The sequence below is a fragment of the Sturnira hondurensis genome, unplaced genomic scaffold, assembly GCF_014824575.4.
Source record: "Sturnira hondurensis isolate 20B ecotype Veracruz unplaced genomic scaffold, ASM1482457v3 Scaffold0001911, whole genome shotgun sequence".
NCBI classification, from domain to species: domain Eukaryota; kingdom Metazoa; phylum Chordata; class Mammalia; order Chiroptera; family Phyllostomidae; genus Sturnira; species Sturnira hondurensis.
Window position 1 is genome coordinate 66,026 of NW_028074542.1, and position 70,672 is coordinate 136,697.

Sequence of the window (70,672 nt, forward strand, 5' to 3'; positions counted from 1 at the left end):
TGGGGAAGGGGAAGTGGTGAACTCACAATGAAGAGTACTTGCCTGGATAATAGTGGATGAGTTTGACAACACTTCATTTAAATGCTGCTGCTTCTGATAGTCAGCATTTCTATTCAAAACAGAAGGAAGAGCGAGCCCTCGTCCTCGACCTCTCCCCCGCACGCCCCGGCCCCTGACTCCCTTACGAGAAAGCAGGTCCTCTCCTCTACCCCAGCCTCTTCCCAGACTGGTGGGGACAGTCACGTTGGGAGGAGGGCCAGGAGCCTGTCTGCCACCGTTCGAGTCACTGTGCTTCCACCCCACGGAATGTGGTGTCTGCGATGACAGCCCCGGGCCTGGACAGCCTCTCCCTGCAAACGGGCCTGCTGCCTTTAAGAGACCCACAGCCTTGTTCGGGGCTCTCTTGGGCCTCACGGATTCATCCTCTGACTCTGAACTAGAGTCTGAACTAGAAGATGATGTTCTGGCTGTCTTGTCCTCAATGGGGATGGACTTAAAGCTAATTTTTGTGGCTACTTTGTTGGCAGTTGTGTTTTTTATAGAGGGCCCTTCCTTTAATAATGCAGCTGATATTTTCTCTGAGGACTTTCTGACCTCTAAGGTGACATTGCTGAGACCATCGCTGGTGGATTCAGTCTCTGAGGAGGAACTGGGACTATCTTTTGCACGAATGTCCACGCCACCTTTCCTTTTGGCTTTAACAAGGCCGTTTCTAGCAGGAGAACCTTTCGGAAGACTACCCTTCTGGACGGCCCCCTCATTCACTGTCTGTGCTTTCGAAGACTTGGGATGCTTCATCTGTTTTCTATTTACACACTTCTCCTTTTTCTTTGGTGATTTTTTCTCCATCTCTTCATCGCCATCGTCGTCATCATCTACCACATCCCATGTGGCTTTGTTTTTCCTCTTGCTTTTCTTCTTCACACTCTCATCTGTGGCAGCTTTTGGTTCTAGAGCCAAGTTCCTGTTGTTCTCCTGCCTCTTCCGGTGCTTCTTTGCATTTCTATAATCGGTTTCTTCATCCTCTTCCAACTTAAATGACCGCTTCTTTGCTTTTCTAGGTAAGAAATCAGTACCATCACCGTTACTGATTATTACGGGATTCTCAGCGACTGCCGTCTCTTCTAATTTGACTCTATCAAAAGAACAAGAGGGAAAACCAGTGAGTAACTATGTCTCCAGGACACTGTCGTACATACTGAGTTGACTGCAAACTGTCTGTGCTGTCTGTCAATTAAAAAACATCGAACTATTTAAGGACAAAAGACTCACTTGGACAAAATGGCTTACATGGTATCACTTATGGTCAAGTTTCAAATGACTAATTTTATCTATTGAATATCTACTATGTCCCAAACATTTTCTATAAACAACATCATGAAGTAGGTATCTTTCAGTTAAAACAAATCACAAAATTACAGTTCAGACAAGCAAGCTGCCCAAGATCCATACCTAAGAACAACAGAAATGGGACTCAAACCTCAGTTTGTCTAACTCTGCAATCTCTCCATTCTGTTATGTTGCCAACCCCCACCAGTGATAATGCCACGTACCCACTTTGTGTTCAAATGTGGACTGCTCTTTTAAATCAGATTTTACTTTTATTTTGTTTAAATTTGGGGAAGTACTGAACAATTTACATTCTCTGGGCTAGTGGCAGTCATCATAAAATTCTATTGCACTTTGTGATTATTAATTGCATGTCAACCTGACTGAGCCATGGGGTGCCCAGATATGGGGTCCGACATTGTCCTGGGTGTGTCTGCGAGGGTGTTTCTGGGTGAGATTAACATCTTCATCAGCAGGCTGAGTAAAGCAGACTGCCCTTCCCAAAGTGAGTGGGCCTCACCCAATCCTCTAAGGCCTGAGTAGAATGAAAGGCTGAACAACGGAGAATTCACTCTCTCTGCCTACCTTTCTTTGAGCCGAAAGAGGAATCTTCTGCCTTACAATTCAAACTAGGAATGGAACCTACACTATCAACTCTCCTGGTTCTCAGGCCTTTGAACTTGGACTGGAACTACATCATTAGCTTTCCTAGGTCTCTGACTTGCTGACTTCGGATCCTGGGACCTCTTGGCCTCCATAATCTGAGTCAATTCCATATACTAAACTTCATATCTATATTTATGTATCTATGTCTATATCATCTCCTATTGGTTTCTGTTTCTCTGGAGAACCCTAATAGATGCATCAAAAATTATTTCACTATAGGGAAGGAATTCTGTTCCTTCATTAACTGAAAACAGCTAAGTCTAGTATGTGCAGCCCAGTGATGGAGAGCTGAGGGTCCCCAATGTCAAGTACATAGTGGGTTCCCAAAAATGCCTGCTAAAAAGACACATTATACTTTTAATACATTTACATCTAGCTATATATTCCATTGAGGTTTTTTTTTAATGACCAGAGAAAGATGTAAATAATCATATTTGAAAATAAAGTATAGTTGGTGAATTATAAGACATATTATAAGTATTCTACACATTTTTTAAGATATACTAATCCTGTTGTGGACTTATCTCAATGTATAAGTTGAAAAAAAACCCTCAATTATCCTCAAGCTACACAAATGCACAGACACATACAAACCGAGGTAAAAGCTACTGATATCATAAAAGCTTTAATATCATGAAGAGAGAAATAAAACTCTGAAAGGTCAGGGATTTAAAGTACAAAAACATTTCTCCCTCTGTTCCCAGCTGTAAACATCAGCACCAAGCAGCAAGGAAGTATTCCTTTTTTTTTTTAATTTTTTTTAAAATGTATGATGTTCTTTTTTTTTTTTTTAAGATTTTATTTATTTATTTATTTATCTTTAGAGGGGAAGGAGAGGGAGAGAAACATCAATGTATGGTTGCCTTTCGTGCATCCCCTGCTGGGAGTTGGCCTGCAGGGAACCAGCCTGCAGCCCAGGCATGTGCCCTGACTGGGAATCGAACCGCGATCCTCTGGTTCGCAGGCCCGCGCTCAATCCACTGAGCTACACCAGCCAGGGCTAGGAAGTATTCCTTAAACTGGCAAAAGTGAGTTTGGCATCCTGTGCTTCTAAGAAGTACCATGGAACTTCCATCACATCTGACTGTTCCTTGTTATTCTTGATCAATTTGTTTTGATGTGAGTTTCAATTCTGAGACAGCCAACTAGAACCAAACTCTCCAACAACTTTGAAAACGGCTGCAAGACCTTCTGTCACTGCGGTTTATTAAAATCCTGGAGCACAGCACGTGCTGCACCTGGTCTGAGGAGCTCTTGGCATCACAGCACTCGCTCTGAAGACAGTGGACCTGCGCACGGCTGCCAGGAAAGCAGGACCTGCGACTGCGACTGCGGCAGCCCACTCCCTGGTATTCCTGAAGAGAACGATTTCCGCACGGAACACTTTGAGACTGAGAGACAAAATGCTATCCGGAGAATCAGAAATGGTTCACCTGGGCCTGCTTAGTTACCATTCCTTTCAGGGTATATACTTTCCTTGGCAATGTTCGTTTCTCCACTTGGATCAGATAACATGTAGCTGTCTTTTTACAAAGAGAAATGAATTACCTTGGAATTAGCGATGGAGATTTGATTCCGAGGAAATTTTAAGACAGAACCTCCGTTGTTCATTCACACTCTTTGCAGGGCAAATGGGGTAGTATTATCAAAATGCAAGGTATTCCCATCCTGACTGGTGTGGTTCAGAGGGTTGGGTACCATCACCGGTTTGATTCCCAGTCAGGGCATAACCTGGGTTGCCGGACAAGTGCCCAATTGGGGGCATACAAGAGGCAACTGATCAATGTTTCTCTCGCACACCAATGTTTCACTCCCTCTCTTTCTCCCTTCCTCCCCCTCTCTAAAAAGAAGTAAATAAAATCTTTCAAAAAAGAAAGAACAAAAGAAAAATACAAGGTATTCCCTTTAAATCTGCGATTCACTTTTAGGATTCTGTCATAAAAAAGCACAGACGTGCCCATCTGCCCTGCCTGACATCCCCTATCACTGCCTGTCGAGGCCACAGTGGTCGCCTGGATTTGAATCCTTCTGCCACTGCCATGGCCTCAACCCTTCTTACCTGTAAAAATGGAGATGACTACAGCACTCACTGAGATCATCACTGAGGGGCTCCCCGTCAGAGCCTGGGAGGAGAGGGAGTCAGATTCTGGGGGCCTCAGAGAATGGGCAGTGAGGAAAGGGCGGCGGCTTAAGCCATGTGTCCAACCAGTGGCCCACAGGCCATGTGCAGCACAGGACAGCTGCGCACGTGGCCCCCAAATCGGAAACTTACTTAAGACGTTATGAGATTTGTTTGTGATTATGTGTCACAATGTATTTAACGTGTGGCCCAAGACAACTCTCCTGCTTCCTGTGTGGCCCAGAGACACCAAAAAGTTGGACACCCCCAGTCACAGGTATGAGCACGCCCCTCAGGCCTCTAGGGCTGTCCCTCAGGATTCCCACAGCCGGTTCCACCTTCCCCATCAGACTTCTCGCAGCACCCCCAGCAACCCCCACCGAACCCCGGTGCTGGTTGGACCGCTCTCTTCACCACGGCAGGCTGGTTTGTGTCTCACCGGCGGGGGGCCAGCCAACATTTCCTACCCGTTCCTGTTCCCCAGTGATCTCGCCTTCCTGAACCAGCTCCTGCGCTTAGCAGCACAGCCCAACACGCTTAGCAGCACAGCCCAACACGAGTATCCAGTCCTGCCGCCTGCGCCACACAAGAGGATACCATAGAGAAGCATGGAACTAGTTACCATAGTAGTACTGTAGTCCACCCCAACAATATTAAGTACCTTTGGAAAAAGAGACTGTTTTCTTCTGTAGCTCTGAAGAAGAGTGAGTCCGTCAGGGGAAGACAGACTGACTAGGGACATGAAACCACAAAAGTGTAACAAAACTTTTCCAAATTCACTTTTTTCCTGAATGAAGCCAGCTGCAGAGGCATTTACCTTTGTACATTTGAAACATTTAGGAGGAATTCTACCCACCATTGTGCTATACTTATTTCTCAGCACACCTTTAGTGGCTTGCTTTTGACATTATTAACATTTGACATTTTGACATTATAAAAAGCATAATTTCCAGATGATTCATTATTTGAAGTATAACTGATTAGTTAGGAACGAGTTATTCATTCATTAGACAAGGGATAGTTATCAAAGTAAACAGTAGGAGAGCACTCAGTCCTCACCATTCTAACACTATTTAAATAGTCCCTGAATTGCGAAGAAAAGAAAAGTCTATTTCACAGTGAATAAAAAGGAAAAAGAATTTGGACTACTTCAAATTGTCATTAAAAACGGCTAAATGCTAATACATCTTAGTGTTACTGATTTTGAGGCATGTGCGCTCGCGCGCGAACATGGAGTAATTGTCCCAAGTTAAATTCCCTGATGTTCTAAAGAAATCTTATGAACCTGACATGCTCTGGGGAAAAGAATATTCAACAAAGGACAAGCAAGAGGAAGTAGCCGGGTTCACAACACTAGAATTGTTTCAACGCAGCTAGAGCTTCAAAAAGAAGCCCTGAGCCCTGGCTGGGTGGCTCAGTTGGTTGAAGCATCCTCGGGTGCCCCAAAAGGTTTTGGGTTGGATTCCGTTTGACTCCGCGCCCTCCCCCCCCCACGCCCCATTAGGGCGCATGAAGGAGGAAACTGATCGATGTTTCTCTGACATGGATGCCCTTCTCTCTCTCTGCTCTCTCTCCCTTCTTGTCCCTCTAAAAATCAATAAATATACCATCAGGTGACGATTTTAAAAGTCCTGAATAAATTAGTACAAGATAATAACCCATTTTATTGCGACAAATCAACCACACGTGAGCAATTTATACCACAACTGGTCCTCGATACTCATCTCAGTATCACTTTTCTAAAATTTCCAAAGGCAAGTTTAAAACGGTTGTTTCCCAATCCACAATCCAGGGGTCCCCAAAACCTATTTTTAAGGGAACCACAAAACACCCAGGTGAGACGCAGAATGACACCCATCAGAAGTCTCAGGGGATCTCGCAGGGGCACTAAGGCTGGACAAGCTGCAACGTTACGAACAGAACACGAGGCTGGACAAGCTGCAACGTTATGAATAGAACACGACTGTTTCCGTGTCTGCGTGGATCTCTCCCGCCTGACCCTGCGGGCCATGTCCGCATCCTGCACTCGCAACGCAGTGCCAGGCTTCCTAAGCGCTCGCCAGATCACGGCTAAATGGAACTTGGGCCCTGGCCCCACACTCGAAAATCAGGGTTTTCCCAAGTTTGCTCTGCTCCCCACCTACATCAGAAGCACCCGGGGAAGCATGCGCGTTACAACGCAGTTGCCTGAACCTTGTAACTGACTAATGAGAATCTCTGCGGGTGGTCGACGTGCAGTCTAAGAGTCCCACCCACTCGCCGTCCCCAGGACCCTGAACCAAACTCCGGCGTAGGCAGGCGCATCCCCGGCCCGCCGCCACCCTGCCACACCCCACGCCCGCCCCGCGCGCACCTGAGGCAATCGTTGTCTCGTACCAGACGTGCGCTCTCGCCGTGGGGCAACAGACCCCCGTCCAAGTAAAGGCCGAGGGGAGCCCCAGAACTGAAGCCGAAGCGCTCGCGGATGAGGCTAATGAGATCCGTAACTACTCGGCATCTATTCAAGTCTGCCAGAAGCCAGAAGTCCGTGCAGTGCGGGGTGGCTGGCGGCGGGTAATCAAACTGCAGCCGTAACCTAACAGTTTCGGAGGCTGCCATCTTGCTCGTGCTCTACGGAAGCCGAGAGACCCCACCGCGCTCCTGAGAGGCGGGATCAGATGGCCCGCCCACTGGAGTATTTTAATGAGTGCCACCTATTGGTCGCCCGTGGCTACTACAGACTTCGTGAATGGCAACGCAGAACGGGGTTGGTTGAATTCAATTCTGTTCAAGACAGGGCTAGGGAAGAGGACCTATGAATAAAATCCCTTCACTTCTTTCCCTTTCAGCACTATATAGGGTGAGAACTTAGGCAACTCTCTAATAAAGCAGTTGTCTTCTAAGAGATTAAGTTGTATACACAAAATAATTTTTAAAAAAAACTCCCAATACTTTAGTCGACCAAATTTCTCATAATAAAGAGTTGTAAAAGATATCATTCCTAATGTATTGTAAATATTAACGTTAAAAAATTAGTCACTCTCTTAAATGTATCCAGTAGAATTTAAATACCTTAGCAGTGTAAGCCTACCACTGTCCACATGAAAATATAAAATAAGCCCTCTTATTAACCTCTAAATCACAAAATTTACATCATTTGAATTTCCATTCCATTCTCCCACACAGTAAGTCCTTTAGTTTTCATGACAAGGATATGAACTATGAAGCATTCTTATTCCCATTTTGGAGATTAAAAAGAAAACATTTCGGAAAGGTTAGGTAACTTCTCCAAGGTCGCTGCACCAGTAAGTGGGTGACACCTCGCAGTCAACTCTTTGGAGTTAGGAAAGGCCTCGCTCGGAAGGAGCCTGTCAACTGACAGTTTCCACAGGAACAAGGCAGGTGCAGGGGGAGGACAAGTGTGAGAACATGCATGAAGGTGAAAAAATACATGTGAGTGCACAGAGAAAGACACACAGAGGAGGAGTGATGTGGGGACACACACGGAGAAGACAGCTATGTAGCACCAACCGTCTGCACCCAGAACTCCCTGGAAGAGCCTTTAAGGATCCCCCAACCATCCTCCATCAGTTTCTCAAACCTTTCCCCTCCCCCGCAAAAACCCATAAAATAGGAAAAAATTTATAAGTACAGTTTTGAGATGAGTTTCCAATATCTTTCTTCCAATCCTCTTGCCGCCCTTAAAGCCCTGTTATATTTTTGAGCTGCCCCCAAGAGGACAGGTTTACATCACAGAAATACAAGCAAGTTCAAATTATACTACAAGTACCACCTGTTAATATTCAATAGCCACTCCCTCATCAGATAAATTTCCACTGGCTGTTCAGCTTTGACGCTCTTTGGCCAGTCTTTCTCTCTGCATGGTGCCTCTTTTTTTCCTTTATCTATATTCTTCCCTCTCTGAAGAACAAAACAAACGCCCAACTATGCATCACAGGTGAGCAATTTTTCCACCTTAGCTGATGTTCTATACTCTCAGTTCTCATCTTCTAACTTCAAGGAATCAATAAGGCATTTTTTTAAACGAAGATCATTCCTATCTTTAGGAGGAACTTTGCTGTTAGAATAATCAGCTTTTACCTGTTTTCCAGGTGTGTGTGTGTGTGTATATTTGGTGTAGGCCATGTGATTATAAGCTGTAATTGTTACAGTGGGTAGGGATAGGAGGAAGCTCTGGCTGGACTTTGCCAAGACTGACATCCTCACAGTAACCTGAGTCCCAGGAAGAGACCACCAATGCTGTATTGCTGCTTTGTTCAGAGGGTACCAATCCCCAGCTTCCACAGGGAGCCAAAGACAATAAAACCCCACTACATTCCCTGCTTGGGTGTGACCTCCTCAGCCTCATCCTGCAGACCGTGGAACCTCGCCCAGGTACACAAACCCCAATAAAGCTCTTTATTGCTTGTTTTATGGCTGATTGGCATTTCTTTCTCGGTAGAGCCTAAGAAAACCTCTCAGTAATGAAAAAGGAAAATTTAGTCTTTACCCTAATATAGGACCATCTAGTGTTGAAGGTTGAATTATAGTGCAGCTTATAGGGCATTTACCGACTGTCGCACACCACATTTATCAACACCTTTGCCGCCAATGAGTGACTCCTCCTTGTTTGACAATTCTAGTGTTACGAGAACATTTGGGTGTTCCTTAACTCAGCCTCTGCTTACACAGTCTGAAACTTCTACCCTGGAAATCCGATTGGCTTAGAAAACAGACGGAATAGTATACATTTGAAATACTTTCTGGTGTTTTGTGCATTGTGCACCACCCATGTTAACCTGGTTTCCTAGTTCTTTCTGTAACTGAAATCTCCGTGCCCTCTCCCTTCACCCGCAGGACACTGCTGTTTCACAAGGCTTCAGATGAAAGCATCTGTCCACTTATGAGGGGCAGGGATGGGGAGGACTATGGAGGAGAACAGGACAGGGAGAGGCCTTGCCACATGGACGCTGTTTTTCTGTTTTGTGGTTTTCTTTGTGAACTTTTTTTAATGATTGATTTTAAAGACAGAGGAAGGGAGAAAGAGCGAGAGGAAGAAAGAGAGCAAGAGCATGCATGAGAGAGAAACATCCATGTGAGAGAAACATCAGTACATTGCCTCCCTGTGTGCCCCGACCAGGAATCAAACTCACACCCTATTGGTGTGCGGGATAATGCTCCAACCAACTCAGCCACCTGGCCAGGGGTCATCATGCACTTTTGAAATAGTAGTCAATAGAAGTATAAGAGGGGACAAAAAAGAACCTGGAATTATCTTTAGAAGTATAAGAGGGGGCAAAAAAGAACCTGGAATTATCTTCTGGAGGGTGGGCCCCTGTAGTGCAGGCTTTCCCCTGTTAGATGAGTGTTCTAGGAACCCATCTGTATCAGAGTACCAGCTGGCATTGTTGTGAGGAGCTGTGTTCAGCTTCAGTGAAAAAAATTTTAAGACTCTTTCATTTGTCCATTTCATGATGAGTGATTTACAAACGCACTTGCCCACACGGTGCTGAGTGTTCAGCAGTTTTCCACCAAAACCATCATGACCCCCATGTCCCGCCTTCCCTAATCACCCAATCACATTTCGAGCTATGTTTTTTTTTGTTTGGGTCCCTGAATTAAAAAAGTCCCCAAAGGGAAATGTTTTTCCAATGTAGAAGAGGCGAAACAAAAAACAGCAGAAGCACTGAAAGGCATCAAAACCGACAAGTTCAAAAACTGTTTTGAGCAGTGGGAAAAATGTCTCGATAGGTGTATTGCATCAGATGGAGAGTACTTTGAAGGTGCCTGAAGTTTAAACATGTAAGACTAAATACACAATTTTTATTGATAAAGTCCGAGTTTGGGGGGGTCCCCGCTCGTATAACCTGACCATCGTACAACTCCTGCGTATTCTTATTTCCTGGCTCTGTGAGATGAGTTATTCTGTGCGCCCTAAGCTAAACCTAACCTTTAGACACACACACACACACACACACACACACACACACACGCATGCACAAAACATCTCTGCCATCCTTTTCTCTTTTCCCCTTCCAAAACCCCCAATTCCCTCTTTAAAATGACTCTTGTGAAGGAGAGCGGAACCCAGGGGGGCTGCAGCAGCAGCCACGGGGTCAGTCATTCAGGCCCCTGGAGCAGATCCCCTCAGCCTGAAGCTCAGGCTCCTTGGGCAACAGAACATTTTGCCCCACCTCCCCTTCTTTCTGCTCCTTCCCGGTAACAGACCTAGGCAGGCCTGGGAGAAATAGAAAATCACCAGGTGGGAAAAGTGTACCATAGGAAAATGTAGCCTGGGAAAATGCCTTCCAACCCTACCCAGGACAAACTGATGCCCAGCTAAGATTGGGGTCTGGGGTCTGGGGTCGACCAATCCGGCATAACAGGATGCAGCTTTAACTTGAGCCTGACAAGATGTATCGAGAACAATGGTCAGCAGAAACGGCACCCAGCAACCAGCTCTAGCCAACCAGACTCTGACACCCCAACCGGTTACCCTTGGTGGGTTTTTGTGCTTAAAAACCCTGCCCTAAGAGCAACGGAGCGAGTCCCAACCTCCCTAGGTTGGCTCCGCTTTTCCTCTCATTCCCCGTTAATTAAACCCTGCTTCTTAGCTCACTGTGTCTGTCTGGCCTCTTGAGCAACTCAGACCTAACACCAGAGATGGGCCGTGGTGTGTTCCTGTGGGCTGGAGTCCTCTCTCTTCTGTCCCAGCTGGATTACTGGCCCTCTTCACCCTCAGGCATCGACACATGGTAGGTTCATGTCTGCGAGCTCCTGTTGATGGGCATCCTGGGACCAATTACTGCTGGAACCTTGACAAGTGCAGCGATTGCTGCAGCATACTGAGCAGCAGGAAAGGAAATGATACCTTTTGAAGCCCTCACCTTGGGCACTAGAGAGACGTTTTGTGCAGTGGTGGTCTCCTTGTCACGGGTTTTAGCTCCTCTGTAGCATGTACCAGTATGCTGTGATGTCAAACCTTTATAGAATCCTCACAAAGGACACAATGTAGAATCTAGTGGGGTTTTAAAGATTTTATTTATTTATCTTTAGAGGGGAAGGGAAGGAGAGAAGGAGAGAAATATCAATGTATGGTTGCCTCTCCTGGGTCCCCTGTTGGGAACTGGCCTGCAACCTGGGCATGTGCCCTGACTGGGAATCGAGCCATGATCCTTTGGTTCGCAGGCCCGCGCTCAATCCACTGAGCTACACCAGCCAGGGCTGGAATGTGGTGTTTTCTTAGTTCTTCAAATGGAAGCAACTTGGTTTTTAAAAAAGTACGGGACGAACAGCATCTCAGCCCTTTCTTCAACCTGAAGCTCCAGGAATCTAACAGATGTTTGGACTCCTATTGTTCTCAACCCAAACAGATCGTTTTGTATTGATATTTAGTTTAAGCAGTTTAGCCGGTGTACATGTACCTACAGCCAGGTCAACAGTGCCTCTGGGTTAGCAGCCTTCACACTGAAACTTAGAATATTATGTAAGAAAATGCGGTGCTGCATATTTCAGAGAAACGATGGAAAAATATTGGTTAATTTTGAGCAGAATATACTGTATTAAAATATTATTTTATCTCAAAAAATAAAGCGTTGTGAAGACAGTGTTGACAACACAGAACAATGCTGACGACAAATTAGCAAGGGGAAAAAGAGCTACAAAATTTGTATTTTTGTATTCAAAAAGATGAAGTAAAAGACCAGAGAAAAAATATCCCAAATATAAACAATGATATGCAGGATCTAACATTTTTGAAAATGTCCAAAATGTCCATAATATATGTAACTTCATAAGAAAAATACTTCGTAAAAATCTCGAAAGTGGAATCCCACAATTTTCAAGGACCAGCTGGCTGGACCAGGCTGCATCTGATTTGGGGCAGAGGCAGCAGGCCTTTGAAAAGCCAGGCCTTCTGTTGGGGAAGGAAGAGATGGACAGGCCAGGAGGTACTGTACTGCCCTCCTGGTTATTTCTCTGTAGTGTCACACAACTTAAGTCAAATGCATTAAACGTCTCTTCCTCTCTATTTTGTCTCCAAAACGGAGAAGGACCACGTGGGGCAGGCAGAACCTCCCCCCCTCTCCTCTCAGCCCTTGCAGGGGTCTCGGTTGACTATGCCCACAGAGCGAGCTTCGGGCATTGCCAGTGATTACACGGCACAGACCCCGCCTCCATCCCGCCCCAGGCCTCCTAGGCCCCGCCTCCGCTCCAGTTCAGTCCAGGCTCCGCCTGCAGTAGTCACGTGGTTGGCCACTGGCTCCAGCTTGTTGCTGATGCTGCAGACCGGTGTTCGTCATGGAGCTGGCGCCGCGGTTCTGTCTCGTGTCGGTGCTACTGCTGCTGCTTTTGGGGCTCGGTACAGGTAGGTTGGGGCCAAAGGTGTATGTATCAGTGACCGGTGCCTCCCTCTCTCTCTCTGACAGTACTAAGGCCTGAGAGTCTGTTGGTGCGTTTGTGCCGTGTAAAGGAAATATCTTTTCTCCTGTGCTTTTGAACCTCCCTGGGTTTTTTGTTGTTCTTTTGTTTTTTAAGTGCTTTTTCTACCCTTTTTTAGCCCTGGGTGGTCCGAAGCGCCCTTCTTCCTTGGGTAGAAGCGTGCTCCTTCTACACCTAGGCAGAAGCGGTTGTGCATAATGTGTGATTTGGAGAAACTGCAGCTCAGTGAGGTTTCCCCAGTCTTCAGGCCACCTACCTGCGTTTTGCAGCCGTCACTGGCTGCTAAGTGCGGTTAGGAGGCCTTTGTGTTTTAAACTGACACACGAAGACCCTGAAAATCCTACCACGAATGGGACGTTTGATTGAGAGAAGGCCTTTTCCCTCTACTTGATCCGCACAGGCACTATAATGTCTCCCCACACCGAGGCTTTTTTGGCAAAAGCAAATTCATGTCTAAAGGGTGACTTGCAAACTGATTTCCAGTCTTCTTTTTCCAGCAAAATGTTTCCTGTTCTGAATCAACGGAGAATTCAAAGTGGCCACGAACTTGCCTTGTGATTTTAGGCAGGTTGCTTAATAGTGGTTTTCCCCCTTTCATAAGAGGGAGGTCATCTGCCCTTCAGTTTGTGTTTGGGAGATGTCGTCCAGTGTGTGGCCCCCGAACTTTAACAGTGGTCACTGGCCAGACAAGGGAGGAGTGCCAGGGGGTTAGGTCAGAAGGGACCAGAGCCTTACCTGTCATTTTCAAGGAGACTGTACTCTTGGGTTACTTGTATGTAGACTCCTAGAGCCACGTTCATATTCTGACAGTTCTTTTTCTCCTTAAGCCCCCTTTGGTTTTCTGGACCTGCAGCCTTATCAGTCACAAACAGCATAGCCTCCTCATCTGCTGCCTTCTCTTCTTGAGAGCAGTCTTTGGTTCTTTTACTTGCTGCAGAGGCTTGACATTCAAGAAGGGAGGAAGTAAAAGGCAGAAAATTCCAGGCACCAAGGATCATAAGTCACCTTTTAACATCAGCCCTTTTCCCTCAGAGTGGTGTTTAAAAAAAAAAAAAAAAGATACTGTATCTTGAAAGGTGTTAGTAAAGGTCACATAGGAAATGTATTTCACATACTTTTTCCTGATACATATTTTGCAGGTGCTAGAAAAGTTAATTAAGGAAATTGGAGTTGTGGGATTAAAAGACACAAACACACAGTTTTTGATACATTTTTCTGCCAAATTGCCTTCCCTAAAAGTTACACCTGCTGACAGTGCTGAGGGCCAGTCTCCTGGTGGACACTGAGCAAGTGCCATAGTTTTTTGTTTATCAAATAAGTGAAGTTTTTTTTAGTGACCTCATTATTGCCTTAATTTTCATGTCTTTGAATATTAGTAATGTTAACCATTCTCACACACTTATCAGACATTCATATTCCCTTTTCACAAGTTATTTCATCGTGGACTTTATCCATTTAACTATTAGGGTCTTCTACTTTTAAAATTGATCTACATGAGTGAGGAAAATTACCCACTTTCATATTTGTTGCACCTTTCTTGTTTGCCTTTTTATTTTAGATGTACAGAAATTTTGTCACACAGAAATGTAACGAGTTTTTGTCTTCAACTCTGTTGATATTTTCCTTAAGAGTCTCTCTTCTATTTATAAATGATTTCTTTATAATCATTTCCCTATCCAGAGGCCAGAAAAAAGCATTATACTGTATTTTCATATTATTTTTAATATTTGAAATTTAAAATTGAGATACTTGTTCTGGTCAGGTAGTTCAGTTGGTTAGAGCATTGTCCTGGTACACCAGAGTTGTGGGTTCAATCCCTAGTTAGGGCATATGCAAGAAGCAACCAATGAATGTATAAATAAGTGGAACAACAAATCAGTGTTTTTCTCTCTCTCACCATCCCTATCTCCCTCTCTCCCTCTAAAATCAAAAAATATAAAAAAAAACATTAAATAAATAAAATTGAAATACTTGATTCACTTCAAATTTTTATTGGTTTATTGTTTTAAGAGAGGACCTACAATTTTATTTTTTTTCCTTCAAAAAAGTTAACAGTTGCCCCAGGATAATATAGTGAATCATCTTAGCCCACTAATTTGTGATGTCTCTTTAATCATATATTAAATAAGATCTAAAAACCAGCATGTTGCATTTTGAGATTTTCCTCTTCCCCCAAAATATAAATCTTTTTTCTTTTTCATTTTATTTATATATTTTTAGAGAAGGAAAGGGTGGGATAAAGAGAGGGAGAGAGACATCAATGCGTGCTTGTCTCTCACGCACCTCCTTCTAGGGACCAGGCATGTGCCCTGACTGGGAATCGAACCTGAGACCCTTTGGTTCGCAGGCCAGTGCTCAATCCACTGAGCCACACCAGCCAGGGCTAAATTACTTTTTTTATTATTATTTTATTTATTTATTCACCTTTAGAGGGGAAGGGGAGAGGGAGAGAAACATCAATGTATGGTTGCCTTTTGTGCGTCCCCTGCTGGGAGTTGCCCTGCAGGGAACTGGCCTGCAACCCAGGCATGTGCCCTGACTGGGAATCAAACTGCGATCCTCTGGTTCGAAGGCCTGTGCTCAATCCACTGAGCTACACCAGCCAGGGCGCTAAATTACTTTTTTTAAAAAACAGAATTAAACAAAAGTGTTTTATGCTTATTGTTAAAAATCCAAACATTGCAGAAGGTATAGGGGGAAAAGTAGAAGACTCCGTTAAAGAGGCATCTATTGAGTTTTGTTTGTTTTCATAACTGAGGTTTTTTCTTATTTCCACAATATAATGGAGTGAGTCAGTTGGCTAAATTATAACCCAAGTCATCTCCAGCCTGGCATGGCTACCTCTGTGGGACTTGGAATTTATCCAGGCGTTAGACATCCTTCAGGAAATTCAAATCTGTGCTTCTGTTTCAGGAGCCATTTTCGATCTGCCCGCAGATGAAGGCAAAGAAGTATGGGATTACGTGACTGTCCGAAAGGATGCCCACATGTTCTGGTGGCTCTATTATGCCACCAGCCCCTGCAAGAACTTCTCAGAACTGCCCCTGGTCATGTGGCTTCAGGTAAAAGTGGCTTCGCTTCTTTGCCAGGTTGGAGGCTGAGATTCCCCCACTTAATACGATACTTGCTCCTAAGGGCTCACAGCGCAGCAAATGGTGAAGGACTGATCTGGTCCAGCAACTGGTGGGGAGTCTCCCAGGCGTGGGGGTCCGGCATCCTGCTGAGGCAGGCAGAGGCAGTGGCATACTAAGGGCAAATCAGAGAATGAGGGGTTCTAGCCTATTACCAGTTTGCTTGTTTGTGTGATGAGCCCAATCAGTGGTAGGAACCTTTACCAGAAGCTCCTGAAGACCAGTGTGACTATATACCGATGGAAAGTGCTTTGAATGGTTCCAAAGCAAAGACTGAGGTACCTGACTGGCCCCTCCTCTCTCTCTTTTCTCAATCCTTTCCTAGGGCCTAACTTCTTGCCCCCCCCCTCCCAGGAAACTCATCTTTTGAAAGGACTCAGCCTCTTGTATTTCAATTAGATGTGGGGGCCTTCTCCTCCTTTTGTGTGTTTGCGTTGTGATCTTGAGCTCTGATGGTAGGATGGAGGGATGGAACTGGTTACAAGATATTCGGGGGGCAGGCAGAGGATTCTTCCTTGCATTCCTAAAATATCTGCCCACCTGGAAGACCAATCTCTAGGGAGGGGTTGAGGAACATGGTCCTGCTTCAGCCTCTGGAAACTGTAGGTCTGGCCCACCTGGGGCTCCAGGTTGCTCACCAGTAAATAGGGCACCCAGGTCCTCATTTACATGGGATGCAAATGTCGCTTCCTGCAAAAATGTCAGTAATCACCTGGCTGGTGTAGCTCAGTGGATTGAGCACGGGCCTGCAAACCAGAGGATCGCGGTTCGATTCCCAGTCAGGGCACATGCCTGGGTTGCAGGCGGGTTCCCTGCAGGCCAACTCCCAGCAGGGGATGCACAAAAAGGCAACCATACATTGATGTTTCTCTCCCTCTCTCCTTCCCCTCTAAAGATAAATAAATAAATAAAATCATTTAAAAAAATGTCAGTAATCATAAGCAGCCTCCCAATACTTTGGGTCCATGCGGCCTGTCTGGTGGGGTGGAGTGAGGATGAGCAGTTTGCCAGATGGGGACTTTCTGCCTTAGGGTTATCAGAGCAGCCCCTTTGGTGAGCTGGAGCTGAGGCTCCACCAAGGGTGCAGATGTGGCTCTGGGAACCTCAGTCTACCCGAGGCAGCAGGTTGTCAGGGAGAGCCCTGCAGCAGACAAACCAGGCCTGTCAATNATTTTGCTTTAACTTTTCATTAACTAGCAGAATTTTTTCACCCCCAAGTGAAAGCTTACGTAGGAGCAAAAGCAGAAGTGCCGAGGGCCAGATGACGTTCCTGCCAAGTTCCACTCGTTCAACTTCCCCTTGGTCATAGGCTGCCTTCCGGCCCTTCCTGGATTTTCAAGAAAATAAGTTGAAAACCCATGTGTAGAAGTTGCAAACCTTCCTTGTGGTTGATTGCAGAGCAGGGTCCTTGTTTTATTTGAGTAACTGCTCGACGTTCCCCCAAATCAGGAGATGCAGCCACATGGGGCCTGCATGCTCCACCCCAGAGCTGAGTGGCGGTGGTCCCCTTCCGACAGGTCCTGTGATTTCTCTGGGTGGCTCCTAGTCCAGGGTGTGATCCTCGGTTAGGTTAACCTTGGGAGCTGAGATGCTATTGGAGAATTATTAGCTGGATAACTGACTAACTAACCGGCTCTTCATTTCCTCAGAGGCACAAAGAAAAAAGATGATGATTAAGGAAGAAATAATTACTAATTTAGATTAAAAGGAGACCTGTTGTATTTTAGCAGCCCACTGAGGAAACGCGCACTGACTTCCCCGGGCAGGTCTTTGGGAATCCAGGTCACTTCGTCTGATTGCAGCAGTGAGCTATTTTAGCTGCATTCTCAAGCCATCTCAGCATGGCGGGTGACACGCTTACCATATTTCAGAGTCTCTGGATTGCCCCTGGCCGTGACAGCACCCCATCCCAAAGTTCTAGACAGATTTTGTAGTAGAACGTCCTCCAGTGGGAGAGAAGTACCCTGCAGTGAGCTTCTCGTTGCCCTTGGCTGGGGGTGGGGTGGGCATTTCCTGGTGGTACAGTGGTGTGGCAGAAGCAGGGTATGGGAAGGGTGTGCTCTTTAATTCCAGGGTGGACAGTCCCAAGTCCCTGGGTACAGTCCTGGTAGAGCCCCTAATTGCCACGCCCCACCCCTGGGCCTTATTGCTTGTCTTCAAGGGAAGAGCTGGACGAGATGGACTCTTCAGTCCATGGAGGCCAGGATGCAAGTTTGGAGAATCAGAGGTAGGGACATTCCCTCTGGGGGCTCTTGGCCCAGGCCTGTTCCTTTTAGAAAGACCTCAGCCATTTGCAGGGGGCTCCGTGAGGGCAGAAGCCCCTGGTTGATCAGGTCGGTTGTGCCTTTGTGCGGGTTAACACAGCTGTCACCAAATCATGAATCGTGCGTAGCGAATGTGGTCATCATGGTGATGACTAAGATTTAACTCACAGGTTCTCAGGATTAACTTTTGATTCTTCCCTCTTCCACAGGGTGGTCCCGGTGGATCCAGCACTGGATTTGGAAACTTTGAGGAAATTGGGCCACTTGACAGTTCTCTCAAACCACGAAAAACGACCTGGGTACGGTGAGGGTGGCCCCAGCTGAAGCTGCTTTCTGAGGCTGAGCCCCTCCAGGCCCACTCCATTCTGGGCAGGGTCAAGTTCAGCAGTACTGCCCACCCCCCTTCCTCTCCCGCCTTTAGTGACCTTTTCTGCACTTGTCCATAGAACCCTCCTCTGACAGACACCCAGGACCTTGCCATCACCCACATTTTGACTGTGTCTGCGATCTGACTCCACGTCCCACCCTCTGACCATAGTGTCCTCATCCTTTCCTCTCTGCCCCCCCCACCCCTGCCTCTCTGCCCTCTTGAGGTCTCTCTGGTCTCTGTCTCCACTCCATCTCTTCACCCCCAGCTGCACCTCCTCTCCGAGCCCTCTGGGTCAGCGCCCTACCCCTACTCCCTGGCTCTCTCACCCTTCTTCCCCCTACAGCCTCCCACATCCAGCCTCTACTGGGTCCCACTGTCCTCCTGTCCATGTTCACCTGAGAATGAATGCTTTAAAATACATAATTCACATACAATACAAGTCCCCATTTAAAGTGTACAGTTTAATGGCTTTTAGTATATTCAAAGTTTTATAACTATTATCACAATCCATCTCAGAACATTTTCATTGCCCTCCAACCCCCCCACCCCCCAAAAAAACTTCATACCCCTTAGCTGTTACCCTCCAATCCCTTCTCAGGCAACCACCAATCTACTCTCTGTCTCTATAGATTTGCCTATTTTAGACATTGTATAAGAATAGACTCCCACAACCTGTAGCCTTTGGCGTCTGGCTTCTTTCACTTAGCGTAGTATTTACAAGGTTCAGCCAGGTACCTTCCTTGTTAAGACTGAGTAATATTTCCTTGCGGGGAAGGACCACATTTTGTGGATCCACTCACCTATTGATGGACGCTTGGACTGTTCCCCTTTTGGTTAATGTAGTAGTGTGGGGAGCTCTGGAGTACAGACATTCGTGTGAGCGCCTGTGTTCAGTTTCGGGGTGCACACCTAGTAGTGGAATTGTTGGGTCCTGTGGTAGCGCTGTGTTTAATGCCCAGATGTTGTTAATATTCGTCATCCCTTCCTAGTGGTGCCCCCCCCCAACTCCCTGCCTAGTTTCCACATGTTCTTGAGGGAAACTCTCCAGTGCAAATAATTTCTCAGTTTACCATCTTTCAGTTATCCCAAAGACCAAGTTCAGATTCCCGGGCGTGGGCTAGCTTCTTGCCTCCAGCCACCTCTCCCGGCATCTGTCCACACACGCTGTACCTTAAGGCCTCCGCACGGGCCGCTTGCTTGGCCTGGACGCCATTCCTGTGGCCACCCGTTCACAGCCTAGCTCAGCACATTCACACCTACTGTTCTTTGAGACTCACTGCAGGCTCACCTCTTCCTGAAGGACCCCTGGAGTCCTTTGATCCTCTTGTTTGTCTCCACACTGGTCTTCCTCCTACTTACTCTTGCCTTAGGGCCCTTGCATATGCTGTTCCCTCAGCCTGGAACATCCTCCACTCACTTCCAGCTGGCATCTTGCTTCCATTTGCAGTAGCAGGGCGCCTCACTGGCCTGTCCCCCGGCCTCCCGGAACTAAGAGGGTAGCGTGACGGGGGGCAGAGAACCTGAATGTGGAGTGAGGAGACCTGGGTCTTAGTCCTAATGCTCCCATCGTCTATCCCAGTTTGTGACCATGCACAAGTCCTTGTCCCTTTTTGGGCTTTCATTCCTCCTCAGTCAGGACACAGCTGGACTGTGTCGTCCCTAAGGATCCTTCCAAATGAAAAATTCTATACCTCTGAGCCACTCTGGAGAAGGAATTAGAGTAAGTTCTGTTTTCACAGTCAACAGGGAAGGCAGGCCAATGTGGAAACTGGATTTGTCTTGAAGAAAACTGACGTGTGGTCCTCAGACCTTGGCCGTCCTGTCCCCCCGTTGCTCACACTCACGGCACGGCTCCACCTGCACTAATACATTATATTTAGGACGTTTGTACCATGTGAAAAGTGACAGCTTAGATGCTCTGATCCCCAGGAATGTGTTCATCTTTCCTTCTTGCCTTTCCCTGGCCAGAGTAGTCCGTGTCCCTGCCCCTTGATTTTTTTTAAGTCCCTTAACAACGGAACCGTAAGCATACCGACATCCACGCGCATGTTTGTTGCACTCATACAAGGTGATGAAGGGTTAGGTGGTGGCCGACTGCCTGACTGTGACATTTGACTTTCCTCTGTGGTGTGTAGCTGCAGTCTGCCAATCTCCTGTTTGTGGACAACCCTGTGGGCACCGGGTTCAGTTACGTGAAGAAGGACAGCATGTATGCCAGAGACCTTACCACAGTGGCATCAGACATGATAGTTCTCCTGGAGTCCTTCTTCAACTGCCGTCAAGAGTTCCAGGTAAGCAGAGCCTCGGGACCGGCCACGAGGCTAACAGTAGTAACAATGCACCCTCTGGAATAAACTTCCCCAAGAGCTCAGGGCCCAGCCGATTGCCATGTTACGCCCCAGACTGGGTAGTGGGGTTTTGTTTCAATCAACGCTGAAGGGGGTTTTCAGCTTGAAGGAATGACCCTGGAGACAGATTCTAATCAGACTATTCAGATATAGGGAGGGAGGAAGACGGTGAGAAGCAGATTTGTTTGGCCGCAACATGCAGTAGAAATGAGAAGCGAATCTGCGTGAATGGAAAGGTACGCGGAAGACTTAGTTCTTTGTAAATTTCTTCTCTTGCTAGACGATTCCATTCTACATTTTCTCCGAGTCCTACGGGGGAAAAATGGCTGCTGGCATTGCTCTCGAACTTCATAAGGTGAGAAGGAGCATGACTCTTGTTTGGGTTTCAGACAGAAGCTGATTGTGTTACTTTTTGTGCTCACTTAATACTGAACGTACTTTGAGTGGGACGTTGTATGTACAGAGTAACAGCAAGTCTGTGATAATAGCCGTGGAAAGTTTCAAAAAGAACAGTGAAGGCCGCCCTACCAGACGTCAGACAAGCTGTGAAGCTGCAGTGTGTAAACAGTGTGGTGCTGGCTTAGCAACAGACTAGTGGGTGGAATGTAACAGGGTAAAGAATCTAGGGACAGGTTTAATGTGTACTTATGTTTATGTATGTATATGTATCTGTGTACTCATAGAATACATATGTGTCATAATTCCGTATGATTATATATAAGTGAGATGGCATTTCACATCATTGGGGAACAGGTGGAATAGTCAGTAAATGGCTGTCACTTTGGAAAATAGTAAAGTTGAACTCTTGCCTTGCCTAAAACACCAATTCTAAATAGATCAACATCTAAACTTGTAAAAGAACTTGAAACTATAAGAGAAAAGTTTTACAGTCATGGGTAGGAAACCTTTCCTTCCTGAGATGAGGCACCCAAAAGCCAAAAAGGATAAGTTTGATGTGTTTAGACCACACACAAGTTTAACCTTCCTTCTTGGAGTTCTCTAATTTTAAGAGAAAAAGTATTTGAATCAGTAAATCCACTTAAAAAGGATGATAACTTTCTAGAAAATTAATAGAAAATACCGCTTTGAAAATATTTAAAAAATTGGTAACACCCAGTTTTGGTGAGTGCTCTCATGCCTATTCGGTGAGTATGAAAATTGGTAAGTCGTTTTAAAAAGGCAGTTTGGCAGAGTCTGTTAACTTTTAAAATGTGTGTGGCCTTTGACCCAATCGTTTCACTTCCAGGAATCTGTTCTGTGGAAATACTTTACACACGTGTGCGTGTCAGAGGGGGTTTCGTACAGCGCTGCTTATGAGGCCAAAAACTGAAACAAGCGCATGGCTATTCGTAGAGGATTATTTAAACAAAACAGGTGTATCTTTCCAGGACAGAACACTTTGCAGCCTTCCCAAAGACTGATAGTCCTGAAGGGAAAAAAAGAAAGGATAGCTTTGTTTGTATATGTGCATATATGTACACGTATATGCTACATATATGTGCCTGTGGAAGCAAAGAAAGGGGTGGTTAGAAGGATACATAACATGTTAACTGTGGTTCACTAGCAAATGTCAGGGCAGAAGTGGGGCCGAGGTGTCTTTCTGTGTTTAAATTTTTTTAAATTTTATGTATTGATTTTAGAGAGACAGAGAGAAGAGGGAGAAAGAGAAACATCCATTTGTTGTTCCCCTTGTTGACGCATTCATTGGTTAATTCTTGTATGCACTCTGACCAGGGGTCCAACCCGCAACCTTGGCTTCTCTGGATGATGCTCTAACCAACTGAGCTACCCAGCCAAGGCCTTGTGTTTAAATTCTTTTTTTTTTACAGTGAGCTTGTATGAGTTTCACTTTTAATTACTTATTTTTAAAAAGGAACCTTTAATCAAAAGCCGTGTATGTGTGTAACAGAAAATTGGAAAACACAGCAGTTGAAATTTCGCCTTCTTCCCACGGAGTTCTCCACTCTTACCACCTGAATGTATATAGCCTTGAAGTCTTTTGGGGCAACTCTCATGAATCAGTTATGTTTTAGCCTGCAAGGATATTATACATAGTGTCTGCCGCCTGCTTTCTTCAGTCACTGGTCCTCATCTCTTCATTTCGTGAAAGTTTCATCTCCAGTATTCAGGCTTCTTGGAGGGTCCCAACACGCCCTCTGTGGCCAGTCGGTTGATGGCCCTGGCTGCGATGTCCCCGAAATGTGCTAGCACAGTCCCTTTCTGTGATCCTGACTTGGCAGAGAACCGACTACTACACTTGCACAGTGTCCCATTTCCTGGATTTGTCAGGGAACATTTTCATGGTGTAACTTATTTTTTTAAATTATTTTTAAAGATTGTATTTTTGTTTTAGAGGGAGGAAGAGGGAAGAAAGAGAGGGAGAGAAACTTCAACATCAGTCGGGTTGCCTCTCACATGCCTCCAAGTGGGGACCTGGCCTGCAACCCAGACATGTGCCCTGACCGGGAATCGAACCAGTGACCTTTTGGTTTATAGGCCAGGGCTCAATCCACTGAGCCATACCAGCCAGGACATTTTCTTATTTTAGGTCCCTGAATAGCTTGTACAGTCACATAATTCAAAATTCCAGAAATGGGAAAGGTGTGCTGTAACAATGCTCTCTCTCGCCGCTGTCCCCCTCCCCTACGGTGGGTGACCTGTTACTAGTTTCTTCTGTATCTTCACAGAGGTATGTCATGCCTGTAAAAGCTAATTCACGTATTTTCTACTTCCCCATTTTTGTACAAATGATAGTGTATAGTACACACTGTTCTGTATGTCTCTCTTCAATTGAACAGTATACCTTGGAGATCTTTTCATATCAGTTCATAAAGAGCTTCCTCATTTTTCTTTTCTTAAGTTGCATCGTGTACCGTGGAAATGGCCACAGTTCGTTTAGCCTATCCCATGACCTGCAGGTTGTTTCCAGTTCTCTGCTACTGCATTACTGTTGAGTGAACAAAGGGGAGCCGAGGAGCATGAGGTCCTGGGCTGAAATCATCGTCCCACCCTCCAGGGCCTCTCGAGGGGCCTCCCAGCCCTTTGGCAACTGCAGCGTGCCCAGTGAGGAAGGTCCCAGGGAGCCCTCTGAGCACCTTGTGGGACACCAGACCTCGGGGCAGAGGGGTGGCAGTGCCCCTCTTTTAGGAGAAGCAAAGGGGCTGCACCAGACCCCACACACGTCCTGCCAACACCCTTGTGAAAGAGTAGAGGGGAAACTCAGCACTTCCCACCCACCTGGTAAATGGTGTGAGAAAAGAGAGGTCCTCTTCTTCTCTAGTGGGTGTCTGAGGCCTTCGGAGACCGGCGGAGTCCTGGGGAGGGTGGGCAGAAGTCTGCTGCGCTCGTGAAACCGGTGTGTGAGGACGGGGCTTCCTCCTGTTGAGGAAGAGATGGAGGCCCCTGAGTCCCCTTGGCGAGGATGTTTCTCGTCTCCTCCTCTTTCAGGCCATCCAGGAAGGGACCATCAAGTGCAACTTTTCTGGGGTTGCTTTGGGTGACTCCTGGATTTCCCCTGTTGGTAAGTACCGAATTTTAGACAGTCCTTTCCTTCCTTTCCCTGGCCTTCCCTGGGAGTTTGGGCTGGGGTCTAGATCAGAGAACAAGGCAGTGGGGTTTTCTGTGTCCTTGGAGAAGTTAACACTGAACGTGTGTGCCCAGGGCCTTCCAGGAAATTTGGGGACAAGAACTCATTTGCACTGCACCTACCCTGGGCTGCTGGGGACTGAACCGAATTATCTTCATTGGGTTCTCAGAACAAAAGAATCACATTTTACAGTAAAAGACATGCTAAAGGCTCTGAGAGGTGGTGGAAGTTGGCCTCTGACATACAGAATGAATGGCCTGGCCAGGATTCAAACCCACGCCTGTTTATCATCTGTCCCCTCCCCCCACCGGGTGTTAGCATGAGCATTTGGGGCGAAATTCCCCTCTGTTGCTGATGCCGATGGTGAGACAAGGTCACCATCAGGTCCTGCACTCAAGTTCAGAGTTTCGTAACTGGAGCATCAGTATCCGTGTTGGGAGTGCAGATTAGAGTTGTTTACGTTGCAGACGTCCGGGGTGTGACTTGAGACACTGGCAGTAGCCATCATAGTACCTAACTCTTAACACAGGATGCAGAATCTCAGCCCTGCTGACGTGAGTCACCTGATCCTTCGTTGGGGGGTGCCTGTGCTGTGCCTTGGAGGGTGTTAGCAGCATCTCTACCCTTAGATGCCAGTGTTTCCACTCCGGTATGACAACCCGAACTATTCCCAGACGTTGCCAAACATCCCCTGGGGGACAAAACTACCCCTGGTTGAGAACTACTGTTCTTCCCTAACAAAAGCTGACTTTTCACAGGCAAAACCAGCCTGTAAAGTTAGAAATCAGAAGAGAGTTGCTTGAAGTGGGGAGGAGGGAGTAGGCTGGGACGGGACATGATGGGGGCTTTCTAGGCTGTCTCTGCTCTGTCTCTTGATCGGGGTGGTTGTGACCTGGGAGTATCCGTGTTTACAGAGCCATGTCCCCAATGGATTCAGGATATGCTGGTGCTACTGGCATGGTTATTTCTTGCCCTCATTCTTGGCATCTCAGAGAATAATGGCATAACCGAGACTCTGAGTCATCGTTGAAAAAAGGGCTGCCGCTTGTTTGTCCTTCCTGGATGAACCTCCTAGGACACCAGGAAGCTGCAGGTACCGTGATCAGAGGCAGGAGGGTCCCGCAGGTTTCTTGGCAGGTGCCTCACTCGAAATTACAGTGCTGGCCCCCACGCTCCCTCCTGGGGTCCAGTCACTACAGGAAGCACTTTGCATGTGCTCACTTCGTTTAATCCTTGCAACACCTCCTTGGGATGGATGCTGTTATTATCCTGACTTGGGAGATGGTGAAACTCTGAGAGGTTAAGCAGTTTTTCTAGAGTCACCCAGCTAAAGCCGGGACTCGAATCCAGGCTGCAGCCACTGGAATTCACGCGCGTAACCACTGCGCTGCCCTGCCTCCAGAAGACCAGGAAGTGTAACCTCATGGTGCACAGGGGGTGTTCATCTTGTCCAAATCTCCTCCACCTTGCCACGACCCACCTCCCCGTATGAATTTCTTTGTCCAGATCTTACTCCCTCCTTCCAGACCCACTTTGTATGCCCCCTGCATCCCAGAAGTCCTCCCTTTGTGAGGGAGAAGCACTGTTAATCTTACCAACAATTATTAATTGCTTGCTAGGTAGTTAGGTGCTAGGAGAGATACAGACACGTGTTTCCGTGTCCTGCAGAAGATGTGCACAGATGAGCATGGTAGCCAAAGAACTATTTGTGACTATTTCAATGAACTAAAATACAATATTTTAAGAAAATTTTGATAAAATCCAATTGATTTCATAAGACTCTCAGTTACTCAGGTGGCATTTTTTAAAAGATTTTATTTATTTATTTTTAGAGAGAGGAAAGGGTAGGGAGAAAGAGAGGGAGAGAAACATCAATGTATCTATCAATCGGTTGCCTCTCTCAGGTCCCCAGCTGGGGACCTGACCCACAACCCAGGTATGTACCCTGACTGGGAATCGAACCAGTGACCTTTCGATTCACAGGCCAGTGCTCAGTCCATTGAGCCACACCAGCCAGGGCACAATAAAATTTTCAGTCTTTCAATTGCACTCTCCACATCTCAAGTGCCTAGTGGTCACACGTGGCTATTGACTATCGTTGGACCACACAGACATAGAACATTTCCGTCATGGCAGAAAATTCAGTCGGACGTCTCAGGCCTACATCAGAGGTCAACAAACCATGACCTACAAGTCATGTCGGCCTTGCCCCTGCTTTGGTAAATAAGTTTTTTATTAGGACAGTCACACCCGTTGATTCACTTATTGTTTGGAGGCTGCCACCACAAAGTTGAGTGGTTGTGACGGAGACCTGCAAAGCCAAGAGTGTTTACTCTTGGCCCCTTAAAGACAAAGTTTGTCAATTCCTGGTGTAGATCAAGCAGGGAGTGGGATGCAGTGGAGACTTGGAGGCCGTTTTGTGTTTCCAGAAACCAAGACACTGGCTTGAAGGCTGGCTGAACAGGGCCGTGGGTAGGTGGGGCCACACCGGGGATGCCTGCGTGTCTCAGGGAGCGCTTAAGAATGCCAGTCCAGTGCATTGCTATGCGAAGGGCTCTGGGGTCAGATCACCCCAGTTCTGGAAGCGTTAACCACGGGTTCCGCCTCCTTCGTCAGCACAGCAAAGGCTCCGAGAAGGCCTGCAGTAAAGAAATGTGTTATATTTTGCATAACCCCAAAGATATTTCACCGAAGATTTTTTTTCTTTTAATCCGTAGATTAAAATTCTGCATAACTGGGGTTATTTGAAACATAGGTATTCAGAGGTTTGGCCGTAGATTGCCATGGAAGGCTTCCAAGCAAAGGAGGGGCGTATTTAAACGTACTTTACCACTTGGGATCCTCGCCACTGGGTTGGCTGGCACCTCTCTAACCTAGCGTCACGGTGCTAGTGAACTGGTCAAAAGCCAGCCCCTCTGTTTTCTTTGAGGGCGGGCTTTGTCTTGCTCACGTTTCTATCTTACAAAGCTCCTTACCAGCTTCAGACCTTTTGTGAATTCTTGGTATATTTGTGGAATGGAAATGAACTGATTGATAGTGTAACCACAGACACTTGAATTACGAAATCATGAGTCGTCTTCCTTAATGAGCAGCCTGGCAGAAGCCAGTGTCCCCAAATGGGAGGAGCAGGCAGGAAGCAGAGCAGAAGTGTGAGGGCGAGGGGAATACTGTCAGCTGTCAAAAGCCTCTAAGTGGATAAGAGCCTCCGCTGGGTAAACACAGCCTGTGTGTGGATAACTCACTGCGTGTGGATAACTCACCCCCCGTGACTCACTGGGCCAGGTGCCTGCGCCATTAGCCCTGAGTCAGCACGGGCGCCCACACCCTAGTCCCACCTTCCAGCCATGGAGACAGCAGCTCCTCACCTGCATGGGCCCTGGGTCAGGACGGAGCCTTTGGATGTAAAGCCGCAGGGTTTCTTGCTTCTGGCTCTTTCAGCTTTGGGGGAGAGACCGGTTAGGTTTTCCTCTGGAAGGACGGAGCCATGAGGGACTTACGTTGTGCCTGTGTGGTTTCCTTTAGATTCGGTGCTCTCTTGGGGACCTTACCTGTACAGCATGGTAAGTAGGTGGGCCTCACCTCTGCACCCTCTGTGGCCAGCAGCCCAGCCGACCTCTTCCGGCTCTGCTCTCAGAAAGGACAAGGCTAGCTGAGTGCACCTGTGTGGGCGACACTGGCCCTTGGGGACTTTTAGTCCATATCAGATGGGAGACCCTAAGCAATAGCTGGCCTCAGGGATAAAGTTAAAGAAACATCAGCACAGTTATCCCATTTCTCCAGGTACAGGAAACACCATTTTTAAATCCCCCCAACTTTTTATTTTAAAAATGTGCGCCTGTGCAGAAAAGTTGAATGATCACTGTGAACATCCCTATACCACCACCTAGACTAAGTTAACATTTTGCTGTATCTCTTCCATGATAAGTATGTGACTTGTGACAGATGCTTTCATCTGTAAAATCCCCTCTCTCCTTCCCACTCATTCTATTCCCATCCCTAATTGTAGCAAAGCCGGATTCGTGTTCTTCATTTGCATTGCAGTCTCTTCTGGATGACCAAGGTCTGGCGGAGGTGTCTCAGGTTGCAGAGCAGGTCCTGGATGCCTTAAATAAGGGACTCTACAAAGAGGCCACCCAGCTGTGGGCACAAGCAGAAATGGTCGTCGAACAGGTAACGGTACCCATCCTGGGGCCAGCCCAGGGTTTGTTGCCCCTGGATGTAGGATCCCTCGTTGGTTTTGCCAGGACCGGGGTCTACCTTGAGGCTCCCCAGAAATCACACTAAGTGACAATCTAACCTAGATGAACAGTGACAGGGTCAGAAAGCCACCCAGCCCTGCAAGACTTGCTTGTCCCTTGACTGAATGTGTGGTTTCTATGGGAAACACTATGGCTTGCAGAAGTGAGTGTTTGGGTCCCTGGCAAGCAGCCTTCTGGCCCCGGGGAGCTAGAGGGAAGAGTGCACTGGCTGCAGACTCGAGTGCGCGGGACCCTCTGCCGCTCCACTCCCTGTAAATGAACACACAGGCCCGTGATTTTCTCCTGCAGCCTCTGAGCTCCACTCATGAGCTGCTCGCTACCCCCAGGAGGCCGGGCTGGCTGAGCCCGCCAAGGTGCGTTTCTCTCCAGTCCCAGCAGATTTGCAAAGAGGAAGCTGTCCTGGAATGAGATGGATGGCCAGGTGCTTTTCTGGTTTTGCAACATTGATAATGGAGAAATAAAGACAACAAACAGCTGCCTGTACTTCTGTTTCAGAACACAGATGGGGTGAACTTCTATAACATCTTAACCAAAAGTGCTCCCATGTCGGCAGTGAAATCAAGCCTAGAATTCACCCAGAGCCACCTAGGTGAGTGAACCTTGACGTTGCTGCCTCATCTTCTGTGCAACAGGAAACCAATGTCCTTATACAAGCCTTATTTTATTTTATTTATTTTAAGTTGTACTTGACATACAATATGATAGAGGCATACAGCGCAGTGACTCAACATTTGCATGCCTTAGAAAGTGCTTACCACAGCAAGTCAAGTAACCGGGTGTCACCGGACTAAAAGTTTTCTTGATGCATGATTTACGTGCTGTAGAATCCACCTGTTTCAGGCGTCTTCTCAGTGGTTGTTAGTGCACTCACAGACTTACTACCACAATCCAGTTCTCAAACGTTTCCCAGAAAGATCTCTTGTCTGTCCACAGTTGACTCAGCCCCCGGGCAGCCTCTGCTCTCTGTTCGTTCCGATGTGCCTTTTCAGGGCACCTCACAGAAGTGGCATTGGGCAGTCGATAGGCTTTTGAACAGCTGGCCTTGAAGTTTGTAAACCAGCTTGCACGCACAGAACTGCAATGTCAGTGCTCCTGTAGGCTGGATCGAGCTGTCTTTCAGCTGCTCCAGCTTCACCGTGGGTGCCCAGTGCTGGCATCTTCCCTCTGTAAGAGGCGTGTAAAGGCGGAGGGAGTCCTCCCGAGTCAGCCAGACTCCAAGGGTGCTGGACAGTCTCCATGGCCCCAAGTACTTTACAAGTGCAGCAATCCACTACTAAGTCCTCTCCACTGTCTACGTGGTTCTGACTTTCTTCCTCCATCTGGGGTGAATCAGGGTGATGCTTTTCCCTTGGCAGCTGAAAGCTTCCCTCTTGCCCCCCCCGCGTCCCCAGCAGCTTGGGAAAGACATCCCATGGTGTCACCTGCACTCCTTCGACTCACTGTGTGCCGGTTTGTTTCAGTTCGTCTCTATCAGCGCCACGTGCGACACCTGAACCGTGACAACTTGAGTCAGCTCATGAATGGCCCCATCAGAGCAAAGCTCAAAATTATTCCTGAGGACTGCTCCTGGGGAGGTAACTTCCGTGACCCGACGAGGCGCCCCTGGTAGCGTGGGAGGGAGGTGAGAAGAAAGGTGCAAATTCAGAGGCCTTCGTCGGCAGAATGGGTCTCGTGATGGTGACTAACAGCAGCTAGGGTTCAGATTTGGTTCCAAGCAAGGGGTTGGTGGGGGGAGGAATAAAGTGGTTGGTTAGGAGTCGATAACCGGGGGAGCCAGGTGGGAGTGTGTGGGATCATCACACTCGTCTCTTGACTCTTCTATCGTTTGAAGTTTTTCATAGTAGTAGGTGGAGGTTTAGAGAAGCTGTGCCTTGCCCTGGCCGGGTTGCCCCGGTGGTTACTGTCATCCTAATACACCGAGGCTGTGTGTTTGACCCCTGGTCGGGGCGCATACGAGAGTCAACCGGTGAATTCATAAATAAGTGGAACAGTGAAGGGATGTTTCTCTCTCCCCCTTCCTCTCTCTAAATAAAACCAACAAACAGGAAAGCCACGCCCAAGGCCACAGTTGGTCACAGGTGGGCCTTCCAGACAGAGGTCCTTTTGGACAGTTTGAGCAGTCCTCTGTGTAGTCCGTGGGTTTACTGCATTCTGGCCTGGAGGTCACAGTGAGGAAATAGTGGGGTCCTCCGAGACCAGGCCAGGTAGAAATCTCAGCTAAGTTCCTCTTTAGTCCTATGGAAAGGCTGGGAGCAAGCAGAATGCCCAGGCTCCTGGAGGGGAAACACTCCAGGCTAAAGAGGGTTTTGTTTGTGTCTGAGACACCCCAAAGTCATGGCGGAGGTTTTCTAGGGCGGCCCCTTGTGAGCTGTGGAGAGGCTAAGACTTGACTCTGGCCTTGGCTTCCTTGGGGGACACGGACCACCCTCTGAACCCGCAGTCAGCAGAAGACCCCCACCCCAGACCTGGTGTCTTCATTTCCTCTTCGCTCCCTAGAGTTTTCTGGAAATGAAGAAAAACGTTAATTAGGTCAAATAAAAAGAATGTGGTGTCGGAGCTGCAAGGGGTGGGGGCAACTGTGGGGAGCTGTCATGGCGCTGAGAGGAGAGGTCTGAGTATCACAGGAGGCCAGGGGCAGCTTCTCTGGTGACAGGGACCCTCCCTCCCTGCCCAGTGTGGCTGGACGGGCCAGGTGACTACTTTTTTTCTCTGATATGATGCCTCATTGAAAACTCCCTTTGGCTCCAGATGTGTCTGTGTATGGAGTGGAAAGAACCAAGTGTTCTTGGCCAATACGCCAAGTGTCCTGAGTTCTGGTCGGTGGTTCAGCCTACATGCTTTGGGGTCAGCCAGGCCTGCGTTCATGTCCCAGCTTACCATTGACTAGCTATTTCGACCTGGACATGTTTCTTAGTCTCTCGGAGCCTCATTTTCTTTAATGACTGTGCAAATTAAGAGACTTAAGAGACCTTACCTCCCAGGGTAGCGATGAAGAGGAAATGAGGTGTTGCTTATAAAATACATACTTAGTTTAAGTGACTGGCAAATAAAAATAAATGTAACTGCTGTTGTCATTATTGTGCAGTATGGTGGTGGTGGTGGCGGTCAGGAGTCCAGTGGGGGTGCTGAACTGGCTGTCTCTTGTCACCTGGGGCTGGTCTTCCACATGGTCACCGTGTCTTGCCTGGGCCTGGTCCTCCATGTAGCTTTCCTGAGGGCTAGCTCTGAATTGCTTTGGGTTGCCACTGGGGTAGCCCTGCTTGTTCAGAACTTACAACTTGGCCCTAGGGGAACCCAGAAAAGGAGGAAGACTGACGTCAGCCCGAGTACAGGTTGTTCCCTGGCAGGACCAGCCTAATGAGTATTTTATTTTATTTATTTGCCGTATTTTGCTGTGTATAATGCTCACTCGCATTTTTTGACCCAAACGTTTAGGAGGAAAATCTTACACTTTAATTTTTTAATTCAACTTTTTATTTATTTATATTTAGAAACAAAACCGATTATTGTACTCCAAGGTGGTATTTTGCATACAGATACCATTATTGCTTTCTAGAGTTACACTTTTAGCACATAAACATAAATAAAAGAGTTAAAAATGTTTATGTACATGAAGGAATTAGTACTTGCTGTGTATAATGTGCATCCTTATTTTTCCCTCAAAAATCTGGGCAAAAGAGTACACATTATACACAGCAAAATACGGGGTATTTACTTTTTTCACCCTCACGCAAAGTTGTGTTTGTTGATGTGAGAGAGAAACTTCTGTCACTGGCCTCCCGCATGCGCCTCGTCCAGGGATTGAACCCACAGCCTAGCCATGTGTCTTGACTGGGAATCGAACCCGAAACCTCTTGGTGTACAGGACGATGTGACAACCAACTGAAGCACCCGGCCAGGGCCCTCATGAGTATTTTGGAGCCTCCCCATTTCCTTGGGCATCGCCCTTCTCTGAACTTGCGTTGCTCATTAAAAATGCCAGTGCTTTCCTCACTGCGCTTGAGTGAACAGAGCACGTGTGCTGTTCGTGCCTCCCTTCTGCGTGAGCAGCGCAGGGCCTGGGTATCCAGGCCGGCCAGCCCCTGCTGGTGCCGTGTCTGTTGTTCAGACTGTGTTAGGTACCTGCCGCCCAGGGCTTACGTGTGGGCGCCGGAGCCCAGGAGGCTCGGGGTTGAGTGGGGCCTCTCGTTCTAGCCGATTCCAAGCTGCTGCCTCTTTCTGCTTCCTCACACGTAGGCCAGGCTGACAGCGTCTTCCTGAACATGGAGGCGGACTTCATGAAGCCCGTCATCAGCATAGTGGATGAGTTGCTGGAAGCCGGGGTCAACGTGACCGTGTATAACGGACAGCTCGATCTCATCGTGGACACCATGGGTAGGGACCCATGTTCGGTGGCACGTGGAGGTGGTGTCATGGGTTGAGCCGGAAGGGAACCAGTCTCCGATGTGTGTGCCTTGGGGCTGGTGACATTGAAATGCTTGGATATAACATTTGCTGGTGTATGCATCCACTCCTGACCTTGACTCTTGGAAAACGGTGGAGCCGCCTACTGCGGCTGTGACCCCTCAGAGGCCCATCCAGCTTTTGAGCCCTTAAGTACAACAAAGAAAAGAATGACACCTACCCCTACCACAAAAAATGAAACGGAAGACTTTATTTTGACTTTTGGACAGATGGACTAATGAATTGAGGGGAAATGGTGCAGGGTGGATTAAAACTAAACCTAGCGACTCTAAACCTGAGACCCCAGGGGAAGTGGTCTTTGGGGAGTCCCTGTAACACTGGCTGTCACCTCATGCCGCCTTCCAGGTTCAGTAGGGCCACGTAGAAGCACAGAAGCAGGTTCTCTGAACCAGCAGGCGGTCAGGCACATGGTCTGGCGGGTATGACGTGTTTCTCAAAGTCAGCAGGACTGACCATTATTGTGACATGTTAGCCCAGGGGACTAAGGACAGTGTGAAAAAGTTCTGTGTTTCTTCTTGACACCGCTTGGGTAATCCACATTTCCATCTCCTAACCCCGAGACATCTTGTTCCTCGGACGGCCCTGTCCCCTCCAGAGGTACCCGGTTTCCTTCTACAGAGTATATGGCCGTAGGAGAGTTAACAGCAAAACTAGCTGTGCTTCTCAGCCCTCCCGTGTCTCTGTCAGCCTGGGTGTCCTGAGGAGCTTGTTACAAGTACAGAATCTCAGGCCTCACCCAGACCTGCTGAATTAGAATTTGCATTTTTACAAGGGTCCGAGGGCCTTTATTTATTTGTTTATTTATTTTTAAGATTTTTATTTATTTTCAGAGAGGGAGAGAAACAACTGTTGGTTGCCTCTCGCACGCTCCTAACTGGAGACCTGGCCCACAACCCAGGCCTGTGCCCTGACCGGGAATCAAACCAGCGACCTTTCAGTTTGTAGGCCAGCGCTCAGTCCACTGAGCCACACCAGCGAGGGCTCTGTTGCCTTTTTAAAAAAATTTCCAGAATGTATTGGGATGACATCGGTTGATAAGTTTATCTAGGTTTCAAGTGACCGATCCTGTAACACCATCTGTACACTGCATTGTGTGTTCACCAGCCAAAGTCAAGTCTCCTTCCATCACCATGGCTTTGACCTCTTTAGTCCTTTCCCACCTCTCCCCACCTGCTTTTCCCTCTGGGAGCCACCACACAGCTGTGTCCGTGAGTTTTTGTTTATTTGTTGCGGTTGGTTTTATGTCCCACATACGGGTGAAACCATGTGGTCCTTCCCTTTTTCTGTCTGACTGACTTTGCTTAGTATGATATTCTCCAGATCCATCCCTGTCGCAAGTGACGGGACCTCATCTTTTCTTAGGGCAGGGTAGTATTGCCTCATACGTACGAACCACATCCTCTTTATCCAGTCACCTATCGAAGGACAGCTCCACTGTTTGCGCGTCTTGGCCACCGAGAATGATGCTGCAGTGCACATAGGGGTCGTACATCCTTATGAATAAATGTGTTCAGATTTTTCAGGTGTAGATACCCAGAAGAGGGGTTGCTGGGTCACATGGTAACTCTGTCCTTAATGGCGAGGAGCCACCATGCCGTTTCCCATAGTGGCTGCACCGGTTAGCCTTCCCGCCAGCAGCAAAGGAGATTTCCTTCCTCTCCACATCCTCTCCAACACTTGTGATTCCCTGCCTTGTTGATAACAGCCATCCTAACAGGTGTGACGTGGTGTCTCCTTGTGGTTTTGATTTGAATTCTGCAAGGGTGAGTTTTTGTGCACCTTTGCACTTTGGGAAAAGCCACGTTCCAGGACCTGGATTTTTTTTTCCTGCTCCTCCACCCAGCAGCGAACGCCAGGCCCATCTTTGTTTCTCTCGCCAGGTCAGGAGGCCTGGGTGCGGAAACTCCAGTGGGCAGACCTGCCCAAATTCAGTCGGCTGAAGTGGCAGCCCCTGTACAGAGACCCTCTGTCTTCTGAAACGGCGGCTTTTTTCAAGAGCTACAAGAACCTGGCTTTCTACTGGATTCTCAAAGCTGGACACATGGTGAGGGAGAGTCTGCTTTTGCTCCAGACTCTGAGTTGTCCTCAGAGGGGAGCGGCGGGCAGTGGGTTACGGTGGGCGCACCGCCTGGGGTGGTCTTATGCGGAGCACTGTGGGATTGGGAGTGTTTCGAGGCCTCTTACAAAATTCTGCCATTAGCGCTTCACTCCTTTGAGTGTAGACATTCTCATTTAAAAGACCAATTCCTGCTGAGAGAGTTAAGCTGGGCTGTCTGTTCTGTACTCTGTACTTTAAATGAGTTTAATGTTACTTCCCTCTTCATTGTCCTGAAGGAACACATTGCCCTGGGGGAGGGAGGGAGAAAGTCTCTTTCCTTGCCATTTTCAGGACGTGAAGGTGGGAGATGGGAGACGGGAGCCTGGTGCGCGGTGCTGGCACACGCTGAGGGAGTGTCCTCGAGCGGTGTTGGCTCCTGGCTCCGGGGGTTCCAGAATTCTGGTTTGGAAGAGGCTTTGCCTGAGGCCTGGGCAGGGAGGCTCTCGAACTCCTGCATTTGCAAAGCGAGCCCCCTTTTAAGACAAATTTTATTTATGTTTAGAGAGAAAGGAAAGAAGGGAGAATGAGAGGGGAAAAAATGGGTATGCGAGAGAAACATCAATCTGTTGCCTCTCGCACGCCCCCTACTGGGGATCTGGCCCGCAACCCAGGCATGCGCCCTGACTGGGAATCGAACCAGCGACCCTTTGGTTCGCAGGCTGGTGCTCAGTCCCCTGAGCCACACCAGCCAGGGCCCGAGCCCTCTCTTTTCCCTCACATTGTGAGCTGGCCTAGTGGCTGAAGGAGATGGTGGAGGGCTGAGTCCTCCGCTTCCACGCACGGGCGTGCAGGCACGTCCACCCCTGCCAAGGTACCAGAGGGGCCCCCAGCCAGCTGGGGTCTTGCGAGTGGAAACCAATCGGTGTTTCTCTCAAACATCCATGTGTCTCACCCTCTCTTTCTCCCTCCTTTCCCCATCTCTAAAAATAAATTTAAAAAAAATTTTTTTAAAGAAACCGGAAAGAAGAAAACACTGAAGAGAGAATGAAGGCAACAAGACAGGGTGAAGCGGGCATTTCGTTAGTGGCTCTGGGTGTCTGAGCGCCTTCTGAGTTGAGCACACGTGTCTTAGAGCTCAACACTTTCCAGGGAATCGGGTGGGAAGGGGAGAAGGGAGGAGCTAGCCACCTGCTTGGTCTGTTGGTGTGAACTGGAGTTCAGACCCATTTCCTCTTGGTTTGTCACAGAAGGACTAAGATCAGTTGGAGGCAGCCTTAAAGTAGTTCTTGGAGACTGTTCCTAAATCATACCCCAGCCACTTCCCCTTTAGCGGGTCAAGTGCCAGTTCGGTAAACCCACCATTCCTGGGAGGCCTCGGCGGGAGAATGGGGCCAGTGAGTGATGTGCTGTAGAGAAGCGCGGAGTCGTGGAATTTCAGGCCTTGGAGTCCTTTACTCGCTGACCCCGTCTTTTGTGGAGGATAAACTGAAACCTCTGCTCCTCCCCCTTTGGGTGGTGTGCGGGAAGAAGATTTTTTTTTATACAGTAATTATTCAGAAACTCTAAACGAGAAATGAAACAAAGTCGACCACAACATAAAAACAGGGATGCCACCCACACGAAAGGTCTCGTGTGCTGGTTTGTGTCCTTTATAGTTTTGACCTTCGCTTCCCCCGTGGGCTGTTTTTCTACTCCACTCCCAGTCTCCAATGCTTCCTCCATAAAGAATCCTATAAAACAGCGCCCCCCAACCTTTTTGGCCCCAGGGACCGGTTTCATGGGAGACAGGGTGGTGGTGGGTACCGGGAGGCGGAGCTCAGGTGAGCTTAGCTCCTGGCCTGGTTCCTAACGGGCCACAGACCAGTGTGGTCCGAGGCCAGGGGGTTGGGGACCGCTGCTGTAAAATGTTTGGAGTCCTCTGCCTTCGTAGAACAGGCTGGGCCCTAGCACAGAAGCAGAGGCCTTATGAACAGATAGACAGATGAGCCCCACGTGGAGGAAGTCCTTTCCTAAGTGCAGACGTCGGGCCCCTGCCACCCAGCAAGGTTGGGGCCCAGGAGAGCTTTTATCCGGCACAGTGGACGTTTCACAGAAACGACCATCTCTTTAAGGGACACACCCAGGCGCATCTGTGCTCCCAGGCTGCTGACACAGAGTGGGCGCTCTTCTGGGTCTCAGGATGCCACCCCCAGGAACAGACCCTGGAGCACTAACTTGGATACTGCTTGGTTCTAGGTTCCTTCCGACCAAGGGGACATAGCTCTGAAGATGATGAAGCTGGTGACTGGACAAGAGTAGGGTGCCCTGGGCTGGAGGGGCTGCTGGGCCTCGGGGCTCGGACGCTGAGGCGAGCGCACCGAAGCTGCAGGAAGTCCGTGCTCCCCGCAAACCTAACTTGGGTTGTCACTGTGAAGGTCCCTGCCAGCTTCTGCCGAGAACAGACTCACTGCCTGTGTGGCAACTTCAAAATCACTTCTGCCTCTGCAAAAGCCTGGGACTTCTTAAAGTGGCTTTGTTTTTCATCAAAATGAAGGTGTTGAATTACATGACATTTTTCTCGTTATGAAAGCTTACATGATTTATGGTAAAAAGTGGGGGTGGGATGTAGGCAAACAACGAAATGAACACCTTTATCCTCCCTTGCCTGGGATACGCACCTGCTACCACTCCAGTGTACATCCTTGGCAGTGGGGGGTTTTTTTTTTTGCTATAAATACATTTTTTACAGAAATTGAATCATCATTTTACTGCCTCCTTTCTTCACACATCACAATGTCGTCAACACCTTTTCATGTCAATAAATGTTCTTTTATAACATTTTTAAATATTTATTTATTTATTTATCTTTAGAGGGGGAGGGAAGGAGAGAGGGAGAGAAACATCAATCTATGGCCGCCTCTCATGTGTCCCCTGCCAGGAACTGCCCTGCAACCCAGGCATGTGCCCTGACTGGGAATTGAACCACAATTGTGTGGTTCACAGGCCCACGCTAAATCCACTGAGCTACACTAGCCAGGCTCTTTTATAACATTTTTAATGGTGGCTGAGAATTTTTTTTTATGGATGTGCCATGATTTGTGTTCCAAATGCCCAGTTGTTTCTGGTAAGCAGTGTTTACTTTGTTGCTACTCTGGTGATCCACCCTGGTAGTTATATTTTTATGCACATCCTCCGTATTTTCTTACAATAAATTCCTAAATGCGTAATTGTTTGGTCAAGGGATTCCTACATGCCTTTGAAATGAAAACGACGCGTTCAGGACCTTTACATTCTGGTTGGTGGCTCAGGGTCTGCGTGAGGAATTTGATAGTGTCTGTGATGTTGTGTAAGGAGCACTACGCCCTATAGGTTGTGGGGCTGAGATTCTGAACACCATACAGGCGTGTTCCTGCAGAACGTGGGGAAAGAGTTAGTAGCAAGTTACACCTTTGCGACCCGCCCCTTTGGACCTGAGACTAAAACAGGCTTCCTCGGGCGAGGGCCTGCACCCTTCCCCGCAGTTTGCCGTTAGAGGGAGAGCATCTGTGTGCCCTTGGACGAGGAAGGACACGAGAGGCCAGGGTTGGATCCCCCTGGACTCTACCAACGCTGCTTCTGCTGAGTGTCCTGTGCTGGAAACAGCTTTAGCTATCGGTATAACCAGTTACTGAGTCTTGTGAGTCCCTCTGGCATTGATGTACAACACCAACTGAGTTCCCAGTCTCCAAGGGTCTCTCTTATTAAAAGTTGTGCATATTGGTTGGGAAGGAATGCAAGTTTGAACATTAGGATGGGTCATAGGGCAGATTTCAGTGAAGCTGGGGACCTCAAACTTCTCTTATCCCAAGAGGCAGCCCTTTTATTCCTTCCTGGAAAGGTTAACCTCTTCCCCTAAGGTCCTGTGGCCGATTCCCAGATTGCCCCAAGGCCCCTCTTCCTGCTGCTTTACAGTCTCTCAGCCCACACCCAGGCCTTCATAGGAATCCCCTGTGGTCAGTTGACTGAGGAAGAAGAGTCTCGGGCTTGATTTACAGAGAGTTCTGCGTGACCTGCATGCATCACCTGCAAGTGGACAGCTGTAGCGCTGAAGTCTCTCTCTGGGGCAGCCCTGACCCATGGTGATGAAGGGAAATTCTCCCCGTGGACAGAAGTTGGAGCCATACATCCATTTGTTCATTTGCCTGGTAGGAAAGGTGGCCAGAAGGAAAGAGACTGCGCCAAGTCATGGTTTGGCTGGGTAGTTGGGCTGACAAGGGAACATGACTGGAAAGTTGAAAGATCTGAGGAAGAAGTATAAGATGATGTTTGTAAGTAAAGTAAAAGTAAAAGACACATGTTTTTTAAACAATAAAGTTGCCAATAGTTCTATTTTTAAAGATTTTATTTATTTTTAGGGAGAGGGGAAGGAAGGGAGAAAGAGAAGGAGAGAAACATCAGTGTGTGGTTGTCTCTTGTACGCCCCCTGCTGGGAACCTGGCCCTCAACCCAGGCGTGTTTTCTGACTGGGATTTGAACCAGTAACCCTTTGATTTGCATGCTGGCACTTACTCCACTGAACCACACCAGCCAGGGTATGACAGGCCTTTCTGAATACTTGAGTTCTGTTTGAATGCTCTCCAAAGGGTTGAGGAAGATTTTAATAATCGGCTGCATCAAATGACCCCTTCTGTAGACATCAGCCTCTTTCCTAGCAGTTCCTAAGGACTCACGTACAAAGTGGGCATGGTGAGAGTGACATAGGTTACTCACGGGCTCAGCAACAGGGCCTTTGTGTTCACGAAGACTGGCTTGGCTAAAGCTACTGCTGAGTTCCCGATCTGCTGACAGGCGAGACAACACTGAGCCCCTAATACGGTGCCATTGCCCAAAGGGACCAGCCAGCCACCTGGTGTTAGGTTGATTACATTGGACCACTTTCATTATGGAAGAGGCCACCAATTGTTCTTGCTGGAACTGACACTTGCTCTGGACATGGATTTGTCTTCCCTGCCCGCATGCTTCTACTAAAACCACCATCTGTGCCCTTACAGAAGGCCTCATCTGCCATCGCGGCATTCACAGCCAGTGAAAGGCAGCAGGGGGGCCATGCCCTTGGAGGTCACTGGTCTTACCATGTTCCCCATCATCTTGCAGCAACTTCCTTGACAGATGGTTGAATGGCCTTTTGAAGATTCGGTTCCAGTGCCAGCTAGGTGGTGACACCTGGCAGGGCCGGGGCAATGTCCTCCAGTAAGTGGCCCAGGCCCAGGCTCCAAATCAGCATCACATTTCTCCTGTCCCCTGGATTTGGGAGTCCAGGAATCAAGGGATAAAAATGAAAAGTCATTTTTTCCCTATTAATCCTAGTGATCCATGGTCAAAGTTTCGCTTTCCATCCCTGCGACTTCAGCGTCTGCTGGTCTAGAGGTCTTAGTTGCAAAGGGAAAAAGGCTCTCACCAGGAAACGTGTCAAAGATTGCCTTGATTTGGAACGTGAAGTTGCCATCTGGGCCTCTTTGGGCATTGAATCAACAAGCAAAGTGCTGTCTGGGTGACCGATCCTGACCGTCAAGGGGAAATTGGGTTGCTACCACACAGTGGTGCTGGCTGAGGACAAAAGAAATGGGGAATATTTCTACTACCTTTCTTGTCTTCCCCAGTTTGTCTACAAACCCTCCGCCTTGTACAGCATCTCCGAAGCACCTCTCTACTTGCTAGATGGGATGCTGCCCAAGGTTCATGAGTCATTCAACAAAGCCAATCAGATCCTCCAATTTACTCGTTTAAATTATTTCTTTCATAACTGTATAAGGCCCAGACATACAGCACATTAGTCCCGAGGAAGCAGCCAGCCAGATGCACCAAATGAGAGCCGCTGTAAGAGGCGTTTACCCTGCGAAGGGGAACAGACTGTCCCCGTGAATGTCAAGTGGAGACCCCACACGAAGCAGCTGATGTGCTCCGTGGATGAGCCACGTGGGACCGGCTTTCTGACCCTTGGGGTATTCACCTGCTGAGTGTGTTCGTGCCTCAGGTAAATGCTGGGGCGAAGGTGACCCCTTTTTCATGGGTACTCTACGTGACCTGAATGCTGCAAAATCAGCAGTAATTTCAGAAGCACGATGAATCTGCTGTCTCAGCTTCCCCTCATGCGTTTTACAGATTCTAATAAAAACGTGAGGTTAACGAACAAGAGAATGAACAGAGGCGAGGGGGAGGGTCAAGGAGCTCACCCCAGCAGAAACAGGAGGATGGCCACCCAGCCCCCCAAACCACTGAGCATGGCCTGTCCCTCGTCAGCCACAACTTGGCCACTTTCTCCCCTCCATGCTGGTTTGAAGCACATTCCACACATCACATTACGTACAACATTTCTGTATGATTCTTCACGAGATGGGGTCCCTAAAAATGCCAGAGGGTCCCTCCCTGAACACGTCGGAGAGAGAAGCCACCCCTTTCCCACCATTTTAAGATCAGCTTCTATCTGAAGCCACTGGTTGGGTGGGTTTTCTACCACGTGCAGCCAAACCGGGTTTTAACATTTTAACACAGCGTGGTCTTAGAAACTAGGAAGGGGGTTGGGGGCTGGGTGGGAAGGATGGAGGGATTAAGCAAAGAAAAAAAAAGATCGCCCTGGCAAGAAAGAAAGAAAGACTTACGGACACAACAATATGGTGATTGCCAGAGGATGGGGGGGGGCGGGGGGGGAGGCAGAAGAAGGTCAGGCGGATAACTTGGATAGGAGACTCGACTTGGGGTGGTGAGCCCACAATACAATCTACAGATGATGCATTGTAGAACAGGACACCTGAAACCTATATCATTTTATGAAACCGTGCCACCTCCATAAATTCCGTTAAAAGAAAAGACTTCCACGGGAAGCCTACAGGCCCCTGCAGCCATGTCTCCAGTGGCTCCTGAGAAGTCCCAGCTCATTCTGCGAGTACTCAACACCAGTGTCGGTGGGCGATGGAAAGGGGCCTTCGCCAGCACTGCAGAGAAGGGCGGGGGGCAAAGACACGCTCTGTGCTGTTGAGGGAAGCAGGCACCAGCCTCACGGAGAGGCAGCCGGAGCTCCCAGGGGATGAGGCCGAACGGGTGGTCACCAGGGTGCAGAACCCATGCCAGCACGGGACCCCAGCCTGGTTCTTGCACAGACAGAAGAATGAGAAGGACGGAAACCAAACCACAGCCAGGTCCTGGCCAGCAGTCTGGACAACAAGCTCCGGGAAGACCTGGAGCGGCTGGGGAAAACTCGGGCCCACAGAGGGCTGTGCCACTTCTGGGGTCTTTGTGTGAGAGGCCAGCATGCCAAGACCGTGCAGGCCACGGGGTCGCGCTGTGGGTGTGTCCACGAAGAAATAAATCTGGAGGCCTTGTCTGCTAATAAATAGTTTATATACCTGTGGGGGAAAAACAGATAAGTAAGGAAACTGGGGACGGCATTGCTACACTCTTTTTCATAAACCCGGGGATGTCAAGAATTCCTGCCATGGGAAGCAGTGTTTTCAAATCAAATGTACTTTGAGACCACACCTTTCGGTTTGGCCTCTGAATTATTCCTGATCCCAACACAGAATAAAACTTTAGCGTCAGCAGCAGGAAACTCCAGATTCATGACATCCAACCTCCTATTTAGTTGCCTCGTGTGAAAAGGAAGAGGAGGGAGTTGGGGCAGTATAAAGGCCCCCCAGTTTATCTTGTTAACAGAGATTACCGGCCCTACCGCAAGAACCGTTAAAAGACCCTCCTGAAAGAATTGCAGCTGAAAATAAAGCAGCATTTGGCATCTTTCTGCTCCTAGAAGAATAACCTGTTTTAATTTGCTCAAGTCAAACCCTGAGAAAGAAACCACTGAGAAAATACTTTAAAATAAATATGCCAATCTAAAAAGAAACCAGCAAAATGCCAAGCCAAAACAAAGTATTGTTAGAATACATGTCAGTTACAATAAGTCAAATCTGCTGAAAACATGGACGCTTTGGGGCTCAGAACTACAATATGTTAGGACTGGGGAACCAGGGTTTATTTGCTCCTCAAAAAGTGGTTATTTCAGCCCTGGCTGGTATAGCTCAGTGGATTGAGTGTGGGCCTACGAACCAGGGGATGGTGGTTCGATTCCCAGTCAGGGCACATGTCTGGATTACAGGCCAGTTCCCAGTAGGGTTTGCATGAGAGGCAACCATACATTGATGCATCTCTCCCTTTCTCCTTCTCTTCCCCTCTAAAGATAAGTCAATAAAAACTTTAAAATAATAAACTAATCTAATAAAGTATATTGAAAGAAGCATTTATTTCAGAGAGCAGCAGAGGGAGAGCAATACTTGGCTGTGCTGTGCATCTGTGATCCTGGCACGTGGGCCTTCCGTGGGCCTTCCTGCCGTCACAATTGGTCAGCAGTCAAAGTCAGGGGCAGGCTCAACAAGCAAACAGCTGGTTCCAGGGGACCTTCTCCAGGATTAAGTATCATCAGCAGTGTAGCTTAGTTTGATGTCCTCTAATGTACAGAACTCTCCTGAGACCAGAGTCCTCTCTCACCATCCTCTCTGTCAAACCACGGGTCTGGCCAGTTTCTGCAAGATTCCCTGCCCTGTAACTCGCCCTGGATCGAAGCTTCGGGTGCTTGCACAGCCATCCTCTCAAGAGGCGAAGGGGTGCCATCCAGTCTGTGGCTACAGGGGGCAAAATGTTAGTCCGAGCAAGCTCCCTCCTTTCAGTCTGGACTTCTCCTGTGGGCTGTCGCTCACCTGGGCAAAGCAAGTAAACAGAGCTGAGTGTTGTTTGAGGCAAAACCTGACGGAGGTGGCTGATCTGTTTCCAGAGAAACCACGTAGTGTGTCCCAAAGCCAATGTGATTGGAAAGAAGCACGCAGCCATCCTCACCCGTTCCACAATGATGATAAATAGCTCATCTGCAGCAGGTCACATTAGCCATTTATGTCGGAGTGTTTCTGATGTGATACGTCCTTTTCAGAATAGCGATTTCATCTCTAGGGTGAATGAGATGGTTGTAGAACTTGTCAGTGAAATCTACACTCTCTTGTGGGGGGAAAAAAAAAGTTGTGCATTCAACTTTCATCCGTGATGGGTTTTAGCATTATATTCCGGTATGTTCCACCGGGTAACAGCTCATTATTACCTTGTGCTTTTTCTTTAAAAACCACTTACCTTGCTGCCGCAGCACCTGGAAGCCTGCCTTTGTTCCTTACTCATTTTCCCTTTAAGGGTCTGTAGTGTTTCAGCTGGTAGAGTTCCAAGTGCCCTCTGGACTAATTGGCAAGAAGTGCGAATTTTCCAGTTTGGAAGAGAAAGAGCCTGTTCTCCAGGGAAGGCTCTTCAAGGTAATTGCCTTCTCAAGAATGCCAGCCCCCACCTTTGGCAGCCTTCGCCAGAGACAGAGCCCCTTTGCCGTTCCGAGGAGCTAGAAACCCACAGACAGGAAAACGGGCCTAGGACAGACTTGCCGAGACCTCTGAAACCTCTGACCTTTCCAAAGGGCGGAAGTAGGGGAAAGGCCAGTGCAGGCTCAGGCTGCCGAAGCTGCCCTGCCCCCCACCCTGCCCCCCACCCCTCCCCACCCCAGACAGGCACGACAGCCCCAGCCAGACATTTCCCTTGTCTTTTTCTAAGAAGCTTCGGCAAAGGGGTGCATGAGTAGGGTGGTCCTAATATCTTAACCAGGATTCTGAGCACAGCAGGGGGAGAACAATGCTTATTTGGAATAAATAACGAGCCACCTGGATTGAAGGGAGGCACCGAAGGAAGGGCTGGATAAGAAAACTCGGTGGCTAACCCGGGCAAGACTCCAAGAGCGATTTGTGTGCGTCCAGGGGGTGAGTGTGGGGCAGAGGGCAGTGAGGGGAGAAGGGGGGATTCCTCTCTGGGCCACCACCTGCCACCCCAGTGAGGAATGTGGGGAAAACACCAAAGCGCGGGTGGCAAACAAATGGGGTGTGGGGGGGGCTGGTTGGGAAGAAGCCTTGAAGAATAAAATGGCATTGTCATTTCCTTTGAGTTATGGGCCATAGGTCTCCTCCCCCAGCTCTGCTTTGAAAATTTCATGACAGTTGGACACAGGAGATAGGACACCCCTGGCCGGGGGGGGGGGGGGGGGGGGGGGGGGGGGGGGCGGGGGGAGCGGGGGGAGCCGTTTTGTTCCAATGTGTGTTCACATCACAGTCCTGGAAAACAGCAGAAAGGAGAAAGGAGATGGCAGCCGAAGTTGTTCTGAGATGGAGGCTTCAAGTCCTTAAGGTCAGGTCGCCAGCTGGATGTGAATTTAGCACTGCCTGACTCCAAAGCCCTGCCTTCGTTATCCGTGTGGTCCCATCTCTCCCCCTGCCCCCTGGACGAGGCTTTACCACTGTCGAATTAGGGCCACGGCCAATGTCAGGAACAGGCCTGAAGTTTGGCAGTGCTGAGGCTAGCTGTCTCCCTGTCTTTCTGGTCCACAGAGAGAAGGAAGCCCAGCATCCTGGAGCCCAGCATCCTTGTTCCAATCCCCTGCCCCTCTGGCTGGGCCCCTCTGGCTGGGCCCCTCTGGCTGGCAGATCACTTGCCCTCCCTGTGAGAGAGGTGAGACACACCTCGTCAGCGGGCTGGGTTGCTGGGAGGGGGAACTGCCATGACAGCTAGCTGGCCCAGTCCTGTCCACGAGGTGTGATGGGACACAGTCCGGGGTCTCCCCGCCCTGCTCTGCTGCACCGCACACATATCGCAGACAGCTCTGGGGGCTCCCGGGACACCACGTTCTGCCCGCATTCCCGTCATCTGGAGCTGAACCCACTCGGTGGGTGTTGTCTGGGAACCCAGCAGGCCTCACTCGGGATCTTGTGGGCGAGGCTGGCTGAAATATGACTGGGTCATTTCAGCGATGTTTTGAGAACTGTCGGGACACTAAACTGACTAACATGGAATAAACCCAGCCAAACACATACACTGTAAGCCAAATGTTTCCCCTCCCCCACTACCCCCCACAGCCTTGGGCAGGTCTCCGTGTTGGCTGCCCCTCCCCAGCCCCCTGGGACCTCCCTGAAGACTTTGCCGTTTGTAACAGTTGCTCCTTCTGGGATGCCAAGGCCCCGATAGCCCCTCCAGATGGCCGGCTTTCCCTTGGTGGATATTGCTTGGGGACCAAGATGTCTAGTTGGGCTGTTACAAGAAGAAGTGGTAATAGAATGTTGAAGCACTCAGGAGCATAAGTATACCTGTGTCTGTGGATAGAAATGCATTGAAAATGCCCTTGAAGACCACATGTGAAGGCTAATGGTGATTCTCTAAATGTGTTGATTCTCAAACATGTTTTGTTTTGTTTTAAATCTGTGCTCTCTAATCTTGTATACTACAACAAAGTATGGCTTTTGCAATAGGGGAAAAATAATTGTTAAAGGTAAAATGAGGCCTGGCTGGTGTGGCTCAGTGGATGGAGGGCCTGCCTGCACAAACTAAAGGGTCACCAGTTCAATTCCCAGTCTCGGGCACATGCCAGGGTTGTGGGCTGGGCCCCCAGTAGGGGTCGCTCGAGAGGCAACCACACATTGATGTTTCTTGCCCTCTCTCCCTTCCTTCCCCTCTCTCTAAAAATAAAGAAATAAAATCTTTAAAAAATAAGTGATATTCTTAGCTAGAAAATTCATCCACCAAATACTTAGCAAGCTCGTGCTGGGATTGGCACTGAATGGACAAGAGAGCTAAGGTCCCTGCAGTCGAAGAAGCTGCAGCAAACTGAGGGGAAACTTTACTGCACACATAGAGAAGCCCTGACAAATGCGGGTGTGTGCAACCAAAGCAATGGCCTGGGGGCTGCGGTTGAGAGTCGTGGGGGAGGCACGTGGCTGTGAGTGAGGCGGCCTAACCGAGATGATAGTTACAGGTGATGCTGAGGCTCAGCCCTGAAGGAGGAGAAGGAGCCTGCAAGTAGAGATGGGCTAGGAGAGTTTTAAACACAGAAGGGCCCTAGGGATGGTCCTGAGACAAGAAGGAGCTTGAAATGGGAGGGAGCATGTGGGGAGTGGAGTGAGACTGTAGAGAGGGCAAGGGTCAGCTCATGCAACGCTGATCAGGCGGTGCTGGAGAGAGAGGAGGCGGGTGGTACTGGTGGAGATGAAGAGTGGGTGGATTTCGGGCTTCTTTTTTTTTTCGAGGGAAGAACAAATAGATAAAACATAATGTTGGATTGGAAGTGGGGATTGAGAGAGAGGGAGGTGCCGTGGATGGCTTCCATTTTCTCCCTGGGGATTATTTACCAAAGCAAGACAGCTATGGAAGGGACAGGTTTGGGCCCGTTAAATTTCTGGTGTCTGGTTTTACGAAAAGGGCAGTATTCAGGGGTGCCTCGGGCCTCCGATGCGGCCGAGTCCAATGCAAACAAGAGGTAGAATGCACCACTTTGCGTTGGTGTAACTTGACAGCTTCGCAAAGTTTCATCTCCTTCTTTACAGAACCGTTCAGGGTCTAAAGGAGTCGTGTAAAAGTTTGAGTTGTACTTTGTGTGTGACAGCATGTGCTATGGTAGCACTTGGTAGTTTGGGGTTGCATAAGGATAACGGGGTGTGGTCCCCATGGATGTCCACAGTCTACTACGGATACAATAGACAATGTGTTGAGTTAACTTCTGATAAAACTTCATGCAAAATGAGCACTTGGTATGTAATCTGTGGGCAGACAATAGTTACCCTTTGTCGGCACTTGCTATTATGTACTGCGCATTCGGTTGCACACTCAGTAAACGACATCCCATCTGAGCCCCACACTTTTTATCATCCACCTTACACGGGAGAAAAAGGCTCAGAAGGGTGAACTTGCCCTGTGCCACAAAGCCAGCGGGGGGCAGAGTCCGGGATGACTGGAGAGCTTGGGCTTCTGCAGAGCAGGTGACATCCTTGATTACAGAAGGGGTCATCCAGGAAGCATGGGTCGTGATGGGGTTGAGAATGGAAAGGTTTAGTGGCGAGTGATACTCATGGACAGATAAGACTTCAAAGCAGACCTGTCAAAGTCTCTGCCAGCCCAGCATGGGGCCTGAAGCAAAGCCCGCCCATTAGAGGGGTCGTGTGTTGGGCAGAGATGACTAGGTCTTGGACCCATTCTCCCAGGTCACCTGTTGGCCGAGGACAGCACTCCAAGGACAGCATGATCTCAGCTTGAAAGCCGGGCTGAACCCCAGAGACCATCAGTTAACGGTACCCCTTGTATTTGAGCAGCAGTCCATCCTTAAATGGGATCTGAACAGCCTGTTGTCTGCCCTGCCCCATGCTCCAAAAATGGTCAGCACTCCTTTCGCCCAACAAAAGCAGTGTGTGTGTTACCTGTTGCTGTGTAACAAATTGTCCCAAGGTGTAGTAGCTTAAAACAACAAACAACTCCCAGTTTCCGGGGGTCAAGAATCCAGGCAGGGCTGGGAGTCTCCGGCTGAAGGTCTTACATGAAATTAGAGCCACCAGGCTTTAACTGGGGCCACTCTCATCCGAAGGCTGAGCTGAAGGAAGAATACCTTCCGAGCTCACCCACCTGGGGACTGGCAGGCCGTGGGCCCTCATCACATGGGCTTATCCATAGGACTCTCACACAGCAGCTGAGTAACCGGAGAGACAGTAAGAAAGGTGCCTTGAAGCAGAAGTCGTGGCCTTTTATAACCTAATCTTGGAAGTGACCTCCCATCGTTTCTGCCTCATTCTGTTTGTTAAAAGCAAGTCGATAGATCCACTCCATACTCAGAAGACACAAAAATGCACCAGGAGGTGGGGATCACTGGTGGCTAGTTTAGAGGCTGCCCACCATAGGCAGGTGCCTGTTCAAACAAACAACACTGATAACAATAGGAATTTTAGCTACACTCGCTCTGAGTCAGGTAGTGTCTTCCAGGTCCTCACATACACATGATCCCAACCCAGCTGCTTTATCCATCCAAGGTTCATCGGGCGCCAGGCCCTCTGAGCTGCTCAGAACAGAACAAATGACAAATGAAGTGTACCCTCTCTGCTCGTCAGGGGCTTGTGTCCAGAGGCGTACTTCATTCCAATTAGGCAAAGAAGGGAAAGACGAGTCTCACAGTCGGGAAGTAAAGTGGTTGAGCTAAGAGGCCAAAGCTGGTCCCCGTGACTTCAAGGCCAGTCATCTTCGTGAGGACCACGCACGTACTCCTGAATCCACAAGCCGCTAACATTGCTCGTCTAGGAACGACCGTGAGGAAGGAGCGAGTCCCAGAGAATACATACGATATCATCTCATTTATAGAAGCTTGTCCAGCAGTGCCCAAATAGCAGCAACACTAACGAGAAAAGTAAGGACATTATTTCTCCAGGTTAGAATAGGGGCCCTCTCCCGGGTGGGGGAGGGGGTGGGGATATTGATGGGGAAGGGCTCCTGGGTGGCTGAGTGCTCTTGCTTTATTTTCTCCTCTGTATGTATGATGTATTTTACAATAAATAAAGTCACAATGAAAACAATTGTGACAGATAGGATGCCCTTTGCCCGGTGCGGGATCTGTGATGGCAAGTAAAGAGCTCTTTTTTCAGAGGTGCAAGGAGCATTGTGGGTTTTTTGCCTTCGGCAAATCTCCCAGTTGGTTTTGCAGCCAGGCTCACCAACGGGTTCTTAAGGTGCGTCACACCCAAAATAAACTCTGAGGAGGACGGTGCTTGGTGAGATCATGTTGCCATTTGATACAGCGGGTCTGACCAAGTTGGGTTTTCCCCCCTATTCTTGAAAGGGCTGCTGAAGAATGAAACCTGATTCACATTGTAACAACAGCCACTTAGATCCTGACGACCCAGAGAACAGCTTTGCACAAACATGCCAGGAAAAGCTACCTCCCCGTTCCTCAGAGTCCCTTTCAGATCCCTCGGGGCGGAGGGTGGGGGGGGTGGGGGTGGGGGAACAGAGGGGCTTGTCTGGCTGGGCTCTGCAAAGCCAGGCCAGCTGGAAATGCATGAGGGGGGTTCAGAGACCAGTCTCTGTTCACTGGGAGAAACGGGGTGGGGAATGGGAGATGTCCTGTCTCTTTGGGGACTTTGAACTCATTGTATCCACTCCCACCTTGGTCAGGTGGAGCTTTGCTTTCTAGCTTACCAGCCCTACACACCCCTAGTCCCTGACAGTTCTGTATCGTAGGGGTGGGTGGTCGGTGCCCAAGGCAGGATCACGTGGAGTTGAGGTGTGCTTTAGGGCCCAGAAGAGCATCCGTGTTCTCTCAAGGGGGCAGCAGGGAGGGGAGGTAGGGTTGCCAGACAGAGTACTGGAGGCCTACTGAATTTAAATTTTATCTGAAATTTAAATCCAACTATCCAACTGAGCATCCTGTATTTTTATTTCCTAAATATGGCAACCCTGGGGGAAGGTGCTCAGCATGTAGCAAAAGGAGGGACACCTAGGGCAGCTAGCAATTTATTAAGCCTGTTTGATCTGCTTACCATCTCCATTTCTCTCCCGTACCGAGGCCCTTGGGGAGTCCACCTAGTGTGCAGGTTGCATACCGGCTCCGCACCAGACCACTTATAATATTCAGGAATTATTGTTGATTTTGTTGTATCATAGTAGCATTGCCATTATTTGTTTAAAGGAGGTTTTATCTCTTAGAGATATATACTAAAATATTTATAGGTAAAATAAGCTATCTGACATTTGCTTCAAAATAACATCAGGAAGGAATACATATTATCAAAAAATTTTAAAGGGCAGATCAACCCTGGCTGGTGTGGCTCAGTGGACTGAGCACCGGCTTGTTAAACTGAAAGGTCGCTGGTTCAATTCCCAGTCAGGGCACATGCCTGGGTTGCAGGGCAGGTCCCCATTTGGGGGCGTGCCAGGGGCAACCAATTGATGTATCTCTCCCTCTTTTTTTTCCTGCCTTCTCCCCTCTCTAAAAATAAATAAATTTTACACATGTAAAGGGCAGATCGTGGTTGCCTGCGACTGGAGGCAGAGGGAGGGACAGACTGAAAAGGGGCACAAAAAATTTTGGGGGATGATAGAACTATTCTGTATTTTGATTATGGCAGTGGTTTCATGGTGTATATTTATATGTCTGTCAAATGTCATAAAATTTTATGCTGAAATGAACGCAGTTTATTGTATGTGAATTTTACCATAATGAAGATATACATTGAATAAAGATATACCTCAATTCAAGTGCTAGTTAAACAACAAAAATATGAAAGGAGAAGCGGATGGGGGTGTGGACGAGACGGGGTTAGCCACGGGGTCCCGGGTGGTGTAGCAGGTGATGCTTAGGCATAAAGTTCTTTACATGGACTGTCTGCTCTTTGACCTGCCTATGTCTAAAATTTTGAAAACGTTTTTCAAAAAAATAAACATGTAAGACAATAAGAAAAAAAAGAAGATTCCAAATTAGATGGTTTGGAATTTCTCAATGTGGGGGGGAGTTGTTTAAAAAAACAACATTGGGACTGGATTTGCATGAGAAACCCGAATGACAGAAAAATTCTTATCTGGAAGGACTCTATGTTCAGTTTTCTTTCTGAGTGACTTCAAATTCTCATTGCACGTTAATGAAAAAAAAGAGAGAGAGAGAGAGACTCCAAAAAAGTAGGAATACCCATGGTACAGCCACTTGGGAAAACAGTTTGGTGATTTCTTACAAAGGTAAGTAGTCTCTCCACACACAATCCAGCTATCGCACTCCACGGAACTAACCCAAATGAGCTGGGAGCACAAACCTATACACAAAGGTTTAGAGCAGTTTTATCCATAACTGCCCAAACTTGGAGGCAACCGAGATGTCCTTCAACAGGTGAGTAGATGAACAACGTGTCGGACATCCAGACCTCGAACTATTTTTCAGTGGTAAAAGTAAATGAGCCATCAAGCCAGGAAATGGCACCCCAGGGGGAACTTTAAATGCATATCGCTAAGTGAAGGAAGCCAGTTTGAAAAGGCTGCACCCTGCATGATTCTAATTCTGTGGCATTCTGAAAAAGACAAAAATATAGAAGACATGGCCAAAGGATCAGCGGATGTCGGGGGTTTAGTGGGGGCGAGGAATGCGTGAAGGAAGTACATTGGGGTCAAAGGAAGTACAGGGGGGTTAGGGCATTGAAACTACTGTCTGCTGCTGTGTGGGACACGGTGCCTCTGGCTAAGCCCATGTAATTATGTCACACAAAAAGTACAGCTTCATGTGACCAATGGACCTTGGTTAATACCAACTTGTTAAAACTGATTCGTTCATTGCAACAATTGTATTGCACTAGTAACTGGATGTTAATGAGAGGGGAGAGTGTGTCATGTGGGGGGAGGGGCAGATGGAAGTTCTCTGTACTTTCTGCTCCATTTTTCTGGTAGCCTAAAATTCCTTGAAAAAAAAGTCCACTTATTTAAAAATATATAAAGGAAAAAGATAAAGAAGGGAAAAGGGGGAGAAAATTTTTAAATCTCCAGGTGGTGGCGGTGGGGTGGGGGGGGGGCCTTGGTGGAGGTCATGGGGGAAGAAATGNAAAAAGACAAAAATATAGAAGACATGGCCAAAGGATCAGCAGATGTCGGGGGTTTAGTGGGGGCGAGGAATGCGTGAAGGAAGTACATTGGGGTCAAAGGAAGTACAGGGGGGTTAGGGCATTGAAACTACTGTCTGCTGCTGTGTGGGACACGGTGCCTCTGGCTAAGCCCATGTAATTATGTCACACAAAAAGTACAGCTTCATGTGACCAATGGACCTTGGTTAATACCAACTTGTTAAAACCGATTCGTTCATTGCAACAATTGTATTGCACTAGTAACTGGATGTTAATGAGAGGGAAGAGTGTGTCGTGTGGGGGGAGGGGCAGATGGAAGTTCTCTGTACTTTCTGCTCCATTTTTCTGGTAGCCGAAAATTCCTTGAAAAAAAAGTCCACTTATTTAAAAATATATAAAGGACAAAGATAAAGAAGGGAAAAGGGGGAGAAAATTTTTAAATCTCCAGGTGGTGGCGGTGGGGTGGGGGGGGCCTTGGTGGAGGTCATGGGGGAATAAATGGCGATGGAAAAGTAATTTTTAATGAATTAATTTTTAAAAAAGAAAGAAAAAAATCCAAATTAGATGTTTTGGAATTTCTCCATAAGGGAGAATTACTTTAAAAAGTCATTGGTAGAAGATTTGGTTGAGATAATGATGAATGACTGAAAGAAAATGGTTACTGTCCAGAAGGATTTCACAGTTCAAGATTCTTCTGACCCCGTTCCATTCTGGTGGCACATTAAGGAGAAAAACTGAAGTCCTGAACACATAAAGAAGACAGACAAAAACACAGGATGATGTTTCCGTGCACGTGTGCCTTCCAATCTTCCTCTCTTTGCTTTGCCCAGCAGCAGCTTTGGCATGTAACGGTCCCGTTTGTGCCTCCTGTTTTCTGGTCCCGAGGGACTGGGCTCAGAGTCACAGAGGGTGGGACGTGCAACGAACCCTCCAAAAATTTGATGAGGCAGAACTTTGAAATATTAATCCGGCCACACTTACAACCTCTGCTGATCTGGCTGGGCATCGCCTTGGTGGAAACTGGGTTACTACTGCTGTTAGAAACCTTTCCCCAGCAGGGGTGGCCTCCGTTGTAGTTGCTTCCTAACCATTGGGACCCAGCTTTTTTTTTTTTTTTTTTTGAATTGTCTGAGAGGACACACCCAGTTCCCCTGCTTTGCCTAGCTGTGAAAGTGAAAGTTTCTGACTGAACTCAGCTGCTGGAAAACACTTGGAGGAAGGACGGGTTGTACTTAACTCAAGGGTGCTCCCAAGTGGCTGTGGACCAGCAAGGGTCCCCTGCAGAGAGAGCCAAAGTGCATGAGCCAAACGGTAATTATGGAAGTCTCAGTGCTGGATACAGAATCCTTGCCTGTAACCCCACAAGTGGGCTGGATGTGCCAGCATCCCAGGGGAAACCAGGCACTTATAACCAAAATCGTCATCATGCTTCATCAAAAATTGGACACTAATATTATTTTATAAGAACACCATACATCATATAAGAACACTTGTTGGGCTCTGTGAAATACTGTTTTTGTTTTACTGTTTATTCAGCATTTAAAAAATAGGTTTATTGATTATTTTTTTTAGAGAGAGGAAGGGAGATAGAGAAACATCAACTGGTTGCCTCCCGTACACACCCCAACCGGGGATCAAACCGCAACCCGGGTGTGTATGCTGACCAGGAATCAAACCCCCAACCTTTTGGTGTACAGGACGATGTTCCAAGCAACTGAGCCACACTAGCTAGGTGTTCAGTCATTTAAAAATGAATTATAGTACTCGTGTGTATTTTTTGTGTGCAAGCGAGATTCCCCTCTGGTCAAGGACCTGTCTCCAGACACCAAGACCTGAATTGGCCAGGACTGATCCTGAGGATTGGTCTTGAAACTGTCAGAGAAGGGAGATCGTGTTTGTCTTTGGATTTAGGATATAAAAACATATGTAAGCTATTTCCACAATTTCTTTCTCCAGCTAAAGTAACTTTACTGTAAAATTAAATACTGAGTGTTCTGCTGTGCTCATTCCATGGGAAACTTGTAATCAATTGTAATCATTAATTCGAATTGGATTGCATTTTCTGGGGACCTATTTACACCGTCAGAAGGACGGGACAGACACTTTTCAGGATCATTATCTGATAAGCTTAGAGGTTTTTAGTTTCCACATTCATTTGCAGCTTTTATAAATGCAATGTTCTTTATATGTTAATGGAGAAGCCTGGCTTGCATTTGGCTTTGAGTCATGACTTATGAATAATTCTTTTTTTAATGGTTCTCATTGTTTCATCAGTAATTAGGTCTTTCTTTCTGAAAGAATATGAAGTGTCAGGGATTTCTTCTGAGGTTTTCAAATTGTGGGTTGGAAGATGTTTTCCTTCATTTTCCTTGGGTTGGTAACAAAATCTTTATGAAACAGTTTGGACACCCTATCTGGAAGTTTTACGTGGGTCACGCTCAGCAGAAGTCTGCTCACTCTCGTCGTTTCCAGGTTTTTGAAATTTAAGTAGACTGCTTTCTGTTTCTTCTCCAAGATCCACTTTTGTATTTTCTATCTCTGTGATGATCCTGACTTGTATTCATTTTCAAAATTATTTCAATAAAGCTGAGATTTATATCTACATTTTTTGAAAACTCGCATCTTATTAACCTTTTCATTAAAATTCATAATTCTAGCATTCCGTTTGCATCTAGTTGGCAATATTGTCCATCTAATGGCCAATTCATATAATACTCCACAATTATTGCATCTAGACCTGCATATACACAAATTTAAGGGTACCATGAATTATTTATGGCCACAAAATATTTGTGGCTGTCACTTGCAACAGGGGCAACCACCAGAACCACACACCGCTGGGAAATACCTCCTATACAAGAATCTATTCTGAGAGGAAGGATTTGACAAGTTAATTGGTGTGTCTTCTTTCCCTGAGTGCTTCCTCCCCCCTGTGCTTGGAAGCAGCGTCTGGCTCTGTGTCAGCAGCAGCACAACCTACCAGTCTTCATGGCACTGGGTCTCTCCTTTTCTGTTTCAAGAACACAGGGCTGGAAAGGTAATGAAGCAAGTGGGACCTGAACAGTGTAAATCGTTTTTTTAAAAAAGTTGCTCAGGGTTTATAGACGGTGCTGTGCCAGCACGGAGCGCCAAATCCCGACAGACAGGCATCCTTACATCTGTTAATACACCCAACTGCTGTGTCCACGGTTTATGTGCGGGCTTCCAAAGCTCAAGGCCTGGCCCCTTCTGCCTGGGCCACTCTGGATGTGGTCTTAGGAACTGGTGAGAGAGCTATGGAGAGTGAGGTTCCTGGCCTAGTGAAGACAGGGAGCTAGGCCTGGGAGAGAGGGCAGAGAGGGCACAGGCAGGTTCCCCGTTAGGCCAGTGAAGTGCATCTTCAAGTTCCCTCATTTGCATAGATTATTCCAAGACCTGTGCCTAGTTTTGTGTTCCTTTTCTTAAAGATGGCCTCCAGTCCACAAAACTTAAGGGCTCTGGCTGGGTGGCTCAGTCAGTTAGAGTGTTGTCCCGATGCACTAAGGCTGGGGGTTCAATCCCCGATCAGGGCACATACAAGAATCAACCAATGAATGCATCAATAAGTGGAACAACAAATCAGTGTTTCTCTCTCTCTGCCCCCCTTCTTTCCTCTTTCTCTCTAAAACCAATAAATAAAAATTAAAAGGAAAAACTTAAGGCACCATGCCAGGGCCCAAGCCAGGCAGGTTCGAGTTCCCTTCCAACAGTGCCCTGGAGTGCTCAGCGGGAAGCAGAAACATGTGGGCTGGAAGAACGAGGTTCTGCCGATCTCTGGAGCAGCGTTGATCAATAGTAATACATTGTCAGTCACAGGTCGTTTAAAGTTTCATAGTTGCTCCCTTTGAGCAAGTAAACATAAATAGGTAAAAATAATTACAATATATTTAACTCAATATATCCAAAATATTCAAGAAGGCCCTCAAACCCGGTGCCTGTTTCACCCTTGCAGCGCATCTCAGTTCAGACTAGCCACGACGTCCCAGCTGCTCGAGAGCCGTCCGCGGCTAGGGGCTGCCCTGTTGGCAGCCCGCGCTAGAGAGCCCCTGCCCCCACCTTCCGGCCAGTGCCTGCGTGGCCCTGTGTTAGTTTCCTAGTGCCGCCGAAACAAGGCATCGCAACTTCAGTGGCAGAAGAGAACACAGCTGTATTCTCTTACAGTTCTGGAGGTGAGAAGTCCAAAACGGGTCTCATCGGGCTAAGACGCTGGTCAGGCTGCCTTCTTTCTGGAGACGCTGTTACCCTGATTCTTCTAGCTTCTAGAGGTTGCCCACCTTCCTCGGCCCACGGTCCCCTCACTCCAACTTCTGCTTCCATAGTAGCATCTCCTTTTCTGACCGTAGCTCTCCTGCATCCCTTGCATAAGGACGCTTGTGAGTATGTTGCGTCCATACAGATAATCCAGGCTCTCATTAATCTCCTCATCTCAAGATCCTTCACTTCATGACATCTGCCAAGTCCCCTCTGCCATGTAAGACAACGTATTCACAGGTTCTGAGAATTAAGATGCTGGTGTCTTTGGAGGGCGTTATTTGGCCAACCCAGGTGCTCAGGAGGGGCTGAGGCTTCATCTTCCAAGTAGGGTCAGGAAAAGAAGGAATGGCACTATTTTGTCCAGAGTTAGAGCAAAATGAGCTGGGGAAATATCAGGGATCCCTTTGTAGATCCCTTTGTAGTAGTAACTGTCTAACCCCTATGCTATACACCTGAAACTAATACAAAACAACATTCAGTGTAAACAGAACAAAACAAAACAAAAGCTCTAACTGGTGTGGCTCAGTTGTTTGGGCATCATCCCACAAACCGAAATGTTGTCGGTTTGACTCTCGGTCAGGGCACATACCTGCATTGCAGGTCTAGTCCCTGGTTGGGGCAACCAATCAATGTTCCTCTCCCTCCCTTTCTCCCTCACTCCCCATCTCTCTAAAAATAACTAAATAAATCTTAAAGTATACAATTCCATATAGATTTTTTTTTAAAAAAAGAACTAGTCCTGGGTGGCATGGCTCAGTTGATTGGGCACCATCCCGTGAATCAGAAGGTCTCGGGTTTGATTCCCAGTCAGGGCACATGCCTGGGTTGCAGGTTCGGTCCCCAGTCAGGGCTCGAACAAAAGGGCAACCAATCAATGTTTCTCTTCCTCTCTTTTCCTTCCCCGTTCTCTGAAATCAATGGGCATATCCTTGAGCAAGGATTAAAGCAAAACGAAAGAAAAGAACGAGCTGAAATTGCATAGGGAGCAATCTGGAGGAAGCTGAAGGTGTTTAGTCCTTGAGGCGAAACCTGGCTCAAGGCCATCCCAACCAGTAGGGTTCCTCCTTTTTTTTTTGCCATTCAGGAAACTTGTCACGGCTGTAAGTACCGGAACAGAGCTTCTCTTCCAAGGGTCATATCTGTTCCACAAAACCCGCTCCCTCACTCTCTGCGACACACACACAGCCCCAGTGCCCACTTTAGGGGCAGAACTTTCATGACGTGGTAGAGTGGCTCATTTAAAGATTAAAATATGTATTCAATAATAAATAAATAAATAAATAAATAATTTTCTTAAAGGAATCGTATTAAAATGGGACAGTGGGCTCCCAACCAAAGAATCGGCACACACTAAGTCAAAGAAATGGCCAAAATGCATCCTCAGATAAAAGATTATAAAATCTGTAATCACTTAGAATAAAAGTGTGCCACGCCAACTTTATTCAAATGGACTTAAATCCACTCTACACTATGGTCACACAGGGGTCCAATGAGTGGCAGTGCCATCGAATGCCTGAAAGTGCCGTTGAATCAAGCATTTGAACCACAGACTAATCTGAGGGCTATAATGTGGTCAATGACAATCTCACTCAGCTTGCTAGAGTTTAGGGTGGCCCGTACAAGATGATTTCATGACCCGAGATATCTCACAGAGGCCTTCATTTTCTCCTGGTCTATTTCCCTGGACCAAGCAGAGGTATTTAAAACTGCTTCCGTGCGTCAGTTCATCCAGTGCTTCATGCATTATTGGTAATGGCAGTGACCCCAGCTCACCTGGTCCAGAGCGTTGAAGACACAAGGTGCACTGAAAGGGGTGGGGATCTGGAACTTGACACACCCACCCAGGCTATGCCCTGGGAAGGCAGCCCACGCGTGGGGGTGTTGGGAGGCTGTCCAGTTTGGCAGGCAGCACACGGAATCTGCGGAGCAAGGCAAAGATGATAAGTAGTTGTTTTGTATAATAGGAGGCGTGAGGATCACCTAATGTGACAAGAGGTGGCCAGAGGGTAGCAACAGAGCAGGTAATTAATTATCACCCTTGGCATTGTTGGTGCCACAATCACTACTTAAAATGCTTCTGAGTGACCCCAAAGATCCATGCCATGCAGTCACTTGTCATTTTGCCAGGACAAACATCTTAAACACCTGAGCATGTGGGAACAAGTTGAGTGAATGACCAGTATTCCATCTCATGTGGCATGACTATGGCTCTTGGATAATAGTTGGGTGTGCAGAACATTCTCTTAGTAACTAAAAAATAACAATAACTGCAGTGGTTCTTTTTCTTTGGAAAAGAAAGTCAGTTGCTGATGCTGGTATTAAGCTGAAGAGATACTAAGTCAGAAAGTGGAATGTAGCTGAATACCAAACTCAGTGTTGCTGGGCTCTAATAGAAAAGAAGGAAGAGCAGGAGGAGGAGGAGAAGGAGGAGGAAATTGAAGAAGCTGAGTACGGCACAAAAATTGGTCATCAAGGGAAAATTCCATTTTTGTGAAATTTGAAAAGGAAGTGAATACATGATGTGAGGCTGTGCACAGCAAGCAGATGACTCTGATTCTGGATGACAGTGACCTGGACAAACAACAGAAAGGTTCAAAATGGCTTGGAAGGCCCTGGCGGGACAGGCCAGTTGGTCGGAATTTCATTTCGATGCTTCAGGGTTGCAGGGTTGCTACCCGGTCAGCGTGCATACAAGAGTCAACCAATGAAGGCGTGAATACGTGGAACAAGCCAATGTTTCTCTCTCTCTAAAAATCAGTAAATTGAAAATTTTGTTTTAATGGCTTGAAAGAGTCTTGCCCAAGCCTGCCATGGGTTTGCTATGGCTGGGAATCAAACTTGTAGGAGCTGATACCAGAAAAGCGTGTTTGTAGGCGGCAGCCGTTGCTCTGGCTATAGTTCAGCGGCAGGTCTTGGGTGGGGCTTGGGGAGATGCCGAAGCAGGGCACGGCCTTACTCCTAGGAGGCCTGGAGGGAACGCTCAATAGATAACCAGAAGGGCATCTGTGGTTCCAGGAGCAAGGCAGAAGTCAGCCAACAGAAGCTAGCACAGGGGCAAGAGGCTGAAGCTGATTTCAGAGCAAGCTTCACTTTGTGCCATGTTCCGGAGCAGCAGAGCGAACATCCTTAATCTTCCTTTTCTAAAGTTTCAATTGGTCTGTTCTGTCTGGGTAGCTCAGTTGGTTAGAGCTCATCCTCAAATGCCAAGGTTGAGGGGTCGATCTCTTGTCAGGTCACAAAAGAAGCAACCAATGAATGCATAAATAAGGGGAACGACAAATCAATGTTTCCCTCTCCCTTGCTCTCTTTCTTGCTCTCTCTGTTCCCCCTCAATAAAAAAAGAATTAAAGTTAGAATTTGTCCTATTGGTCCTACAGGGTGGAACCTACAGATTCGGGAGGGGCATCGAGGGCTCTCAGACGTGGAGAAGAGGGCTGCAGAGCTAGGAACTTCAGGGGGTGTGAGAAGAGTAACTGGTGGTTCCGGGCAGACTGTCGCAGGACCCCTGGTCAAGTCACGTGCTGCAACAGCTGGGTCCCCTTCCGTACTCGAGAACCTCTCCATGAAGTGGCCGCTTAGAGAAAGGGTAGGGCAACTTATACCATGTCGATTTTAATAAGTGGGATCTACATTCCCCAGAATCCCTTTTCCTATATGGCTCAGGCAAGAGCTGGTGGAAAGAGGAATTTCCGTGAGGTTTGTAAGGTGGAGGTGAATTACCCTCTGAAGGTGAATGGTCAGAAGCCCTAACAGATAGATGCAGAGGTGCCTGTGGGTTCCAGCTTATCCACGTTCTACTCTACTCCCCATCCACTCATTCTTACCAATTGCTGTCCTTGTTGATGGACAGTGGCCCCCTGACTCACTGCCAGATGCTAGACAGTAATTCACAAAGACAATAGCTACCTGGAGCCACAGCTTCCCGCTGACCTCCCATGACCCTTGCCTCTGCCATCCCTTCTCAGCGCTGGATGTGCCCAGCTTCTCGGGTTGACCAAAATGGTGACCTCTTCTCTGATCCCCAACTCTGCGCCCGGCCCTTCATTTCCCCAGCTCCTCCCACCATTGTGCAAGTTAAAGTCCTCATCCCGTGACTCATAGAGTTTCTGCTTCCCTGTGTTACTAACAGCCTGTGTAGACTCCTGGGACACAGAAACATGGAAGCTTCCACGTGCTCCCTTACCATGAAGATGCTTTGGCTGCAAGAGGCAGAAAGCCACACTGAACTAAATGAAACCAAAAAGGAGAGCTTTATTAGCTCATATCTTCAACCCGTGAAAGCACAGGGGTGATTGGAGCCAGGGGTTCAAAAACTGTCAGCCTCTTATCTTTTCTGTTATTTTCCTGTTAGCTTTAGTCTGTCCTCTCTCAGGAAAACTCGATCGGCCCGGCCTGGGTCCCGTGTCCTCCACCTGGTTTAATTGCAGGGCCAGAGGAAGGAGGCATCATAGTTGACCCAGTCTGGATGACTGGCCCACCTCTGGGCCTTGGGGTTGTTATCGGAGGAAATGCAGCACAAATGTGGCCACTGGGAGCATTGTGGTGAGCCAGGAAGCTCCCCTCATTTACACATGCACCCCATTTGGTGAATTAAATTAGGCAAGTTGAGCACAAGAAAAGCCCTTTCTCGTTAAGGCATCCAAGATGTTCGTAGTGGTTGGAAGACAAAAATAAGTTGCATAGGATGCTCACAGACTCTGATGCTATACTAATATGCTTTAGGACCTTTTTGCACCATCCTGGAAACCTTATAAACAACCACCAGGATATATTATTGGCCATCTTTAGACGGATAAAACGTGTCTCCCTGCAGGCTGGCTAATACAGGCAGAAAGTATCCGGGCAATGAAAGAGCTGATGCCTTCTTTGTTTTTGGACTTTACAAGATAGAAGAGAATAAAAGGGTAAGAGGAGAAATGTAAGTCTTACATAGGAAGCAAAGATAGTGAAGGACAGTGACTATTACATGTTTATTTTTTTTAAGATTTTATTTATTTTTAGCCCTGGCTGGCATAGCTCAGTGGATTGAGTGGGGGCCTGCGAATCAAAGGATCGAGGTTCGATTCCCAGTCAGGGCACATGCCTGGGTTGCAGGCCAGTTCCCAGTGGGGACTCTCGAGAGGCAACCATACATTGATGTTTCTCTCCCTCTCTTCTTCCTTTCCCCTCTAAGGATAAATAAATAAAATCTTTAAAAAAAGAGATTTTATTTATTTTTAGAGAGAGGGGAAGGAAGGGAGAAGGAGCGGGAAAGAAACATCAATGTGTGGTTCCATCTCACACACCCCCTACTGGGGGCCTGGCCTGCAACCCAGGCATGTGCCCCTGACTGGGAATCAAACCGTCAACCCTTTGGTTCGCAAGCCAGCACTCAGCCCACTGAGCTATACCAGCCAGGGCTCATTTGATTGCTTTAACAACTTTAACAACTAGCATTATTTAGCTCTTACTAGAAATCAGATGGTGTGCGAAAGTGTTTTGTAAACACTTTCCCAGGGACCCAGAGGAGGTTTTCATACTTCGTACTATATTCTGTTCCTGGAGATTCACAAAGGCCTGGAGAAGTCCTGCAAAGACACCTCTCTAACTTGGTTAAATCCTGCATTTCAAACTAATTTCATCATGAGAAATTTGTTTAAAGTTTAAAAGGTATTTGTGTTTATTTAAGTGTAGTTGGTGTACAATATGACATTCATCATACTGATTTCAGGTGTACAATATAGTGATTTGACATCCTGGATCCCTTTCTCAAGCAATGCCCTCCAGCCTTCCGAAGAACTGGTTTTTACAAAGAGCACCTTTGGGAGAGGATGGTCTCGGGAAACAGCCATCCTGAAAGTGGTTAGTTCCAGGGTTTTCTCAAGGATCTACTGTCTCTTTCACTATATTGTTCTATGGAAGCTGAGCTGGGTAGAACAAGGCTCTGTTTCGTTTTCTTTCTCTTCCTAGTCTTCAGTCTTTCACAATACACTCTATAATTAATGCCAGCATTATAAAAGAAAGAAAAATGTGCATATCAAATCTCATGAGACTGCCCACTGCTTCTACCCTCAGGAAAGGGCCCCAGCTGGTCACAGCGGGAGAACGTCCTTGAAATCCCGTCAATGTCTTTGGACTGATAGGGAGATGAGATTTTTTTCTGCTTCTCTTATTCTTCCTGCTCAACCCCAGGCCATCAGCTCTTACGCCACTCTTCCTTACATTGCCCAGATCTGCACGTGTTTATCAGAGTGTTCTGGATTATGTACACAGGCTACCCGTTTATCAGAGTGCAACTAAGTACGTGGAAATGGAAGAGGCCCACCAGTAGGAACATATTTTATTGGGGGGAAAAATGTGCCAGTTATGTAAGTTCTCCTTGAATTGCTATTTCTGATCAGAGTATTTATTAGAGCATTTGAAAGGATAATGATGACTGTCTGTCTCAGTGGGTCTCGGCCGGGAGTACATCACAATCATTTGTGAAGCTCTGACAAAAGTTCAAATGATGGGTCTCTATCTGGGAACCTCTGAATCAGAATCTCCAGGGAGAAGTTTGAGCACTTGTACTTTGAAAGGCTCTGCAATTTATTCTGGCATTTATTATGTGGCTTTTACTTATTTTTATGTGACCTTTATGTAATAAACCATTTTTCCATATGGTCTAGCCTAAATATTTCTCCTGATTTTGATGTAAAATAATAAAGAGGTTTTTTTTAAAGAAATAAATTAATTCCAAACTCATATCCCAAACACTAACAAATTTTTTTTTCCATGTCTGGCTCTAGCCCTTGTCCATGTAGAGAAATCTTTGAATTCTAAATCTGTCACTTAGTATTTTATTTTAAAAGTTTCCATGCTATCATAGAGTGATAATAATCGTCACTTTAGGAATTATATAATATTCTAGCAAGTATTTTTTTGTATCACAATTTCCTACATTATTGAACATTGAAACTGTTTCTCTATTTTTAGTTGTTCTAGAGAAAATGCAGTAAAGAACTTGATGTGTGTGAGTTTTGCTTTTCTTTTGAATCTGTTCCATTGGGATAATCTTCTGGAAATTTGTTTTTTATTTCTGGGAATCTGGGTCAAAGGATATGAACGTTTTTTTTATGACTCTTGTTAATGATTGCTAAATTGCTTTCCAAAAGATTGAACCAATTCGCAAAACTATACCCCAGTTCCACAGTATCGTTGCTGAGGTTCTGAGGAGAGCGCAGGCGATCACCGAGGTCTGCGGGATGTGCCCGTGCCCGATGGGAGAGATGTGTCCGGAAGTACCGGTCTTGAGAATGAAGGGGGAAAAGCTGACCTCAGCAACAGTGTTGGGGCACCGCCCAATTGTCCCATCTACCATGCGCCGGCACTGTCCTTGCCTTCTTCCTACTTCTCAGAATAACCCTGGCAGGTTAGATCTTACTGCCCCTCATTAAACAGATGAGGGAGGGGTGGGCAGGGAGGGTTGATGACTTGCTCGAGGGTGGTATAGAAAGTTAGTGCTGCAATGAGGGTTCGAACCGTGTGTTTTATCACTACTGTGCCACCCTGCGTTTCACATCATTGATTTCTGAAGCAGCCACAGAATCTCACCAATTAGATACCTTCTAAGTCGTAAGTTGACTGTAAAGTGGACTATGGCATAACAGGTGTGGTAGACTAAACATGTCCACAACCCTCTGCCTCTTCTCCCATCTGGAAGTGGGATGAGGCTGCTTCCCTTGAATCTGGGATGAACGGGTGACTTCTCTGAACTAACAGAGTGCAAACTCAGTGACGCTGCCTAGGTCTGGGCCTACGCAGAGAGGACCAGCTTTCTTGCTGGAGAGGCCATGACGAGAGGGAAACAAATGCCTGGCCAGCCCAGCTGTTCCCAACATTGAAGCTGAGGCGCTAGACGTGAGTGGCACCATCTTGGATCCTCCACCCTCAGTCAGGTCACACAGCTAACACCGTGTGGAGCTGAAACAAAACATCCCGATGAGCCAATAATCAGGGATTGTTTTAAGCCATGTTCAGTTTTTTGGAGGTGTTTTGGTGTGCAACAATATATCGCTGAAGCATTACATTTTACTTTAGTGCCTGTCAAATGCAAAAGAGTGCCAGTGATAGTCAAGCTTTCCTACCTTTACACAAGCAGAGTGAAACTCACGGACATTTAGCACGCCCCATCCACCTCTGCACCTGCTGCACACGGCCTTTACCTCTGTTCACGTCTGGGGGGATTCACCTGGGTGACCACAACACCCTGAACAAAGCCTGCCACAAAACAGTTGTTAAAACACATCTGTTGAATGAAACGTGACTTGCTCTTGACGGGCTGGCGAAAGCACTTGAAATAGAATATAGCTTGTATCTCCTGGGCTCAGCACTGTGCAGAGGATTCTATATGGATCATCTCATTTAATCTTCACAACCCCCTGAGTAGGTTATTTCACTACCTTCATTTGACAGAGCAGGAAACAGAAAGGTTAGGTAAAGTTACTTCAGGTTACAAGTGTTTTCTTCAGTCCTTGTGTCGAGCAAGTCGAGACTTGAGGCCTTGGCAGCAACGAGATGGACGAAGCCAAAGCAGTGGGGCGCACTGATCCCCACAGCGCACTGATCCGCTGACTGTGTCGTGGTGGCGCTAGCTCTGTTAGATCAAACTCCCACGTGCGGGAATGTTGTGGGCGGTGTGCCGGTCACGTCCTGCACAGGGGCATCCAGACCAAGGGCAAGTCGTGCCTGAAATTCAGACTGTGAGGTTGTACTCCACTCACCACGAAACCTGGCACAGAGCTCTGCCTGTCTGGAAGAGGGACACCTGTTGCGGAATTTGCACAGTGCCGCTGTGTGGGCTAGTGGCAGGCCTGGGTAGAACTCGCTAGTCCGTGGGAAACTGGTGTGCCTCATCATACAGATGAAGGAGATGACTAAGACACTTGCCACGTTTTAGAGTGGATAGAGCAAGGAAATGGTTCCAGAGAGACGGCAAGGGGAGTGTGCAGGTTGAGGACAGTGGAAAGTTTGGATGCAGTGTCCAAGCCCCCATAGTGCTATGTGCTCTGCCCCGTCACTCCTGGAGATGGGTCACCTTGCAAAATGTCTCATCCCCCAGGGAAGTTTCTGTCTCCCTGCAGTTATTGGAGACTTCTGATCTTGCTGTTTCAAAGTGTCTCACCTGCAATGGTGCACAGAAAGGTGTGCAAACAATAAAGACACTGTACAAGAGATTACACCTCACACCAAAGGGGGCTCACTGCAGCCTTCTTCCACAGTCCAAGCAATTCAAACTTCCATAGACAGGCAGCCAGCCTGGTCCAGTGGCCTCCTGGAACAATCCCACCAGCTGGGCCAGGAGATACGCCCCATGGAATAAAATGAGGTAGGGAACAATCTCTGATTAGTTGTTTCTGCAAATGCATGAGCTTGGCTATAGCTGAAGACCCTGCACTGGTTTGGGGTAGAATTCCATTCAGTCTGCCTGCAGTAGTTTGCGGACATTCTCAGGTTCCAAGGGGACTCTGGGAAATGGCCAGCCATACTCCTACCAGCACCTGCTGAGCAGAACCGGAGTCAAGATCTTAAATACAGTATACAGCTGGGAAATTCCCAAGAAGTACGTGGAGGTGATGGTGCCGGAGCCTGGGTGGCCCCTACTTGAGGCCCTTCATCATAGCTACTTGGATGGAAGGCATGACATCTTGGGTCCAGAAGGGAAAAAGGGGACAGCCCCCTTTGATCACCTGCTGAATGACTTGAATTTTCTTTTACCACCTGGCACCTATGGGTTTGAGAGAGAAGGGTGCTGTATCGATTACTTAGGGCTGCTATAACAAACTACCACCAACCGGGGGGCTTGAACAACAGAAAATTACTGTCTCACAGTTCTGGAGGGACAAAGTCCAAATTCAAGGTGTCAGTGTGGCCCTGACCCCTCTGAGACCTCAGGGGGATCCTTCCTTGCCTCTTCCTTGCTTCTGGTGGTTTGCTGGCCATCTTTGGTTTGCTGGCTTATAGATGCATAAATCCAATCCTTGGTCATCACACGGTGTCCTCCCTGTGATCACATGACCATATTCTTTTTTAAAAAAATATTTTATTCATTTATCTTTAGAGGGGAAGGGAAGGAGATAGGGAGAGAAATATCAATGTATGGTTTCCTCTCATGCATCCCCTGCTGGGAACTGGCCTGCAACCCAGGCATGTGCCCTGACTGGGAATCGAACCGCGATACTCTGGTTCGCAGGCCCGCACTCAATCCACTGAGCTACACCAGCCAGGGCACAGGACCACATTCTTATAAGGACACCAGTCATTGTATTATGGGTCCCACTGACTCCAGCATGACCTCAACTTCACTAATTACACCTGCAACAACCTTGTGTTTAAATAAGGCCACATTCGGAGGTACTAGTGGTTAGAAACACAAGTTCTAACCTATACTGAAGTGCTTCCTGGACCTCTAGGTCTGCTTCCAGCAGCAGCAGAGTGAGTTGGTAAATCCGTGGGCTCCACACGGACTTCTTGGCTTAAAATCTTGCTTCTGCTGACGTGTGACCCGATGCTATAAAACGGGAATACAGTATAACAAGAGTATCTAGGAATAGGATAACGTATTGGCACATTGCTGGGCATTAAGCACTTATTGAGTATTAGCCATTAGTGTTGCTATTCCCTACCTCTTTCCATTGACTTCTGTAGGAGTAGACCATTTATTCTTCCTTGCAGACACGAATGGCCCTGGAGTACAACCAAATGCCCCTTCAGTTTAAGGTAATAGCGGGTGGGGTGGAGAGAGAGGAGTTAGTTTCACTTGTTTACTCAGTAAAGTGGAAGGAGTAAAGACAGTTCATATTTGTTAGTCTTTAAAAAAAGTTCCTTCTGTAGATGATTCCAATAGGGAAAAGTAGGACATTTCTCAAATATGTGGCCCCCCAAACCAGAGGGGCCACCAAGATAAGACAGTTGACTGACTTTTTAAACAGAACCTCCCAAGATGATATTTTCATGAAATCCCCCATGGTCCTGCATCGGTCCCTCCCTGAGCTTTACGACAGGTTTCAGAAAGTTCATCATGTTCAAGTCCCAGAACTGAAAGCCAACTCAAACAAAAGACATTCACAAGATGTTCAAGATGTAGAAAACAGGAGAGCCGCTTACATAATTCACAATGATAAAAATCGACTTGTCAGGGGGACCAGTGCCTTCTGTAGGTTCAATCACAGCTTCTCTCCTTAGAAAGTATCATCAGAAGGTTGCTTGGTGGGTAGAGTCAGAATGAGGGGCGTGAGTTACAGGACTTAGTGGAATACAAATGCATAAATCCAATTCTTGGTCATCACATGGTATCATGTGACTAGGGTCATGTGACTACAGTCATGTGACTACAGAGAAGACACCATGTGATGAGCAAGGATTGGATTTATGCATCTCTAAGCCACTTAGTGTCAAGTTCTGATCTGACTATTTCCACTCCTCAGAGAGGGCAGCTTCCTAATTAGATAGAATTGGGTACCTTCTTCCTTAGGTGGGCACTGCTCACTTCTTTTCTTTTTTGGTTTCCTTTGGGTGTTATTTTTCACCACCTTTTTCTAACTGAACTATTTCTTTTTTAGATATAGTGTTACAGCCTGTCTTGCTCCATTTACCAACATTTTATTCTTTTTCCCCCCAGGTTTCTCTTCAAGCCAACAACAGTGAGCTCTTTTCCTGCTCCAAATGTCTCTGATATCTTCTTCAGTCACTTTCCTCTGATTTCTCACCCCCAACCTCTCCTAACACTAGTATTAGAGAATCTGATAGAATTCCTCCACAACTATTTCCACAGAAAATACATACTTATAAAACCATGTGAGCAGTTTGGGGAGGGGGGTTGGTGGATGTCCATGAAGCGGTTTTATGCATCCTATGTAAAAATTCATGCTTCAAGTAGACCTTTACCCATTTTTAGTTGCTGTTAAAGTTTAAGCCTAACGATGTAATCTTATTCTCCTCAAGGCCAAGTTCTCAGTATACCTCCCACCCTCACCTCCCTTCTCATTCCTCCACCTTCTAACACTACGGTAGGGCCACCCTGTGACCCCTGAACTGCCCTAACCTTGTGGCCACCTCCTCCACTACAGCTGCTGGGCTGATGTCGAGTCGTGAACCCAGTTAATTCTGTCTTCTCACCTTTCCCCCTTTGATTTGTGTCTTGTACTTCCCCTAGTACTCCACGTATTCCACAGCTCTGTTGTTCCTCCATTCCTTTTATCTTGGCAGTCTTGGCCCCACACATAGGATATGACTGACCTATTGATCCCATTTGTCCCTTGTTTCCTGTCCCTCCTTCTCACAACCATATTCATAGCCCACAACAGCATGAGTGTGTCTTATTGTTACCATTTCCACAATATACCTTGAGTCCAAAGCAGTCTCTTCACACCCGCTGCCACGACTCAGGCCAGCATCGTTTCTCACCGAGACTACTGCAGCAGCCTCCCAGCTGGTCTCCCTGCTTCTACGCTGGCCTTTCTCCAGTTCCTTCTTTCCATAGAAACCACAGATACCTTTTAAAAACAGGAATTATAGCCCTGACCTGCGTGGCTCAGTCAGTTAGGCGTCATCCCACAAGGCAAACGTTTGCTGGTTTCATTCCCAGAGCAGGGTGCATGCCTCGGTTGTAGGATCAGAACCCAGTCAGGATGCACAGGAGAAGAAACCGATCAATGTTTCTCTCTCACATCAGTGTTTCTCTCCCTCTTGTCCCCTCTCTCTAAAAATAAATAAATAACTTCTGGTCGAGATGGAGGCATAGGTAAACACAGCTCGCCTCCTCACACAACCACATCCCAATTACAACGAAATTATAGAACCACCACCACTCAGAGCCATCAGAAATCAAGAATGGAAGTTTGACAATTACGGAATTAAAGAAACTACATCCATCTAGCCTGGTGGGAGGGGTGGAGATGAAGAACAGGATGGTCCCACAGCCACATGTTGTGGACAAACAATTTGAGAGGGATAGCTTGGGAGTGAGGAGTTCCAGTCCCACATCAGACCCCCCAACCCAGGGTTTCAATTCCAGGAAGATAAATACCCATAACTTTTAGCTATAAAAACCAGCAGGGACTGAGTTGGTGGAAGAAACTTCTGGAGTCCCAAGCAGTTCCTTTTAAAGAATCTGTATATGGGCTTATTCAGGCTCACTCCCTCTGAGCTCCAGCACTGGGGTAGCAGCTTGAAAGGCACCAGTGGCACACAGGGAGGAACTTAAGTGTCCAGCACCAAGGCAAGGGCTGGGGAACAACTTTCTACCAGACAGAATGGCAGGCAGAGGCCATTGCTCCTTTTCTGAACCCTCCTTCCAACAAGCTACAGAGCCAGCAGGCAGGTTCCATATATGAGACTCCATCAACCTGAATAACACTGTTTGTGCCACCCTGGAGATCTGGCTCTGCCTCACCCAACTTACTGACCCACCCAAGCTGTTAACAGGGGCTTTTCTGTATGAATGGCTGGTCTTGGTTCATGTTTCACAACTTCCTAAATTCTCTCAAACAAGCAACAGCTGGCTTCAGCAAGCCTACAGCCCCCATTCTTCTTGCTAATTGGCCACAGACACGGCACTAGTAGGAGCCAGCCTAGGTTCACAACTTGGCTTTTCTTGGGCATCTCCAAGACCAGCACAAGTAGCAGCCATCTCAGATTGCATTGTAGCTCATGCAGTGTGGCCCTGGGCGGAACACAGGTGGGGGTTGACCTTGGCCTGTCCCACCTGGGAAACCCCAGACCCTGCACACCCAGTGGACAGCACAGACAACATAAGAGCACCACCATCCTGCCCCTCTACAGCTGATCCTCCACAGAAGGTGGAAGTCGGTGGTCACTAGGCACAGCCAGTCCTTACAGCTGACTAGCCTGGGTAAATCCCTGCCATTAACCTGCCAACAGCAATCAAGGCTCAGCTACAGGAGGAGGGTATACTGAGCCCACATGAAGGGTGCACCTTGAGTACCCAGCTTGGGTGATAG

The 70,672-nt window shown here is 47.6% G+C and overlaps 2 protein-coding genes and 2 pseudogenes across 3 annotated transcripts in view; 3 read left to right on the plus strand and 1 right to left on the minus strand.

Annotated features, from left to right (window-relative positions):
• The window catches only part of COIL (coilin), a 14,581-nt gene extending 7,836 nt beyond the window's left edge, over positions 1-6,745 (minus strand). Inside the window, exons 1-2 of the mRNA XM_037037436.1 lie at positions 6,468-6,745; positions 43-1,135 (exon numbers count right to left, since the gene is read on the minus strand). Of these exons, the coding sequence (XP_036893331.1) occupies positions 43-1,135; positions 6,468-6,712 (1,338 nt within the window). The 5' untranslated portion in view covers positions 6,713-6,745. The remainder of the gene's footprint in view (positions 1-42; positions 1,136-6,467) is intronic.
• Positions 6,746-10,700: 3,955 nt separating this feature from the next.
• LOC118980950 (transmembrane protein 170A-like) lies at positions 10,701-11,047 on the plus strand (annotated as a pseudogene).
• Positions 11,048-12,331: 1,284 nt separating this feature from the next.
• Positions 12,332-37,509, plus strand: SCPEP1 (serine carboxypeptidase 1). Of its 2 annotated transcripts, XR_005065225.1 has the most exons (14): positions 12,332-12,458; positions 15,446-15,594; positions 18,137-18,226; positions 20,433-20,588; positions 20,926-21,000; positions 24,093-24,165; positions 27,754-27,791; positions 28,273-28,401; positions 28,986-29,079; positions 29,951-30,064; positions 32,727-32,864; positions 34,835-34,998; positions 37,228-37,343; positions 37,416-37,509. XR_005065225.1 is itself a non-coding variant. In XM_037037450.1 (13 exons), the coding sequence occupies exons 1-13, from the start codon at positions 12,392-12,394 to the stop codon at positions 37,288-37,290; spliced, it is 1,350 nt and encodes a 449-aa protein (XP_036893345.1). In that variant the 5' UTR covers positions 12,332-12,391; the 3' UTR covers positions 37,291-37,509. The 2 variants fall into 2 exon arrangements, 1 of the variants encoding a protein (XP_036893345.1); XM_037037450.1 differs by having other exon boundaries at positions 37,228-37,509.
• Positions 37,510-41,845: 4,336 nt separating this feature from the next.
• LOC118980957 (40S ribosomal protein S18-like) lies at positions 41,846-42,315 on the plus strand (annotated as a pseudogene).
• The last annotated feature ends 28,357 nt before the right edge of the window (positions 42,316-70,672 follow it).

Coding starts and splice junctions, on each gene's coding strand:
- SCPEP1 (XM_037037450.1), top strand. CDS start 12,392: ATGGAGCTGGCGCCGCGGTTCTGTCTCGTGTCGGTGCTACTGCTGCTG. Junction 32,865..34,834: donor TCTCATCGTGGACACCATGG/GTAGGGACCCAT, acceptor TTCTCTCGCCAG/GTCAGGAGGCCTGGGTGCGG. Junction 34,999..37,227: donor TTCTCAAAGCTGGACACATG/GTGAGGGAGAGT, acceptor GCTTGGTTCTAG/GTTCCTTCCGACCAAGGGGA.